Genomic DNA, 72,089 nt, shown 5'->3' with positions numbered 1-72,089 from the left:
AACAAGAATCAATGGACTGGAGACATAGAAGTTCAAAAAAAAGGTCTAAGTTCAGTGGGTTGGAATGGGAATGGACAATTTCTCTCTTGTAATATTGGAAGGCATTAAATCCACAGATAACATACACTTAAACAGAAATATATATATAAACATTGAAAGCAAACAAGTTCTACATATGCACTGGAAGTAACCAGACATTTTTAAATGCTCTATTATTTTGTATTATTTATTTTTAGAGGCTATAAACAAACCCATTTTTGGTAGTCTTATGTCCCCCAAATTTAAAACTCATCACTATAATTATGATAGGAAGAAATATATTATGAGGACTGAACAGCAGCAGAGTAGAAAATAGATTAACAAACTTTTAATAGTGGTCATATCTTTATGAGTACATACAATTGAGTTGCACAAAGAACTTTGATTCTGAAAGCTAAGAGACGTGGTTTACAAAATCATTTTTTATTGAGTTATGTAAAAAGATATTCAATGGCTTGTAACTATAAACTATAAAATTACATTTCCAACATGTTCCCTGGCTACTCTTGAGCATTTAGTTTTTTCTTCATATAATTGCAGATCATTTTAGCCAATTTTTTAAATTTATGACTCGTAATTAATTAATGTCTGAATCTTGAATGTATTGATTTTTTAAATCTTGAGTCCTTCCACTCAAAAGAATTGTTTACTCACGTCCTTTATTTTACAACAACCATTGAAATTACAACTTCAGGGCGAAGTCACTGTTAAGTTTATCCTTAAATTCCAAAGTTGTCTCTATTGTGCACAGAATTTCATTTTTTTTAACTCCTTCCTTCCCTAGGACTGATAAAGATAATATGGCTTGCGAGAGATATAAAATAAATTTAATAAATGCATTCATAAATACAATAATTTAAAATAAGTATATTACATAGTATTGGAGAAAGACAGAGGGTATAATAATTGCAAAGATCCTGGAGCAGAAGTGTGACCCTGACATTTAAGGGTCAGAAAGAGGCTAGCGTGACTAGAGTGAAAGCAAATGAGAGAGAGGAATGGGAGATGAGAACAGAGTTGCTGGATCATACGGGTCACGTGAGGTCTATGGCTTCTCCTCTGAGAAGACTGCTAGAATAAAAAGCAGGTCAACCTCTCTTTACTGAAGCACCTCAAGTAAACCTCTTGATGACCCATTCTCTTCCTATTTTCCTCCACACGAAGCAGGAGGGATCTGTGCATGATTCAGTTTCTTCTTGGCTTTACTATATGAACCCCGGCTTCAGGGACTCATGCAGTGCAAGAGTTATGATTGCGCGTTAGCTGTCCACACTGTGGCCACCATGGGACACAGTGCCTCACTGGCACACAGACTCCTGCAGACATTAGCATCCACTGGACTCAGGAGCAATAGACCCAGAGGATTTGGTGGTAGAGGGAAGAGAGCTCTTTGCCAGTCATCACCCTCCCAGAAGCTCCTGCTTCAGAATCCAAAACTAGATTCATCTTGGTCCAATTCCACATTGCCTCTTCATTCTCATCTTCCCGTATTTCAAGGAAAATAATAAAATTTTAAAAGTCACAAGTTAACATGAAGTTATATCTATATCCCAATACATACCATTTATTTATTTGATTTCTTACAATGACTTTTGTGTAACAGATGATATTGTTCACCAAACCATACTTTATTGTAAGCAACAGACAGAAAGTCTGAGCGGTACAACAGGACTGTAATTGGACTCTTCACAGAACTATCTACGACTGTAGAATCATTCTTGCTTGAAACGAGTATGAATATAATTAAAACAACTAATATATTTTCAGCTCTCATTATTTGTTATAGATTATGCTAAATCCTTTATGCATATGATTATCTCAATCCTGCAAACAAGCCAGTGTGGGAAGCATTACTGATATGTCCCTATTTACAAAGCTAATCTAACTTAAAGGACACACAGCATTTGCAAAGACCTAAAGCTGTATTACAAAATCCTCAGTTCCACTTAACCTGTTGAGACAGGGAAGCAGAGCAGTTCAAGACTTGTTTCGGCAAGCATCACACAGCTTTCAACAGAGAGCAGTGTGCAGGCACAGCTGTCTGCTCTAATCTCTGCCAGGATGCTGCAGGCCAAGAATTACACGTTTAGCTCAAGGGCACTCGGTCTTGGAGATGCAGTTCTAAATTGAGCGCATCAACTGAGCCTCTGCTTTTCACTCTGTCTCCTGAACCTGGAAGGGTATTACTTTGGGGAAAAAAAAAATGATAAAGCGCAAGAGAGTAAACGTGCTGTACTCAGCTTCTCAAATGTGAAAAAACATGATTGGTGTAATATACTGTCATCTTATATAATCATCATTATAAGTATTTGTAGACAAACACTTTCCATGGTCAAAGTGTTGGATATGCTCTCTTGCACTAAAAAGTGAACCTCTCTATCTTTCCTTCTTGGGTTAAACTGCTTGGGGCTGGGTAGGAGCCATGCAGTCTGGAATCTTCTGTACAATGTACTGGCCAGGTTCCCTTTGTAAAGTGTTCAAGCTTCTGGAGAGCTGTAATGACTAGAAAGTGATACATTAAATGAAAATCGTTTGTCCCCCTCTGAAAATTCTATTCCTTGTTTTTAGCTCTAACACATTGAAATGCAAAATTACTTCTACATCGTTCAAATACTTCAAAACAACCAGCCCACACTTCCCTCTTCCTAAATCCTTATTTTTCTGGACTAAATATTTCCAGTTTTAGTTGCTTTTCAAATGAAACTATAACCAGGTGAACTCTCACTCTTCTTTAAGACACCTTCAGTTCTGCAACTCTATTTACACAAGGCCCCAGGCACTAAATGATATTTCAGATGTGTTCCTTGCATTGCAGCGGACGGTAAAACTCAGTGTGACCTTCCTTGCTTGGACACTGGACATCTGCTAATGTAGATTAAATTCCCATCCACCCACTTGAGATGACTGAATCATACTGAGCACAGAGTCTACCGAATCATTTAGATTTTTGCTTATTTTGCATAAATGTTGGTGGCTTACTAATTGGGTTTTGTTTGTTTGTTTCTAAATGGATGTCACATGATATAGTAAAAAGGGCACTGGACTTGAAGTCAGAGTATTTGGACTGAATCCCTACAACAACATTCATGAACTCATTCAATGACATACCATAAACTCATAAATTTACTTTTTTACCTCTCAATTTGTTTTCTCATAGCTTGATAAATCAAGCTTGATAAATATTGAAGATAAAGTATAAAAAAGGAGTTTGTAAAGACCTGTGTGGGGGCACCTGGGTGGCTCAGTTGTTTAAGCAACTGCCTTTGGCTCAGGTTCTGATCCTGGAATCCTGGGATCGAGTCCTGCAAGGTTGGGCTCCCTGATCAGTGGGGAGCCTCCTTCTCTCTCTCCTTCTGCCATTCCCTCTGCTTGTGCACTCTCTCTCTCTCCAGTAAATAAATAAAACCTTTTTTTAAAAAAGGCCTTGTGATTATTATTGCTTTTTAAAAACTTAATATGAGAGACTTTTCATTCACTCCTTTTCATTCCTTCATGTGATTTTTGCCCAACTGTTTTATTGCTGAAAGACTTTTGACAAGAGATGGGGTCAGCAATTATATTACAGATATACAAAACAAAATAGTAGTAACTGGTATTTTGCTTATAAAGAAGTAAAGTTGTTTTTTTTTTGTAAACTGTAATGATATTTATTTCAACCTCAGTTGGGGAAGAGAACAATTTTTCTGATTTGGGGGTAAGATGAGTGGCTGACTTTTTAAACAGAAATGCTTCAAAGTCAGTTAATGCTTCTTAAGCAAAGATAGGGAGAAGGAAGAAGGGGTGATGCTTTTAGTTTGTTACAATTGCTTCCAGTCAGGATAATTAGACTCCCTTAAGGTCTCAGCACACTGTAGTTGTCTTCGAAGGGCTGTCGTTCTTCTTACCAGTGCATTTTGTTTATCATAGCAAAACCAAGTTGTTTTGAGAACTACTCCCAAGTAGTGACTTGTTGGGGTGCTAACTCCCTGTGACATGAGGGCTACCACTGTGATTGGCAAGGGCCAAAATGAGTGCTTTTCTAATGTTCATGGAAGGCTGTGATTGTGTCAAGGACACTGCCGACCCCCCTCCCTGCATTGCCATGAGCCCATCAGCAGAGTAATGAAAGCAGATGTGTAGGCTAAAGTGCCCAAGGTAGTAAAAAAAACCCAGATTGTGTTTTTATCTAACTGGACAAGTTGTAGTTTCAGGAGTTTGGAAAGCCAAACTTGAATGATCTTCTGATGATGGATTAGTAAGGAAGTAAGGAAGGACTAGTTTCAAGAACATAATGTGGGAAGAGATTGTATTGTAGTCCGAGAAGTATCAAACAATAACAAAGATGAAAAACTCTTACTTAAAGATTAGCAGATCTACTCTTAGACCTTAGAAAAGCTTTGTGTTTACATCTACTAGGTAGTCAAAAAAAGAAAAATCATGTCCCTTCATTATCACCTAACATTTTCACATTCCTAATTCCCCATTCCTCCACCCTCTCACCACTCCCTGGGTAAAGCTAACAAGCAAACTGAAATCCAGGAACAGGATGGCTGCCACTGAGCATAGTTTGTATCTGCACAGCATAAGAAACAAGCCTATTCATGAAGACTAATAAAGAGAATTTTACTGGGGCTCCTGGGTGGCTCAGTCGGTGAAGCCTCTGACTTCGGCTCAGGTCATGATCTCAGAGTCCTCTGATTGAGCCCAGGCCTGGGGCTCTCTGCTCAAGGGGGAGTCTGCTTGTCCCTCTTCTTCTGCCCCTCCCCCTGCTCATGTGCACAAGTGCTCTCTCTCTCTCTCATACACACACAGAAATAAATAAATAAATCTTTTTTTTAAAAGAATATCACTTAAAGGAAGCATAATTACTTTGTTAGTAAAAATTCAGCTTAGACTTTTTTAAATAAAGTTGGTCATCATACCATACTCTGCATCTTTATACTTACTGGAAAAGCACCCATACTTTCGTAAAATGACACCCTTTCTATCACAGATGATTGATTCAAGGACCATTTTCTGTCATGTAAACTCAGAATCAGAGAAGGCCAGCCCTCAACTAAAAAAAAAAAAAAAAAAAAAAAAAAAACCAATAAAAAATATAACATAGAGAGGCAAGAGATGGAGAGTTTACTCACTTCCCCCAAAATATTACAGCTAGAACTTGTTCTTAGTTTCTGTGCTGTACACCGTAACAGTTCACTCAAAGTCTTTATGGGAAGAGAGCTCAAACACTGACTGGTATTTTTACTAATCTTGCCAGGTTAGTCTATGGGGCAGCCAGGTTTGAGAACTATGGTTCTAGATGGTTTGGCTGAGACTGAAATGCATGTACAGTGTGGGGAGTGAAAGATACCCCAGTATCTGTTCAATAAATAATTCGTAGTTAATGTACTTTGCCAGAATTTTAAAATACATCATTGGTATCATATTTCATTAAAATGTATTCTAATGTTATGTTACATTTTGATCAGTTGGCTTACAGAGAAATTTATAGCACATTTCTGAATTGTCATTCTTTTGACCAGAGGTCAAAAAAAAAAAAAAAAAAGTAAAGGTCTGTAGTTTCAGTGTTAAAAACAAAATATATGTAATTGTATTGGTTTAGTAGGAGTCTCACCTTCATGCTTTTCAACACCAAGTGTAAGAACTGCAATATTTCCCAGATTCCTTCATCCAGAGATAAATGCCTACAGTTTACTCCCTAAGTGTTAACAGCTTTTGCAGATGTTCATGAAAATGTTTCATCATCTCTACCTACCTTTTAAGTAGAAAACATGTAAGTTTTTCTGTAGAAAAGTGGACCCAAAATTAATGAAATTTTTATCTTCTTTTTTTAAAGATTTTTATTTATTTGTTTGACAGAGAGAGAGAGATCACAAGTAGGCAGAGAAGCAGGGGGAGGAGGGAAGCAGGCCCCCTGCTGAGCAGAAAGCCCCACGTGGGGCTCAATCCCATGACCCTGGGATCATGACCTGAGCTGAAGGCAGAGGCTTAAACCACTGAGCCACCCAGGCACCCAAAATTTTTATCTTTTTTACATAAAAAGTAAAATCTTCAAAGTGTTGATTTTGTGAGATTTTCTTAAAAACTTCTTTTGGTCCCTTATTTTCCCCCTTTCAGACCTTAGGCCAAATTTTTGTTGCTTTTCGATGAGTTTTTCACATATTTCTTCTGGTTTTTGGTCTAGATTTTTGATATGCACTTCATGTACCAGAAGATTCAATCTGATTGGGACATATTTTCCTTTTTAATTTCTATAAACCCCTTCTCTTTAACTTGGTACCTAATTCTCTACATCCAAATTAAGAAGAAGCAGTGTTTGCATCACTCAGTTTTGTTACCTTAATGTCTCCTGATCTATCCCTGAGGGAGATAAAGATTTATATTCATAAATGGTATCTTCACATAATTTCGATTCTGCCTATTAATGTCCAGCAACTTGTTCATCATAAAGTAGACTTAAGTAATGTGAATCCAAATATCTCCCTTAATGAAAACAATAAAAAAATCACCATGTGTTCATTCTAGGATGATGGTGTTCATTTTTCTTGTGTTCACACGCAGGGGCCACTCACCTTATTTCCTTCAAGGCCCACTGTGACTGTGTATCTGACCATCTTCATGACTTACCAACATTTCCTAGACATCAGAGTGGTTTAGTGGTTCCTTGTCCCTAGACATCAGAGTGGTTTAGATCACGGTTAGTAGTTCCCTGCCTGAAGCATTGCTTTTGTACGTCATATTTGTTTGGTTAGTTGTTTTTGTACAGGATATTCCAGTTCTCTGGATCTGCCCTAAAATAGAGCAATCAAAATTTGTTCACTAAGTTCTTAAGATTTTTTTTTAGAATTCAACAAGTGGGGTGATAACAAATTTTACTTCTTTTACCGAAATGTTCTTTTAGCATAACTGCCTTTTAGTTATTCTATCATTGTGTTTAATTGACACATCCTAATTATTCATACCTAAGAATTAACCTCATTTTCTCCTACCTCTCTCTTCCCTGTGTCCTACTGTTCCATTGGCTGAAATTTCTCTTGGTACTATTCAATGAGTCAAGAATTTATGGTTATCTGCAAACCTTTCATTTTTGTTTGGTTTTGTTTCCTAGGAGATAGAGAACTCTTTGATAAAAAGGTAGAGAATTCTTTCATTTTCTTATAGGTGGACAGATACACTGTTTCCAAATAGCCTTGGAGAGGAACATATGCAAAGTATACAGCAAGGAATGTTTTAATGTACTGTCCCACTGGGAGGAAATATTGTTTTGCAAATTTGGCAGACATGTTTTACCCTATCAGCTCAGAAATGATGGCCAGGTAATCTGAAAAAGTAAAACAAAGAATTAATCAAACCAGCAAGCTAGGAAGATCCAAAAGAGAAGTGTTCTTCTTAGTGTTGCTAGAAAGTCTCATTTGAATTGCATTAAACTGTGAAATGTTCGGCAAGTACTTATTAATTGGCTACTGCGCTGGGACTGTACTGATTCTTGGAGATTCAGAAGTAAAGAAATTGTACTGATGGCCTTGCACTCTTATCTCTTTAAATCATTGAAAGATTCTTTGATATAGGAGGGTTGACATTAATATGTTTATAATAATAAGAACAGAGATTTAATGGCTTGTCATAGATCAAACTGAAACTTAAATACCTGTATCCCTTTTTTTTGGTGCCCCCCCAAACTATAATAATGCAATTTGTTGTAATTTTTAAAAATGTATTGTCAAGATAGTAAATGAAATTTAAAGCAGGAAGAAAAACATTTTTAACTGATGCAATTCAGATTTTGTTCTTTTTAGCTTGAATAATTTACAGTTTGAATTAATATAACTTGGTTGCTTATTTCATAAACTCTTCCCCAAGCAAGAAACTCAGACATTTTAGCAATGGGTGACCCTCCTTACTTCCTTACTTGGATTCATTCCTTTGTTCTGCAAATAATTTAGTGCTATTTATGTGTCAAGCACTACACTTGGCTCTGCTCAGACTTCTTCCAAATTAATGAAAGAATCAGCACAGATGTTCTGCAGCCCAGCTGCATATTCTTTCCACTAAAACTTCTGCACTTGTTTTCATCTTCTGGTACATCTGACAGGTACACTCTGTACGAATTAAACTGAAAGTCATGAAGTCTTTTGGCTCTACATTTATGAAGCTATAGTGTTCCTCCTTCTGTGATGTTGTTCAACCTACTTCTCCTGCATTAAAAAAATCTTAATTCTTTGGCCTAACATGCATGTATTATCTCTACTCCACTGTAATATAATAGACTACTCTTTCCAAAGTTTTTCATATGCAATCCAATGAACATATCAATGTACTAACTTAATGAGACTTGCTTCTTCAAATTGTATTGTAGATTTTCATTTATATTGAAACATGGGCCGTGTAGACACTTTGCAACTATATACTCCTGGACAAACATTATTTAGGCTACCTTGAGTCACATTGCTTCTCAGTTCCCTGCCCTTCTTCTGCCCTTCTCTACCAGAAAGTGTAGTAGGATTGAGGTATTGTTAGAAAATGAAAGATAACAGTAATCTCAATTCCTTAATTTTTTTTCTTTTACAGGTCAAGGATTTCTCTTTTATTTTTTATTTGTAGATATGGTATATTTACCTAATCCCTGAAGCTTTGTAGAGAGGTGGGAAAGTATTAATATGGAAAAGATGTGAAACTAGGAACTGATAATGAGAGTGAACAGCATCCCACAATACAGAGGTGTGGTGGGAGCAAGTGGTGGCCAGTTAGGAAGCCGGCAGTAATGATTGCATTATTGGGATCACAAGGCAAATTTCTATCACCTATACCCAACCCAGAGTCTCTTTTGCCCACGCTTTCCTAAGTGTAAGACAGAGATCACATTTCTGAATCGGTTTTGTTATTCCTTTTTTTTTTCAAACATTCAAAAAATGGGGGTGCCTGGGTGGCTCAGAGGGTTAAGCCTCTGCCTTTGGCTCAGGTCATGATGTCAGGGTCCTGGGATCGAGCCCCGCACCCGGCTTTCTGCTCAGCGGGGAGCCTGCTTCCCCCTCTCTCTCTGCCCGCCTCTCTGCCTATTTGTGATCTCTCTCTGTGTCAAATAAATATAAATAAAATCCTTTAAACATTCAAAAAATGTTCCTTTTTTAAATTTAAGTTTGATGCTTTCAAATGGAAGCATTATTCCACTATTTGTCCCTTACCTTGATTCCCAAGGAACCCATACAGATTGTTCAGGATAGATATCTGTTGAATGAAATGATAACACAGTAACCATTTGATGTGTGCTTCTTTTGTTTCATTAGAGCGCTAAAGGCTGAATTTATTAGCTTTCCAAATTATGTACAAATATGGGCTTATTTTCTTCACTGTATAAATTCAACTTCAAAACTTATGCAACGTTTTTAGTTTTCTGGTTCTAGATTCTACCTTCTTGCAAAACACCCTGCAGAGTCAGTTGAAATTATGGCATCTTTTATAATTCTATCATGTGCATCGCTATGTATAACCATGATAACATTTCAGAATACAGCTGGTTGAAATATATATCAAATTTAAAACATCACATATTCACACCATAGACCATAATCACAAAAGAAATCTGCAGGATATAATATCACTGTGAGAATTTCAATGCTGATAATTTGTTTTCTGTTAAGCAGGAATCTCAGACCTAAATGTAAATGGAAAAGAACATAAAACTCCTTGAATAAAACCGAGGGAGAAACCTAGATGACTTAGGGTATGGTGATGTCCTTCTAGATACAAGATCAAAAACATTCCATGAAGAAATCATTGATAAGTCAAGTTTCCTTAAATTAAAAACTTCTGCTCTGTGAAAGTCATTGTTAAGAGAATGAGAAGGCAAGCAAAAGATGGGGAGAAAATACTTGAAAAAGACATTTGATAAAGAATTGTTATGTAAAGTATACAAAGAACTCTTAAAACTCAACAATACAAAAAATAACCGAATTTTAAAATGGGCCAAAGACCTTAACAAACACCTCACCTAAAAAAGACAGACAGATGGCAAATAAGCACATGAAAAGATGTTCCACATCATATGCCATCAGAGAAATGCAAATTAAAACAATAAGATACCACCACATTCTGGAATGGCCAAAACCTAGGACACAAACAACAAAAAAAATTTTTAAAGGGTTTTATCTATTTATTTGACAGAGATCACAAGTAGGCAGAGCTACAGGCAGAGTGGGGAGGGAAGCAGGCTCCCCACTAAGCCGAGAGCCCGATGTGGGGCTCAATCCCAGGACCCAGAGATCATGACCTGAGCTGAAGGCAAAGGCTTAACCCACTGAGCCACCCAGGTGCCCCCCCCCCTTTTTTAAACAAACAACAAATTCTTGGCAAAGATGAAGAGCAACAAGAACTGTCATACATTGTTGATGGGAATGGAAACAAGTACAGACACTTTGGAAGACAGTTTGTTGGTTTCTTATGAAACTAGACATAGTCTTAGAACCCAGTACATGGACTCCTTGGTATTTGCACAAATGAGTCAAAAAATTATGTCCTTACAACAACCTGCACCTGGATGTTAATAGCAGGTTTATTCAGAATTGCCAAAACTTGGAAGCAACCAAGATGCCCTTCAGTAGGTAAATAAACAAACTGTGATGCATCGAGACAATGAAATTATGCGATGATAAAAAGAAAAGAGTTGTCAAGCCATAAAAAGACATGGAGGAATCCTAAATACCTACTAGTAAGTGACAGAAGCCAATCTGAAAAAGCGACATACTGCATGATTTTAACTCTGCAACATTCGAGAAAAGGCAAAACTATGGGGACAGTAAAAACGTGAGTAGTTGCCTGGGACAGGGTAGGGAGCAAAGGGGGATAAGAATAAGAACAGTAGAGAGGATTTTTAGAGCAGTAAAAATATATCATAATGATAGACACATGTCAATATACATTTATCCAAACTCAACAGTGTACACCAAGAGTGACCCCAAAGTAAACCATGAATTTGGGATATTATACTGAGCAAGTGTAGGTTCATCCTTGGTATTAAAAAAAAAAAAATACCATTCTGGTGAGTGATATTGAAAGTGGGAAACCTAAGCATGTGTGGCCTCAGAGAAAATACAAGGAATATCTGTACCTCCCTCTCAGTTTTGTTATAAACTTAAAACTGCTCTTAAAAAAAAAAGTCTTATTTTTCAGAAGAGGTATACAGCTTACCCTAAGAATTCACATTTCTGAATATATTTATAAAATATCAGTAGCTCTGATTCAACCAAAAACTTTTAAATCAGTAAATAATTCACTTTCCATACAAATACTATACAAAAAGATGCTCTCTTAATAAGTTAATGAATTATCTGTCTACATTTAAGGACAAAGGCCAATTCTTCTGTCTTTAGTCACAACATAAACACTCATTTCATTGGGTCTGAAACCCTTATGTCACAGTAATTGTGAAATTGTGGCATTTGGGACTGCCATGCGTAAAAAACTGAATTTGAAATACCCTTGTCATCCACATATAGTTAAATATTTTTCCAAGTTTAAGAAGTATTTCCTTTTCTCCTTTTTGTTTTCGGGAGTGCTGACCTCTAAAGTTTCCTAGTTCTTTAAATTTTTATTGAAGTGCTTTGGGCATTTTGGAATTTTGCAAACATGCACAAATATATAATGATCACATGACCTAGTTGGTAGTGTCTAAGAAATATAGTTTCATTCAAAAATATTTTATACCTTTCATAGACACACATATACGTAAGAATCAGTCTGAAGTGGACCTAACATTTAAAAAAAGTGTTAGATTAAAATAAGAGTAAGTTTTAAATATACCTATATGAATGGACAGAAAAATTATTTAATATGTTTTATGAAAGGTAAAATAACAAAACATAATAAAATTAGATTTCAAGAACAGAACACACCTTTTTAAAAAAAGATTATTCCAACTTTCTACATTGAAGTGAATGTCATAACATTTAGAACAAAGCTTATGACAATAGTCTTAAGATTCAAGATAGTTTTTTTTTAAGATTTTATTTATTTACTTGAGAGAGAGAGAGAGAGAATGAGAGAGAGAGAGCATGAGAGGAGAAAGGTCAGCAGGAGAAGCAGACTCCCTGCCGAGCAGGGAGCCTGATGTGGGACTTGATCCTGGGACCCCAGGATCGTGACCTGAGCCAAAGGCAGTTGCTTAACCAACTGAGCCACCCAGGTGTCCTCAAGATAGGTTTTGATTCGGGTCTCAATCCCATTACCTGTTGGGCCAGTTACTTTATCGTCTCTAAGCCACAGTTTTCTCATTCCTTCCATCTTTCCACCACTCCACATTCCCAGAGAGCCCAAGTTTATAACAGTGTGTTGTTCTTCTATTTTTTTCTCCATGCTCATAAATCATACATGAGCATATCTAGTATATGCATACATCTATGCATGGTGTATATACATATGTCCATATATATACATCTTTTTAGCAAAGATATCTTTTTAGGAAAGATATCTTTTTAGCAAAGACATCTTTTTAGCAAAGATATCTTTTTTAGCAAAGAATCACCCCATGTTTTTTAGTATAATTTTACTTCAGAAAGAATTATGTTCTCTTTTTCTTCTTGATCAACCATACCTATTTGTGCTTCCTTGAGATGATATTGAAATCATTTTGATTAGGGTTCTGTGTGTTCCCCAAACACTCAGTTACTCTTTTCAATTTTTTATTGCTATATTCTTGGAGATACAACTCACTTTCTACTTCGTGTATCAAAGGCAATTTGATCCAAATGGTATAAATGAATTTAAGCTTTTAAAATCATATAAACTCCATCCATGGGCACAAAATAACATGAAAATGTACCTTTGAAACCACTGTCAATTATATTTTCAACATCATAGAATATGTGAAGACCCAGAAAACTAGTTAATGGCAAACTCTTCCAATTCTGGAAATCCAGTTTTCCAGGGGAAAAAAAAAAAGAAAAAATATTGACTTATAGAAATCACATGCATGCACAAACACGCACACACACACACACACACACACACACACACACACATATTCTATTTTAATTTTCTATGGTTGCTTTAACAAATTACCACCAGCTAGATCACATTAGATAACAGAATTCTATTCTGTCACAGTTCTGGGGGGCTAGAAATCTGAAGAAAAGATGTGATTAAGGTTGATTCGTTCTTGCGGACTCAGGAAGAATCATTTCCATGCCCCTCTCCTAGCTTCTGGTAGTTGTTAGTAATCTTTGGTGCTCCCTGGCTTTATACATACCTCACTCAAATCTCTGCCAGCATTGTCACATGGTACTTCCCTTTGTCTGACTCTGTGTTCCAATTTCCCTGTTCTTATAAGACACTAGTCATTGGATTAGGAACACCCCAATTTAATATGGTTTCATTCTAATTTAATTACATCTGTAAAGGCCCTGTGTCCAAATAAGACCAATCACATGCACAGGTACCAAGGGTAAGGGTAGTAGGTGATCTTTTAGGGTATTTAATTCAACCCACAATATACTGCAATGTCAATTTCAGGCAGATTTATAGTACTTTTTTTAAATAGTGGTATGCAAGCACTTACCAAAAGGAGTGGTGAACCACATTAACCATTTTGTGTTCTCAAATGTCAAAACTCATAAAATGGGCACATTTCCCTCTCCTGCTCAATACTATAAAGAGATCATGAGAACACCATGATGAACATTGTTTTTAAACACATGTAGCAGAAATTTTCATTTTAATTGCTTTGGGCAAGGAAAAAAAAGTGATTACATAACATGACAGTCCAAGTGGATTTTTAGCTGATTGAACAATTACAGAATTCAGTAATCAATATTGAATTTCTGTCATCCTGAGATTAGCTTCTATTAATGACTACCAGATTCTTTATCTCAGCGTTTGTATCAATGATATGAATGTAGACATAAAAAGAGCAAACATAAAAAGTCAAATTTTAATGACAAAATCTAAGAAAAATCTAACATGATAGGTTAACAGAATACAAATTCAAATTAACCTTGATAGGCTACATCTAATCTTAGTCATAAGACTAAGGAGCCAAATGGGTTTAATGAAGGAGATGAAATTATATAAACAAAATATGAGTTTGTTTCTAAAATAAAAAGTCAGTTGCCTATATAGACACCATATCTATAGCTTTAAAGAGTTGGTTTGATTATATCACCTATAAATGGTTAGCCAGTTTGTGTTCTTAAATTGTCATTAAATGATGGGGCACCTGGGTGGCTCACTTGATTAAGCTCAGGTCATGATCTCAGGGTCCTGGGATAGAGCCCTGCATAGGACTCCCTTTTCCCCGCTCAGCGAGGAGTCTGCTTCTCCCTCTCCACTTTTGTGCTTGCTCTCTTTTTCTCTCTCTCAAATAAGTAAATAAATTCTTTTTTTTTTTTTAATGAGTTTCTGGGTGAGACCTCCCTAAATTAGCCCTAAGTGAGCCAGTAAGATTCCAAAAACTTCCATTACATGTGGTCTGGAGAGAAACAATTTCATTACAAGGATTTCTGTTTTTACTGACTTTTCCTGGTTAATGTGCCAGAGAAATTAGTTTGAAACACAACATTTATGTCAAGTCCATCCATAAGGAGAAAGCTGACAATGAGGAACTTTACCCTGAAACATATTGTTGCTGGCATCCTGTTCATATCTAATGCTGCATGCAAATAGAAATACTTCCCATTGTTGGGAGAAGATATTTGCAAATGACAGTACAGACAAAAGGTTGATATCCAGGATCTATAAAGAACTCCTCAAACTCAACACACACAAAACAGACAATCATATTAAAAAATGGGCAGAAGATATGAACAGACACTTCTCCAATGAAGACATACAAATGGCTATCAGACACATAAAAAAATGTTCATCATCACTAGCCGTCAGGGAGATTCAAATCAAAACCACATTGAGATACCACCTTACACCAGTTAGAATGGCCAAAATTAGCAAGACAGGAAACAACGTGTGTTGGAGAGGATGTGGAGAAAGGGGAACCCTCTTACACTGTTGGTGGGAATGCAAACTGGTGCAGCCACTTTGGAGAACAGTCTGGAGATTCCTCAGGAAATTAAAAATAGAGCTTCCCTATGACCCTGCAATTGTACTACTGGGTATTTACCCCAAAGATACAGATGTGGTGAAAAGAGCCATCTGTACCCCAATGTTTATAGCAGCAATGGCCACGGTCGCCAAACTGTGGAAAGAACCAAGATGCCCTTCAACGGATGAATGGATAAGGAAGATGTGGTCCATATACACTATGGAGTATTATGCCTCCATCAGAAAGGACGAATACCCAACTTTTGTAGCAACATGGACAGGACTGGAAGAGATTATGCTGAGTGAAATAAGTCAAACAGAGAGAGTCAAGTATCATATGGTTTCACTTATTTGTGGAGCATAACAAATAATATAGAGGACAAGGGTAGATGGAGAGGAGAAGGGATTTGAGGGAAACTGGAAGGGGAGGTGAACCATGAGAGACTATGGACTCTGAAAAACAACCTGAGGGTTTTGAAGGGGCGGGGGGTGGGAGGTTGGGGGAACCAGGTGGTGGGTATTAGGGAGGGCACAGATTGCATGGAGCACTGGGTGTGGTGAAAAAAACAATGAATACTGTTACACTGAAAATAAAAAAATAAAAAAAAAAAGAAATACTTCCCATTGTTGAAAATACCGTGATTAATTAGAAGGAAAGTTTATTTTCTGGGTCAATGTTATACTATATGAAGACTGTGAGAGCCATGGAATACTTTGACTCCCAAAATTTTGAGAGTAGCAAGGGTTATCGTTGAAAACTGGGCAGTTTACCTTATATTGTTTGCTGGCAAAACCACGAAGCTATTCCTCTAGTTGCTGGGAAGAGCTGCTCTCCCATACTCATCTCCCTCCACCCCCAGCTTCAGCCTACTCTCATTTCTTGTTATCTTTGTTTGCTTTTTTGTTAAAATTCTTTGGGCTCCATTTCCCTTATCTCTTATATACAGACCTTACCAAAGAACTGAGGTTATCTACAAAATACTAATAAATAAAATTTCTCTAGTATCAATGAAAAGACAGACTGCAGAGTAACTAATGTTGGGATTTAATTACCACAAATATACTAGAAATGGTTAATATACTGATAAAGCTAATGTAACTGGGCTCATTAATAGAGCCCTATTGTTAATTCATTGTGTTACATAAGTATCAGACCAACTATTAGAAAGCAATTAATAACTCTAAGGAAGGTTATCACAATGTAGGGAATCTGTAATCATGACAAATAGAAATAGCAGAAAGAAGGTGTTCAATCTCAGGAAGAAAATATTTAAGGAAAAGTGGATAGCAACTTCTGAAAACTTAAAAGCTATTAAAGTTAGAAATATATTCTCTTTTGGAACAAACTATAGACTCAAGAAAAAACAAAGACTGTATTCTGGATATAGATTTTGTTTAATAAAAAGAGCTAACAGTTTATCTAGTAATGAACTGCTTAAAAATGTTGAGTCTGTGAGAGTTAAGTTTCAATAATGATGAGTTAGTTGGTACTGGGATAACTCTTCCATTGATAAGAATAATAAACCTGAAAAAAAAAAAAAAAAGCCTCACAACTATTTGAAGATTTTGGAGAGCTATCAAAAGCTGACCAAAACTAGGGGATTTGACCAGCAAAAGAAGGGAATTATAATAACTTAGTGAGTTGCATGTTTATACAGCCTTTCCCTTTGGACATTCCCCCGTCCTTAGGTGCAAGCCAGCTAGAACTCAAGTAGAATGCTTTAGTTTTACCGATTTGTGATATCAGTGAAGAGATTTCAGGCAGCATATTGAGGGTAAGAAGAGAGAGTAGGCGATACAGAGGGAAGAACATTAATACCTGCCTATAAAAAGCCCTAAAATCCTTGACTGACCATTGAACTACACATGGGCTGGAGAAACTCCAGTGATGCCAGCAGAAAGTAGCAGCTGAAAGGACTAGACAGAGATTTCAGTTGCTGTTCACCTCAAGAAATAGAATTTGGAATATGAGTACTGCCAAGGATAGAAGGGCTTGGAAAAACCCTCAGGCATTTGACAGACTGGTCTTAAAGTATAAACCAAAGGCTCCCGAAGTTAAAGATGATTTGCCTTTAATTACATGTCAGAGAATGATTAATTCTTGTCAGAGGAAGAAGACAAAAATCAGAAACTCTGTAATATATTATCCTTAACATCTTATACACAATACAAAATTAATATATATCCTAAGAAACAGAAAATTGTGGGTGTCTGTGCTCTGTCAAAACAAAACAAAAAAACAACCTACAGAAACAGATCCCAAGGTGAATCACATATTGGAATAGGGTAGTAAGCAGGTATTATAAATATGCTTAATAATGTAAAGAAAATGATGGTCAACATGAATGAACAGGTATGCAATCTCAACAGGTAAACAGAAGCTGTGAAAAAGAGCCAAACAGAAATACTAGAGTTGAAAGTGTAATATTGGTAATGGGCCTAACGGCAGATTGAAATAAGGCCAATATATTATGAAGAGCGATCCACAGAAATTATTCAACTTAAAGAGAAAAAAATTAGAAAAAAGTAAGCAAAGTCTTGGTGATCTATGAGGCAACATTAAGTAGTCTAACAAACATTTAATTGGATTCACAGAAGGAAAGGAAAGAGCAAGGATGGGCTAGGGAAGTAATTTAAAAATAGTGGCTGAAAGTTTACCATGATCAACATACATATCTATGACACTTGGAGGACTCTAGGTAGGAGAAATACAAAGAAAACCACACATCATAAACTAACTGCAGAAAACCAAAGCTAAAAAATTTTATCTCAAAATCAATAATATGAATCCCATCAGATAAAAATAGAAGTTAAAACTATAGGGAAAGAAAAAAAAAATCTGTGCACCCAAAATTCTATATCCAGTGAAGTTACCATTAAAATGCATATAAAATAAAAATATTTTTAGATTTAAAAAGCTAAGAGAATTTATCTGTAGCTGTTCTGGACTACAAGAAATACTAAAGGAAATTCTCCAGCCTGAAGTGAAGTGAGATAAGTATCTATAAGAAAAAATGAAGAGCAACAATTATGTATATGGGCGTAAATATAAAAGTTACCTTTTTTCTTCTCTTAATATCTGTAAAAGACAACCAATTGCTTTATCAAAACAATATTTTAACTACGTAGTTTATGATTTGAATGCATGTAAAGCATGAGAGCAATGGCACATAGTACTGAGGAACCAAAAAGTCCTGTTGCAAATCTTTTCATTTTATATGAAGAAATACAGTATTAACTCTAAGCAGACTGTGGTAATGTAAGCACACCCAGTAAAAACAAAATACAAAGAGATGTAGCTAAGAAGTAGAGCAACTAAAATAGGACTAGTATAAATAAATAATGAATTTGTCATCCCTTGAATTATTCAAGTAGAAATGTCATCAGATCAGGAATCTCAGAAAGACATGGGTTTGAATCATTTTTATTCCCCTCAAAACTTCTGATTTGGGTATAAGAGGCACTGTCATTTATGTATTTTCCCGTCCCCCTCAAAGCAGTATGTTTCACAAGACATGTTTTGCTTTTGAATTTTTTGTCATCTTTCATGTGGCCATTGTGAATGTTTGCATTCATAAGCTCAATCTCTTGATCATTCATGAATTCAGAACAAAGCTAATAAAGAGTATTATTATTTTGCTGCAGTTTTGGCACCAGCTTCTTTTATGCTTTCCATATAACTTTCTTTCTGTATGTATGTAATGCAATTATTACTGAGAAATACAATATGAATTTTTAAAACCTATTCTCACATGCATACTAACAAATAGCATACATACAAAGAAAAATGGAAAATTCCAGAACTCCATTCCCATATGCCTTCCCCTGTCCAAACTTCCCCCATAGTGGAGCACTGCCAAGTACTCTTCAGAGCTTCATCTAATTTATTTCTGCCCAGCTATGATTTTTTTTTATAACGTCAGGGACCTTTTTAGACTCCCCCAGCTCCAGTCAGTGGACTGTGCTTCTCCCCATGGACCACCCTAGCTGAACCCCAGGAGGTTGAAAAAAAACATTTGTGCTCAACAATGGTATTAAAAAATGACAGTTTTCTACCAAGGTCAAAAACTAGGCAACACTTCTCCCCTTCTCTTTTTCCTGGACTCCCTCCCTCCAACATCAAATTGGCCTCCTCCAGCCCTGTGGAAAAGCAAACAGAATGCCTGGGCCCGCGCCTGAGTGTTTCCAGGAGCATTGCATTGCCAAGGCCAATTCTCCAAGCCAAGGGTCTGAGGGGTGGGAGCAGATGCAAATTAACCGGGCTCTTGCGAAACAGTGGTTTCGTCTCTTCCTTTCCGCACACAGTAATCTCTGTCACAGGCTGTGGAACCTGCCTCCCTGATCAGAGGCAAACGTCGACAGGCCCTTACCTCTCTCTCCACCTCACACTAGCGCTCTGACAACTTTTTTCTCCGAGATTTGGACGCCCACAGCGGTGGCGCCTCGCGCCTCGCGGACAACCGAACCGCGGCAGCCTAGGGCCAAGCGCGGGGGGCGGGGTCCGAGGCCCGCGCGGCCGCTCGCCCCGGGGGAGGGTCCGGGCGAGCCGGGACCACGCCCCTGAGCCCCGCGCCGCCCCCTCCCCTCGGGGCTCTCGTTTGTTTTTCGTTTGAAAAGTCCTCCTCTTCCTTCTCTCCTCCCCCGCCTCTCCTCTCTACTCCGCTCCACCGGGAAAGTTAGACCCCGGGCCCGGCGTCGCGGGTGCGGAGAGGACATCGGGTCCGCGGTGAGTGGAGGCGGGGGCGGGCGAGGAACGGCGTCCGGGAGGCAGGAGCGCCGCCTGCGTGGTGAGGGGAGGCCGGAGCTGGCGGACGCGGGGGCGCGCGGCGTCCTGGGCTGGCGCTCGCCCGCCCTCTGTGCGGCGCGCCGCATCCTCAGGTGGTGCGGGAGTTTCGGGGCTCCAGGCGCGCGTCTGCCGGGAGACGCGGCGGACAGACAGAGCCTCTTTCCAGCCGTGGGTTGGGGGTCGGGGCCCCGTGGACGTGAGCGGCTGCGGCCCCGGAATGAAAGCTGTTGGACAAGATCGTTTTGCAAAAGCAAAAATGCGCTCTGGAAGAGTTGGCTGCGCTTCCCAGCCCTCCCGTCTCCTTTCTAGCGCGTTGCTGGGGGCCGTCCTCGCCACCCGAGGGTCTATCCCGCAGGCCGGGTCCTGCCTGATCCGACTCCCCTTGCGTCTCTCGCAGGCATTCCCTCAGCGCTGCACTCAGGTACTCCCGCCAGGCGGGTTCGCAGGTAAGAGCGTTTGCGGTTACTTTACGAATTTGGCGGGCGGGGGGGCGGGGGTTACAGGAGAGAACCCTGCTCTCATTTTAAAAATGCAGACAAACTGGGGAGGTGTAATTTATTCTGGGGTATACTTATGATGTTTCTGTAAAAATTAAACGTTTGTGTTTCAAGACTTGGATTTTTCTTTCATTTATTTTCCGGTATTCTTAGGATCTACAGTTCAGTCGAGTTCTTTTATTCTATACTACATATTTAAAATGTAGCTACCAAAACGAGTACAGGTGAAGCTATTAGGCATTAAGATTGATTTACGCGTATATAAAAGATTGATTTCCCACCTACTTAAGAGTATGAATTTGGGGCGCCTGGGTGGCTCAGTGGGTTAAGCCTCTGCCTTCAGCTCAGGTCATGATCTTAGCGTCCTGGGATGAGCCCCCGCATCTGGCTCTCTGCTCAGCAGGGAGCCTGCTTCCTTTTCCCTCTCTCTGCCTGCCTCTTTGCCTACTTGTGATCTCTCTCTCTCTCAAATAAATAAAAATTTAAAAAAATGTTTTAAAAAAGTATGCATTTAATATTTTATGCCACGGTCTTGGTTAGTTTTGAAATACTAGTCATTTCCATTAGATTGGAAAAGCCAAGAAAACCCCTCATGACATTCTGTGTTGTTGTTGTTAATTGTATAGGCCAGTGGTATCAGGCAAGGGAACACATCATTCTGACTAGGAAAAAAAGAAACGAAATTATCTCTTTTTACACTTAATGTGATTATGTATCTTGAATGTCTATAGGAAGCAATTAAAAATATCCTAGAAAAAGAATTCAGTGAAGTGCCCAGTTGCATCTAACAGACATCAATAGATGTTACATAAAAAATACAATTGAACAAAATAATACATTCAATTTATCCTGAAACAACACGAAATTGAAAACTTATTAAAAAAAAGGTCAAAGTAGATGGTGAAAATACAATGAATGTATAAGTAAAAATGCAATAAAATGTATTTTTCTAAAGATATAATTCTTTAAGAGAATATATAAATTAAATAGATTCCTAACTGAATTTTTTTTGTTTCTAAGTCAACTGTTTAGCCCATGTGGAAAAACAGTAGTATGTTTCGCTACATTATAAAAGGTATTATCAAGGTATAGTGATTAAAAGACAATGGAATAAGGAATAGAACAGACAAGACAATGAAATTGAAGAGATAGATTTAAGAATAAAGGAATGCTGTCATTTTATAAACATACATTTTATTTTATTTTTTTAATTATTTTTATTAATATGTAATGTGTTATTTGCCCCAGGGGTACAGGTTTGTGAATCATCAGTCTTACACATTTCACAGCACTCACCATAGCACATCCCCTTGCCAGTGTCCATCACCCAGCCACCCTCTCCCTCTCCCCCCACTTCCCAGCAACCCTCAGTTGGTTTCCTGAGATTGAGTCTTTTATGGTTTGTCTCCCTCCCAATCCCATCTTGTATAAACATACATTTTAAATCATGTGGTGGGGAAGAAATGACATGTAATTGATCATACTTAAATAATCAGGTATTTATTTGAGAAAACTAATAATAGAACTGGAACTTTCTTACTCTTAGCACACAAATGTAATCTAGATGATTTATTAATTTTAATCTAAAGGTATGAAACCTGAAAGTAAAAGAGGAAAACCTAAATGAGTATCTGTGAACATGGCATGTGGGTAATGAGGTTGATAAAAAAACCTACAGCCTATTTAGGGACATGATTCTTACTAACAATTCTTATTCAGAAAACATACAAATAGGGGAATTGTTAACAGAAAAAGAGCTAATTATATTAGTATGCCTAGAACTCTAATCAAGATTTTTAAAATCAACAGTCAATTTGAGGACATAAAGCGTCAGTTCAAAGCAAGAGAAACGCAAATGGGAAGCAGTAGCCAGGTTAATTATCCTAAAAGTGCAATTAAAGTAAGAGTTTTTGTGTATGTTACCGATTTTGAAATTCTGATAATATTCAGTATTGTTGATAATGTGATAAGAGAAATATAGTCTAACAAACTCTCAGTGGAAATGTATTGATAAAGCTTTTTTATGGTGATAACTATTAAACTTTTCAAACTCAGTTATTGGAATTTATCATTCTCTTAAGCATGCAAGTAAAAATCTGTGTCAAAGATGTTCACAGTAGTATTGATGGTAATACAGAGAACTTGGAAACAGTTTCATAACCATTGGTTGGAATTTGGTTACATAATTTATGGTACATCCAAAGGTGGGATAATGTATAGTTTAAAACATTTGATAGCTCTAAATGTTCTAAAGTGGAAATATGTCCAAATTTTAATATAAGTTGGAACACAGAAAACAAGCTGAAACAGTATATATAAAAATAGAATATACAGTAACAATGTTTTTGTAAATAATAAAGTAGAACTAGACTGAATTATATTATGTGTTTTCATGTTCTTCTATAATATATATGTGTCTAAGGAAAAAGTGATGTTATTATAATAGGAAAAATAATAAAATAATAAATAATAAAGCTCATGGAAGCATATAGTAATTTATATAGAATAATTCCTTTCTGGATATATTAGTTGTCATTCAATGTAGAAGAATATATTTTCTTTCATAAAGCTTTTCATATTGTTCTCTTTATTTCCTTTATTTTTGAATGTCCTCTTTCAGCTTCTGCCTTTGAAAAATCCCTTCCTTTATCTCCTTCCTTAATATTGAGTGCTATGATGTTTCTTAGAGACACACAACTGAAAACTTTTGCCTGAGGGATTTCGCAGTCTGTTAACTTTCTTACAAACAAAAAATGCAGGAGTGTTCATGTTCGTTATGTATTTCAGCAGCATTGTACTATAATTAAAATTAACCTTTACAGTACTTGAGGATGAGAGAGAGATGCTTAAAAGGAAAAATAAAATTGGACTACAAGAAGTAAATGCCTCTGTAGTAGCTTTTTGAGTAGGATAGTTTCTTAACTCTAGTTGTGTGACAGCAACCTATTAAGTTGCCACGGTGTGGAACAGAAAGTGACTAAATTCTTCATAGTCATTGGACTTTAATTCATTCATATTGAGCCCGCTCAACTATCCAGTTCCCTAGTAACCAAGAAACCCAAAAAATCAATCAACACAATTATACATACTTACAAGAGCCAAGATTTTGGCTTAAAGTCTATAAAGACTTGGAAGTGTGTGTAAAATATTTCAACTTCAGTGACCTTGAGATCTAAATAGTTACAGATACATTACAAGAGAGTATGTTGTCAGTTTTATTTTTATTCTTTTTCAGTTCAGATTATAAAATCTATTAGATTATATTCCTTATACAAGAAGGAGAATGTATCACTTAAAAATTTTGCAGCATATTTTGGATTTCTTTTGAACTTCAGAAAAGATTTACTTGGGTTTACCAATGAGGTTTGAGAAAAAATTTAGATAGGTATTGCATTAGTAAATTGAAGATTTAATTGAGTTTATTAAGATATGATTCCTTTCAAAGATGGATTTCTACTTGGGAAAGAGAGGGCATAGATCTGTAGTTATAGATGGGTGGAAGTGTGGTGAGGGATATATCAGAATCACTTGGGAAATGGTTTCAAGCCTCATACACTTAGAGAAAGAAGTCCCCTAGCTTTTTGGTTCTCAGAGTGTGATACTAAATTGGCAATGTCAGCATCACCTGGTCTGATATGTTATATGGCATATTTGGAATGGTTCCAAATTTCTTTTATACACCTGCTCCTTCCTCCTTTTTTTCTTTTTAAAGATTTTATTTATTTATTTGAGAGAAAGAAAGAGAGGGAGAGTACAGAGAAAGAAGCAGACTCCCCACTGAGCAGAGAGCCAAATGCAGGTCTCCTCCCCAGAACCCTGAGATCATGACTTGAGCCAAAGGCAGATGCTTAACCCTCTAAGCCACACAGGCACCACCCCATCCTTCCTCCTTGAGAATATTGTACTTGATTGCTAAGCTACAGATTTTTGTGTGGGAAGGAACTTTGGAAATCAGTTTGCTCAAACCTTCATGCTTGTCTGCCTAGCACATTTTTATTTGTATGAGTTCTATGTGACTAAAGTTCTCTTTACAAAGTATTTGCATAGTTTTTTCAGTTTCAAAGTGATGAAAATTTTGTAATATTGGCATTCACAAGAACAAACTGGACCATATTATTTATTAACATTTAGCAAATTTGGCCTTCTTAAATATTGTTAATATTGGATTAGGAAGGCAGAGAAATTCTGTGTTTATTTTGGAAATGTTAACATCAAATGATGACTTAGTATTTGGAAAATTTTTGTAGGAAAATTGCATATCATATAATCTTTTAAAAATTTCTCCTATGTCAAGTAACTTTGAGTAGCATTTTAGCAAAAGTTAAAAAAACTTTACTTAATGTCATAATCTAAGAATACTTACTTTAAAAATATCCTTAGCAACTCAATCCAGCTAAAAATCTGCACAAAACACCACTATTGTATTCAGCTGTACAAAGTGTTAATTTTATTTCAATTTTATTATCTCAGTTGTTTTTGTACTGTTTTAATGTTGGAGGTTTATATGCTCATAAAAGTTTTGAAAAGTTTTCCCAGTAGAAAAGAAATAAAAGATCTGCAAATTTGATTATGGCCCAGATTTTTGGAATCATTTTCTTAGTTGTTTGTAATATGTGCGTATGCATACTATGTTTCTGTATAATTATGTATAATTATGTTTCTGAATAATTAAATATTACCAGAAGAAATGTATTTTATCCCTTTACTTAATTTTTTTTTTTCTTTCTGATGGCAGTGTTAGGACCTTTATCCAAGGAAGGATAATAAGATATATTTAAACAGAGGATGACTTTATTGAGGCATGATGAGGCGGATTTTGCTGGATTCAGGATACTGTTTGCATTGTGATACATGTGGAAAGTCCTTAACCTAAACTATGTATGCAGTGTTTTTACAGAATATTTCATTATTGTGAGAAGAATTGACCCCACACAGAATCTAATATATGATCACTGCAATAGCTAAATCCTAGAAAGCTATTGACTTTGATAAATTTACCATGGGACAGTCACATTTTTAAGGGGAGAAGGAAATTGTCTGTTAATATTGTGAAGTGGTTCTCCAAATGTAAATGTAAATCAATTAGTTTGCAAGTAGATAATAAAATATGTTATCAGTAGTATTTCAGCTACCCGAGGTAGTTGTATTAACTGTAGTTGAAACCCACACGTGAGGTCGTTCTTTGGGGAAATTGCTATATGAATAACTTTCAGTTTATAAAACCCTTGGAAAATATATATACTTCTGGGAGTTCACTACATTCATGACCTATTGTTATCATTCAGTTTGAAATATTTTCTTATTTCCCTTGAGATGTCTTTTTTTAGTATGGATTATTTAGAAGTGTATTGTTTTTATTTCTAAGTGGTTGGAAATTTTCCCCTTACTCTTCAGTTAGTGATTTCCGGCTACATTACAGTTTCGTCAGAAAACACACTTTGATTGATTTTAATCTTTTGTAATTTTTTAAAAATATCTAATTTATTTGAGAGAGAGTGAGCAAGTACGCGCTGCAGAGTGGGGGTAAGGGGCAGAGGATGAGGGAGAAGCAGACTCCCTGCTGAGCACAGAGCCCACCATGGGTCTTGATCCCAGGACCCTGAGATCATGACCTGAGCCAAAGGCAACTACTTAACCAACTGAGCTACCCAGGCGCCTTGTAATTTTTTTTTATATATTTTATTTATTTATTTGACAGAAAGAGATCACAAGTAGGCAGAGAGGCAGGCAGAAGGAGAAGGGGAAGCAGGTTCCCCACTAAGCAGAGAGCCCGATGTGGGGCTCGATCTCAGGACCCTGACATCATGACCTGAGCCGAAGGCAGAGGCTTAACCACAGAGCCACCCAGGTGTCCCCACCTTGTAATTTTTTAAAAAATTCTTTGTAATTTTTAAAGGTTTGTTTTATGACCCAGAATATAGTCTGGGTGAAGTTTCCATGTGTTGAAGAGAACAGGTATTCTGAAGTGTTCTATCAATATTGCTATTGGTTGATCTTTTAGTTCTTCAGTATCATTGCTGATTATCTCTCCACTGGTGCTATAGATTACTGAAGAAGGAAGTAAGTGTTCAAGTCTCCTGCTATAACTGGGGACTTGTCTGTTTCTCCTTTCAGTGCTGTCAGTGTTAGCTTCATGGATTTTGAAGCCGTATTTTCAGGTGCAGTGATGTTTAGGATTGCTGTATCTTGTTGGTTTGACTCCTACTTTTAAATGCTGGCCCTCTGATAATTTTATTTGCTCTGAAATCTACTTGTGGGATATTAATCAGCTTTTTTTCTTTTATTAACTTTACTGAGATAGAGTTTACATATCATACAATTCACTTACCTGAAGTTTATTGCTTTTTACTGTACTCACGGAGTTTCGCAGCCCTCACCGCAATCTAATATTAGAAGACTTTCATAATTCCAGAAAGAAACTCATGCCCAGTAGCAGTCACTCCGCATTCCTGTCACTATTCCTCCAGCCCCTTGGAACCACTAATCTCCTTTCTGTCTTTATAGACTTGCTATTCCGGACAGTTCATGTAAAAGGAATCAGACAGTATGTGGTGTTTTATGACGGACGACTTTTACTTGGTTAATGTTTTCAAGGTTCATTCAAGTTGTACATATTAGACTTTATTACCATTTACGGCTGAACAACATCCCATTGTCAGGATATACCACTTTTCAAAGTTTATCCCTTCAACAGTTTATGGACATTTGGGTTGTTTACATTTGGGGGCTATGTCAAATAATGCTGCTATGTGCACATTTTGTGAAAATGTTTGTTTTTATTTCTCTTCAGTATGTACCTAGGAATAGAATTGCTGTCATATGTTTAACTGTATTAACCATATTAAACTCTATGTTTAGTCTTTCAAGGAACTCCCAGACTGTTTCCTGGAGCAACTGCACCATTTTGCATTTCCCCCATCAGTGAATGAGGTTTTTCCAGTATCTCCCCGTATTTGCTGACACTTGTTATTGTCTGTCTTTTTGATTATAGCTATCACAGTAGATGTGAAAAGTTGATGGTAGTTTTGATTTGCATGCCTTTGATGGCTACTGATGTTGAGGATCTTCTTATGTCCTTATTGGCATTAATGTATCTTCCCTGGAAAAGTGTCCGAATCCTATTTTTAGTTGGGTTATTTGTCTTTATTAATTGAGTTCTGAGTGTTCTCCCTATATTCTAGATAAAAGTCCCTTATCAGATATACAAATATTTTATCTCATTCTATGGATTATTTTTTTTTGTTTTCCTGATGGTATTCTTTGAACTTTTAAAATTTTGTTGAAGTCCAATTTACTTATTTCTTTTTTGCTGTTGCCTGTGCTGTTGGTGTCATATCTTGAAACCCTTTCCTAACCCAAAGTGATGATGATGTGCTCCCATTTTTCTTCTAAAATTCCTTAGTTTTACCTTTTACACTTAGGTTTATGGTTCATTTTCACTTAATTATTTTGTATGGGATGTTTTAGGGGTCCAAATCCATTCTTTCTATATAGATACACAGTTTTCCCAGCAGTTTGTGGAAAAGACTATTCCTTCCTCATTGAATAGCCTTAGCACCCAATTCTGTTTCACTGGTGTGTATGTCTAACATAGGCCAGTACCACACTATTTGGATTACTGTAGCTTTGTAGTAAGTTTTATTTATTTATTTGTTTGTTTTTAATAATTTTTTTCAAATTTTTATTTAAGTTCTATTTCATTAACATACAGTGTAATATTGGTTTCAGGAGTAGAATTTAGTGATTCTTCACTTACATATAACACACAGTGCTCAACACAAGTGTCCTCCTTAATACTCATCACCCATTTAGCCCATTCCCTGCCTACCTCCCGTCCATCAACCCTCAGTTTGTTCTCTGTAGTTAAGAGTCTCTTATGATTTGCTTCCCTCTCTTTTTTTTTCCCCTTCCTCTATATTCCTCTGTTTTATTTCTTAAATTCTACATAAGAGTGAAATCATACGATGTTTGTCTTTCTCTAACTGACTTATTTTGCTTACTGTGATACAGTCTAGCTCCATCCACATCATTGTAAATGCAAGATTTCATTTTTTGATGGCTGAGTGATTATACACACAAACACACATACATACATACATACATACATACCACACCTTCTTTATCCATTCATCAGTCAGTGGATATTTGGGCTCTTTCCATAATTCAGCCATTGTTAATAATGCTGCTATAAACATCAGGGTGTATGTGGTGCCCCTTCAAATCAGTATTTTTGTATCCTTTGGGTAAATAGTAGTGCAATTGCTGGGTCATAGGGTAGCTTTATTTTTAACTTTTTGAGGATCCTCCACACTGTCCAGAGTGGCTGCACCAGTTCACATTCCCACCAACAGTGTAAGAGGGTTCCCTTTTCTCTACATCCTCATCAGCATCTGTTGCTTCCTGTGCTAATTTCAGCCATTCTGACAGGAGTGAGGTGGTATCTATTGTGGTTTCAATTTGTATTTCCTTGATGATGAGTGATGTTGAGCATCTTTTCATGTGTCTTGACCATCTGGATGTCTCTTTGGAAAAACTGTAGTAAGTTTTAAAATCAAGAAGTGTGAATCCTCCATCTTTGTTCTTTGTTTTTAAGATTATTTTGGCTTGGTATAGTTGTCTTTTGTTTTCATATGAATTTTATGTTTAGCTTGTCAATTCCTTAAAAAAGGCAACTTTGATTTTGATAGAGATTATGTTAAATGTATAGTTGAATTTGTGGAGTATTGCCATCTCAACTGTGTACTTTTATTTAAATCTTACTTGATTTATCTCAACATTATTTTTTAGTTTTCGATACACAGATTTTATACTTTTTCATTGAATTTATTCCTGCATATGTTATTTTTTGATACTTTTGTAAATGGAATTGGTTTATTTGTTTGATTCATTGCCAGTGTATAGAAGACATCTGATTTTTGCATATTGATTTTATGTCCTGCCACATTCTTGAACTTGTTTATTTGTTCTAATAATTTTTAGCAGTTCCTTGCAAATGTCTATGTGTAAGATCTGTCACTTTCTTCATTCCCAATCTCAATACCTTTTGTTATTATTTTTTTCTAACCTAACTGGCTAGAAGTTCTAGTACAGGGGCACTTGGGTACCTCAGTCAGTTAAGTCAGTTAAGCATCTGCCTTCCACCCAGGTCATGATCCCGTGGTTTTGGGTTGGAGCCCTGTGTCCAGGCTCCCTGCTCAGTGAGAAGTCTACTTCTCCCTCTCTGTCTGCACCCCCCACCCTACTTGTGCTCTCTCTCTTTTAAAAATAGAAGTTTGGTCCAATTGAATTAAAGAGGTGATAGTGGACGTTCTAGTCTTATTCTTTGGTCTTGGGGGAGCACATTCAGTCTTCCTCCATGGAGTATAATCTTAATCATGAGGCACTTAATAGATGCTTTTTATCAGATTAAAGAAGGTTCATTCCATTTCTAGGTTGTCCACTGGTGTTGTTTGTTTGTTTGTTTGTTTGGTAATGAATTCTGTCAAATATTTTTCTGCATCTATTGAGCTGATTGTGTTGTTTTTTATTTTTTATTATTTAATCATTCCTTGATTTTTGTATGTTAAACCAGTGTCTTATTACTATTATAATTCCCACTTGGTCATGGTATAGAAATCTTTTTATATGTTGCTGTATTCAGTTTCCTAGTATTGAGAATTTTTCTATCTATAGTCATAAGGGATTTTAGTGTAGCTTTCTTTTCTTGTGAGGTCTTTGACTTTGATATCATGGTCATAGTGACTCGTAGAATGAGGTGGGATATGTTCACTTTTATTTTTTAAGAAGAGTTTATGAAGGATTAGTATTTATTATTAAGCATTTGGTAGAATTCACCAAAGTGAATCTGTGCCTGAGATCTCTGTGGGAATTTGATTACTAATTCAATCTCTTGTTATGATTCTATTCAGGTTTTCTTTTTCTTCTTCAATTAGTTTTGGTAGATTATATCTTTCTAATAATTTGTCCATTTTATCTAGTGTATTTAAGTTTTTGATATATGGTAGTTCATATTATTTCTTTTTTTTAAGCAGTGTTTTTTTTTTTTTAAGATTTTATTCATTTATTTATTTGACAGAGAGAGAGAGCACAAGTAGGCAGAGAGGCAGGCAGGGAGAGAGGGAAGCAGGCTCCCCGCTGAGCAGAGATCCCAGTGTGGGGCTTGATGACCTGAGCTGAAGGCAGAGGCTTAACCCACTGAGCCACCCAGGCACCCCATATTACTGCTTTATAATTCCTTTTTTCACTGTATAGTTGACAGCAATATGCCTCCTTTTGTTTATGATTTAGTAATTTGAGTCCTCTCTCTATTTTTATTCATTAGTTCAGCTAAAAGTTTATCAGTGTTGTTGATCTTCTGAAAGCAAAAATGGTTTTTGTTCACTTTTTTTTCTATTTTCTATTTTTTTCTTTCTACTTGAATTTTTACTATTTTTTTTCCTTCTGCTTCTTTTGGTTTTAATCTGTTAATTATTTTTTATTTTCTTAAAGTGGAAGATTGGGTTATTGATTTGAGAGCCATTGTTTTAAAAACATGTGCATTAACCAGTATAAATTTGGGTCTAGCATGGAGCTAGCTGCATTTTTAAAGTTCTTGGCATTTTGTATTTTCATTTTCATTGATCTCAAGGCATTTTCTAATTTTCCTTGTGAATTTTTTGCTAATTTGTTGCTTATTGAGAAGCGTATTGTTTAATTTCCAAGTATTATGAACTTGCCAAATTTTGTTCTGTTTTTGATTTCTAAATTTAATGTCATTGTTTTCAGAGAAGATTTTCTATGATTTCAGTCTTTTAAGGTTTATTGCCGTTTGTTTCATGGAGTGATGCATGATCTTTCTTGGAGAATGATCCGTGTACACTTGAGAAGTAGGTAGTCTGGTATTGTTGAATGCAGTGTTCTATCAATGAGTATTAGGTTTAGTTCATAAAAATGTTCAGGTCTTCTGTTTCCTTATTGATTTTCTGCCCAGTTGGTCCATTCATTATTGAAAATGGGATATTGAAGTCTCAAACTGTTATCGTTTCTTCCTTCACTTCTGCCCAGTTTTGCTTGTGTATTTTGTGGCCCTCTTGTTATGTACACATGTATATATAATTGTTCCATTTTCCTGGTGAATTGATCTTTTTATTATTGTGAGATATCTTCTTTGTCTCCTGTAATAGTTTTGTCTTAAAGTCTATAGCCACTGTACTTTTGGGTTAGCACTTGCTCACATGGTCTTTACCTTTTGATTCTTTTACTTTCAACCTGTTTTGTTTTTTTTTTATCTAAACTGTGTCTCTTATATGCTACATATAGTTGGGCCATTTTTTTTTTCTTTTATACCCATTCTGCCAATCTTTGCCTTTGATTGAATTGTTTAACCCATGCCTATTAAGGTAGGATTTATGTCAGACATTTTCTTTAAATTTTTTAATTTGAGTATAATTAACACACAGTATTACAGTAGTTTTGGGTGTACAGCATAGTGATTCAACATCTCTATGAGTTATGTTATGCTCACCAAAAATGTAGCAACAGTCTGTCACCATACACCTCTATTGCAGTATCACTGGCTATATATCCTTATGCTGTGCCTTTTATTCCTGTGACCTATGCATTCCATAACTGGAAGCCTGTATTTCCCACTCCACCACACCCAATTCTCCCATCCCCCAACCCCCTTCCCTCTGGCAGCCATCAGTTCTCTGTATTTATAGGTATGATTTTGCTTTTTGTTAATTTGTTCTGTTTTTTAGATTTTACATATGAGTGAAATCATATGGTTTTCATTTTTCTCAGTCTGACGTATTTCACTTAGCATCATACCTTCCAGGTTCATCCATGTTGTTGCAAATGGCAAGAGCTCATCCTTTTTTATGGCTACATAATATTCTGGTACCACACATGTGTGTGGCATGTGTGCACATGCATGCACGCACATATCACATCTTCTCCATCCATTCATCTACCAATGGAAACTCAGCTGCTACTTGTTTTCAATTTGTCTTAACATTCCATCTTTCTTTTACATGTTTGCTTGGTATGTCTTTTCTTTTTCCTTTTAGTCTACTTTATCATTACATTTGAATAAATTTCTTTTAGAGAACATGTTATTGGATCATTTAAAAAATCCATTTATCGATTTTGGTAATATATGTCTGTTTTTCAATATGTTTAGTACATTATATTTAATGTAACTATTGCTGTATTTGAATTTATACTTGCTTGTTTTCTTTTTCATTCTTCTGTGTCTCATTTTGTCTTTTTTTTTTTTTAGCAATTCAATCTTTTTATAGTATTTAATCTGTTATTATGTTCTGGATTATATCTTTTTTTTTTAAGATTTCATTTATTTGACAGAGATCACAAGTAGGCAGAGAGGCAGGCAGACAGAGAGAGGAAGGGAAGCAGGCTCCCTGCTGAGCAGAGAGCCCAATGCGGGGCTAGATCCCAGGACCCTGAGATCATGACCTGAGCCGAAGGCAGAGGCTTTAACCCACTGAGCCACCCAGGCGCCCCCTGGATTATAACTTTTGAGTAGTGCTTTTAGTGGTGGCTCTCAACACATGAGTTGAGACCTTTCTGGTCTTTTGTACATATGTACTGTATCCTGGATATTGTATTTTGAATATTATGTTAGAAGATTCAGAGTCTTATTTAGAAGCTATGCAGGAAATTGATTTTCTCATTGTTTTGGCAGGCAGTTGACTCCTTTGGGTTCAGGTCACAGGTTCTGCCAGACTTCTGTATGTTGTGATTTGAATGTCAGTTTTCATTTTTATGAAACATTGGTCATGCTACTTAGATCTCTTTTGCAGTCCAGCAGCCAATCTGACACCTGGACTGCAGTCTCCCTTCAGTTCTCAAAGTTTTTGTTAAGATCAGATCCATGCATGCATCACTTAGGGATGAACCCAGAAGTTTATAAATAACTTTACTAGGACACTTTCTGAAGCTGCTTCTTCACTCCAATCTCCTTATTAGCTTTCTGGGCCTCTCCTTTTCAAATCTTGGGCCAGAAAAAAAGGTTTTATTTACTTTTTTGTTGCTGTGTACTTCCCACAAATTAATTTGTATACGAGACCCAGTTATAGGAGGACAGAGAGAAAAAAGAAACAAAGGAAAGAGTTTCTCCCCATCCTTTTGGGACCACAGCTCCTTGTATCCAGAGGAAGATTCCACTAGGAATCTGTGAGCCTCCTTGGATACAATCACTCCTTTCTCCACAGTGGAAGTGCCAGGATCTGGGACATGAGAAAGTGAGAAAAAGAAAAAATATTGAGAAACTCTCTTTCTGAGCTTTAGGAATTCCCCTAGCCCCTGCTTCCTCTGGAGTTTTCTCTGCCCCTGGTGCCTACCGTACTGTGTTATAGACTGCCTTAAAACCTGTCAGGGCAGGGATACCAGAAGAAGATTAGGAACCTGATTCTGGTTTATGGTTCTTCCATTTCTGGCCTTCTCCCATGCTCTTGCATGGCATTTCTAGAGTCTTCAAATAGCTGCCTAATCCTTCTGTCTGGGCTAATTCATGGCATTCATTGGGAGAGACAGGGTGCTATAGGTTTACTAGATCTTACCCAGAACTGAAACAGGTGATCTGTTATGAATTTTTTTCTCTGGGTTCAGAATTTCTTTCGAAATTATACATATATTCCCCAAACCTTACGAAATGGGAGGTGAAGGGAGCTCAGGGGAAGGGCCTATTTTCACATTATAGAGTATAGTAAGTAGTAGGAGAGTTGGGCAATTTGAAAGCAATGTGAGGGTGGTGGGATAGGAGAGACAGCGCAGCAAGAATACAGAAGGCAATTTTCAGTGGGATTTAGAAAAGTAATCTGGCCTCTGATGAGGGTATTTGAAACCATAGTTTCCCCAGGTCATAAAACTGACCTTGAACAGGTTATTTAAACTCTGAGATTCTCTTTCCTTACCTGTGTAATGAAAGTCATAATATCCACTTCACTCAAAATATACAAAGTTCCTGGCACCTCCTAGATAATTAGTAAATGATATCTAAAATTGTAACCTAGTGAAGCTGTTTTAAATATATTATATTGGTTTATTTGGGGTCTTAATCAGTAGTAACCTCGCAGTTCTCTACAGCTAACTGCTTCTTTAAATAGTACCTTAAATTTCCTCTAAAAAGTATAAAAATTTTTCAATTAAAAAGAATCATGTTTTCTATTTGGCCTCATTCCAGCTTGTTTTACATTGGAATGTAATGATGGTTTATCTGTTTGAGAATTTGGAAACATGACTGGTTTACTTATTTCCAGCTCTGTGGTTTAGTATTATGATATATTTAAGTATATAAAAAACATATAAATAGATGTAAGTATACAATATATATACAGTGTAGGTAAGTAGTATGAAAACTTACCATTTTCAGTTGTTTCTATGTAGCAGGGTTGTAGAAGTAGTATGTGGTCAAGAGAATTACATTTTATAATTTATGAGAACAATGTAATAATGCAGACTAATGCAAAAGTGACAAAAATGTGCATATTAAGGAAACTATCTCCATGTGGATCAACTAACATTCAAAAAGCCCTTACATAAAGAAATTTAATTTAATTCTAAATTTATTTAGAATACACAACAGCCTTTTCTTTTTAATCCAGAGGAACTGATGCATGTAAAGTATGTTATCCTGTGATCTGTCATGATCCAGAATATGTAGGGAATTATATAAGCAAAAATTTCTTCCATTAGGAAACATACCTTCTAGTTAGGACTTCCACCAAAATTTAATCGTCTTTAAAGCCCTCATCTTTCCAAAACTGTTTATGCTTGTGATTCCTGCTAACTTCCTCTCTGTGTTCTCTCTAAGCTTCCTTACCAGGAGGCTCACTCTCAACTAGCCTACCTGCTTTTCTTCACTCTCCACCACATGGCACCACCTCCAAGACAGAAAGTGTTTTCTTTTGGGTCCATCGAGTCTCTTCGGCCACGATAGAATAGCTGAGACCCCAGTACTTCCTTTTAGAAACATGATCTCCCCTTGGGCCAGTTTTGCAGGGAGCATTATCTTCCTTAGCTTTATTTATGTCATGAGAAATCTTACTGCCGAATTTTTTGTGCGAAATGAATTCTTCACTTATCATATTCAGTTAAGTAAGTAAACTGAGTTTCACATTTATACCTGACATTATCCTTGGTAATCGCACATATGAATTAGTGTATTTATAATCCACAAAACTTTAGCTGAGCCAAAATAGATGGATTAATACAAATGTATCACCATTACTGTAAGAACATTTCAAAGACCGCACCCACCCATTTATGAAATGAATTGCATATTCAAAAAGAAGCATATTTGAACTAGTTGTTTCTGCCTGTTAATACTACTGTCTATCACCAGAAACAGGGAAAAGTAGCTCATTAGCTTGTATTTATTTTTCTCTTGTTTCTCCACTCCACCCTACTGTAGAGGTTAGGGTTCACCAGAAGAGTTCTGGTGTGGCTGCAGTTACGGATAAGAGGAAGGCACAGGTGTAGCAGCAAAGTGCTGTAGCCTGGGGGAACTGGATTACTGGCCAGTTGCTGACAGTACTTCTTAATGGCTGTGAACCTTGGGGAAAAGACTTTAAATAGCTTTTCTGTGCCTCAGTTTCCACCTCTGTTATAGTACCTCTCTTATAAAGCTTTTTATGAAATTACTATCTGTATACTGCCTGTGAAGATATCTTTAATGTGTTTTTATCAAATACAATTTAAAGAAAAAAGAGATCATCAATAATAGATCAGATTTTGATTTGGTATATTAGCCATAAAAATAATAATCAGTTCTTGGACATCCCAGCCTTTTTCATCCATTAATGGGAGATTTAAAAATGTAAAATTAAAAAAAAAAAAAAAGCAAAGGAACACGTAACAAGTTTAGTGAATTTACTGCGAAAAATATAATTAAACTCTAAATGTGTAAGATTTAGGGAGACTCAGCAGCCATATTTTTGGATAGTCCAGTCAAATCTGATTTGAATTAGTCTGTTCACCAGCAGTGATTTCCCAGAGGCGAACCCTGAACATGTGTTTTAATTTGGATTTTCTTTCAGAAGGGTAGAGCTATTTTAATATTCAATCCAGAATCCATAAGCAAGCAAAATAGAAACACAATGCACCTGTTGCCTTTAAACCTCCAATTTGGGGGGCTCTTTCTCTAGGTATCCCTCAAGTTTCCATTTGTCTTTGTCTTGCCTCATTCAAAGAAGTGAATAAAAGTTTTATGTTTTAATTACCAAGAAATATTTAAAGGGTCACTTAAAAAAGGAAGAATCAACAATCCTTTTGAATGTGTAAATAAAAGTTCCTTCCATACAGGTGTGAGTACCTGCTATTTTGTAATATTTCCACGTGAGTGATTCTCTAAAATCTGTAAGGCACCATATCAGTTAAAATTTCTCTTTGAGGAAACACAGTATTTTTAATATTTATTGAATTAAGAATTATGTTTAATGGCATGGTAATACAAAAGAAATTTTTCACTTAGCAAATTGGCAAAGTTTAAAGGGAGGTAATATGTATTAACACTGAGATGGTCATTCACATGATTTGGCTTTAAACTGAAGGAGCCTTGCTAGAAAGAAAATAATTTGGCAGAATGTTCCCTAAGTTGTAGAAACATTCACCTACAGAACACAAATCCTTCTTAAATTATTTAATTATAAGGTGTGTATACCAACATTTATGTAAATAGAAATTTTATAATATTAGTTACAGTACTAGAAAGGTATGAACAATAAAAATGGAATAGTTTGAATAAGTGAAGATAGTGTTTGGTACCTTGCATTTAAACACATACTTTTGTTAGTTCACAGTATTTCTAATATTTATTATAAAACTCCCCATGCATACACGCAGAAACATAAAGTCATGCACACATATACACACACAGGACATTCTCCAATATTTTAAGAATAGTTATTTTTGGAAGTTGGTTTAAGAGTTATGTTCATTTCTTTATACTCACTGATGTTTTACAAATGATGATGTTTTACTGTTGTGATGAGAAATATATATCTGTACCTCTATTTGTAATAGTTTAGCAACTCTTTCAAAAATCTAAGCACTAACCACCCAAAATTAGCACAAACTCCACAAGTTTAAAGGTTCAGTCCCCAGTAAGACTACCACCACTGAAGATACCAGCCATAAATTTCAGGGATCCCCAGGTCACCCACACTTCTGAGCAACTGGCTACAAATGTGGGGGTTCTCATCACGCTCTCAGGTTTGATCATTCACTAGAATGACTCAAAGAATTCTAAGTACTACATTTACAGTGCAGGTTTTATTATGTTAAAATCAGGACCAGCCAAAGGAAGAGACATGTTTTGTGAGATCTGGTAGGATTTCAGATTTGAAACTTTCATGCCTCTTTTCTGTGGATTCAGAACTTCGCAACATACTGATGTGTTGACCATCTAGAAGCTCACTCAAGCTTCACTGGCCAGAGTTTTTATTGGGGTTTCACTACATAGGCATGGTTACTTGACTCTTTAACCAAGTGGTTGAACTAAGTCTCCAGCCTCTCTCATCTCCCTAGAGGTCAAGAGATAAGTAAAATATAACATAGGTCAAAATATCACCCTCTTTTTTTTTTTTTTAAAGATTTTATTTATTTGACAGACAGAGATCACAAGCAGGCAGAGTAGCAGGCAGAGGCAGAGGCAGAGGGAGAAGCAGACTCACCGCTTCTCTTTGAGCAGAGAGCCCAAAGTGGGGCTTGATCCCAAGACTCCAGGATCATGACCTGAGCCGAAGGCAGAGGCTTTAACCCACTGAGCCACCCAGGTGCCCCAAAATATCACCCTCTTAATTCACATGGTGGTCTTTTGGCGTGATCAGCCCCCAACCTGTGACATCTCCTTAGCATAAATTGAGGGGTGATCCAAGGCCCACCATGATTAATAAAGACACTCCCATCACTTAGAAAATTCCAAGGGTTCAGAAGTTTCTCCCCAGAGTCTGGGACAAAGGCTAGACAAAATCTTCCATATACAATAACACTAAGTTACATGTAACCACTGAAATTGAGTAGCCATCGCTTCCTATGGAAATGGAAGAAATGATTAATACATGAGAGATTAATAAAATCCTACCTAATAAATATTTTTTAAGCAAGGCATGTATACAGTCCTAGGACTATTAGCACATTAACTTATATTTACCCAGCATGGATTCTTGTGAAATAAGAGGTTTATAAAGTGTGCTTGAAAAATACCAACATTTACATTTATTAAGAGTTTCATCAAGGCTTTCATATAAACCAAATGTAATATTACCTATATGTTATCTCATTTGAATATATGCCATGAAGTACTACACTAATATAAATACTCAGTGTTTCATAATGCAGAATAATTTAAAAAATAACCTCAATGTTTATATCTTGGAGAGGTAATGAATATTTTAATTTTTAGGAGGTATCTTTAGCTATAATTGTCTGCAATTTTTAAAGTCCATTACTAGATAAATCCATTCATCTGAATAACATAATTAATATCACTCCTACTAAAATCTAAAAGCAAATCCTGTAGACATGTAAGAAGTGCTCTAACTCATGTGTCTTTCATTTAGCTATGAATAGGAAAAAGCCCTCCAGCAATGCCTCCATTTTCTTTCTCCTAGTTCTTTCCAGTTTGAAACTCATTACCAGCAGCGCTTCTAAAATCACGTCTGCTAGAACGATACTCACTGCTGGTAGACAATGAGGAGTTACTGATGTCAGCTTGAAACCCAGGATGAAGTCTTCACAGGGATGCTTAGTGATGCCTGTTAAATGGCTGAACGGCAAACAGCTCTTTTTTATGCCACACTTGAAGACAGACATTTATTCTTGGTCTCTTCACCAGCTGGTTTATTTTGCCTAGTGAAATTATAGTAATAATGAGTGCTTGTTCAGGTTTTGCTGTGTGCCAGGCACTGTTTTAAAAGTGCTATGGGGGGTTGGGGGCGCCTGGGTGGCTCAGTCAGTTAAACGTCTGCCTTTGGCTCAGGTCATGATCCTGGAGTCTTGGGATCAAGCCCCACTTTGGGCTCTCTGCTCAAAGAGAAGCGGTGAGTCTGCTTCTCCCTCTGCCTCTGCCTGCTACTGTGCCTGCTTGTGCTTTCTCTCTCTCTCTGTCAAATAAATAAAATAAATTCTTTAAAATAAAATTAAATTAAAATTTTAAAAAATGAAAGTACTATTTGAGTGTACCATGTCAATCTTTACAACAGTTCTGTGAAGTATGTAAAGTATGTTATCCTCTGGTCTGTCATGATCCAGAATGTATATTATGCTGCCTATGACACAACAGATAACCCAGTAGCAGAACAGTCATTCCCAAGTCACACAGCAATTAGGGATACCTGGGATCTGTGTATCTGAGCCCCTGTTCGTACTACCTGAAGTGTGCTGCCATACATCACCTTCCAGCCACCAAGTCTGCCCTCCTCCAAGTATTCTACCTTCTGTACAAAGGATATCATCTCCTAGCAGTTCTATGTTAAAACTAAATGGCCAGTTGTGTTAGATGGACTAGGACTTTACAGGACCTAGCTGTTTTTCCTGCCCTTGGTCAGAAGCAGAGGAATTGTACAATGATCTCCTGCTTTCTTTTCTCTCCTCTCACTGTTGGAAGGCACTGGAAACAGGCAAAGCTGAAAGTTTTAGTTTGCATCGGCAGATCTCCAAGACTTCTGCCTAGAGAATTTCAAGATTATCACATCTCCAAAGGCCCCCTTGCCAAGAGGCCAGGACACATTCCAGTAAATACTCAACTGCAAAAAACTGACCATTCTCAGTTTTGTGATTGAAGTTTCAAATATCCATGGTGTGGCTCTAGAGTCCGGTTTCACTGAGCTTTGCTAGCACGTCACTGTTTACAGGAGTGGAATTGAAGAGCAAGGTACAGCACAGCTGCAGGGTTGGAAGCAGCCAGGGGTGTCCCATGTAAATGCTCTCTTGCTGTGGAATGCAATTTACGGTGTCAGGGCTGCCGTGCAAAGCAGCAGACCACGGCTTCACCAACCTCATCCTCTCCAGCCCATGTCTCCTTTCCCTCTTTATTAGGTTCCAGTTGGCTTAGATTCCCCTGTATGCAGCTTAAGCCCTAAAAATGCAGAAGACTTTTGGAATTAAGAGCTCTTGGAACCATACCATGCTAACTTTTTGTGGAGACTCAGTTCAGTTTTCTAATCTGAATTCCATCTGTTGTAAAGCCAAAACCCAGTCCCTTTTCAGCCTATAGCACTTTCTGTCCTTGCTGAGTGATTGAGAAATCTGAAAACAATCTACTGGATGTTAAGGGAGGATTAAGTTACAACATTCATGCTTGTACCAGCTGGAAATTATCCTGCCTTATGTAACGTTTTGGATAAAACTATATGGTAAAATTTTATAACCAAGGGAAGAGAATTTGAGGTGGGAAAGGAGAAGAAACCATTACCTCAAAGGAGAGGGGGAGGGAAACAAATACTGCAAACACCTGCAGCCTCTGCGGCAATGTGTGGGTATATTTTACTTTGATGTTAATTGCTTTTTAAAACATTTTTATAATTTTTTTTAATTTAAAGTTTGGCATATTTTTTCAAGTTGTTACTCAATCACTTAAATCAGATTTGAATTCTAAGCTTTGCCTGGCGTGGTTGAGGACTTATTTTTCTCTACACAACATCAGCCTCAAATATGCCTGAACACAGGGGTTATATTGAAAGTACAGATTTCCAGGCCTGGACCCCAGATGTACTACCTCACATCTGGGGTTCAGAAATCTGTACTTCTTCAAGTGCTTACCTTGAACATAAAAATATTCAAACCTCTATCTTTCCCTAAGTTCAGCAGTTGTTCACATGTGCCAGTTTTGCATTATACTCTACCATTTGCCACTGTAGATAGTTGAGTAGATGATGGGCGCATGGGTGGAAAATTTCCTCTTCACGTAGGCACTGGTTTCTTCATTGTTCCCAGGATTGATGTAGAGAAGAACAACAGATATTTATTAGTTAGAAAGTTATACATAACATGGAACTGTCAAACAGTTCTTTTGTATCGTGAAATCATGTCAGACACATAAATAAGCATCTTTAATGTATATGTACCTTTTAAAGACTAGTGAGAACCCACCACCCTGTAAACTATACATTAGGAGAAACTTCAAGCTCTTGTGGGCCATGACAAAACACTTGCCCCACACCCTATCTCCATATGTACCCATTTTCCTGAGTTTTGTGTTATTCCCTAATTTTTTAAAAAGTTTCTCCCATGTATATATCAGAAAAAATGTTCTGTTTCATTTTCCTGCATTTGGACATTCTTAAAGGATAATATGTGTTCTCCAATGACTTGTTTTTACCTTTTTGTTTAGTGTTTTAATTTTGCAATTCATCTCTCTTGATGTGCATGGCTATAATTTGTTTTTACTACAACATTCACTTGCATCATAGGAATGTACCAGAATTTATTTGTTCAATGTACCATTGATGGACATTGGGAATATTTTTAGTTTCTTTTTTTTTAATTTCTTTAAATGTTTTTAATTATGTTCAGTTAGCCAGCATATAATACATCATAAGTTTTTGCTGTAGTGTTCAGCGATTCATTAGTGGCGTGTAACACTCAGTGCTCATCACAACATGTGCCCTCCTTAATACCCATCACCCATTTACCCCAACCCTTCCCTATCCCCCTTCCTTCTGTAACCCTCAGTTTGTTTCCTGGAGTCTTTTAATATGAACAGTGTGTCGGCGTTTTTGTATGTATCTTCTGTATACATGTACAAGAGTCACTTGAGTGTGTATTCCTAAGAGTGTCCAGGATTTAAGGTTCTAGAAACATTCATTTCTAAACACCAGAGATTACCATCACTGAAGGAGTAGGATCTATTCCCTGTACTCCTTTGATTGACTTGCAGTTTGATCCGACTTTTTGATGTGCCCCAGAATACATTTTTTGTTTTTTAAGATTTTATTTATTCATTTCAGAGGGAGAGAGACAGAGAGAGCACAAGCAGAGGGAGAGGGAGAAGCAGACTCCCCACTGAGCAGGGAGCCCGACATGGGGCTCCATCTCAAATCTGGAGATCATGACCTGAGCCGAAGGCAGAGGGTTAACCATCTGAGCCACCAGGAGCGCCCCCCCACCAAAATACTTTTTTAACCTTTAAGACACATAGGACTTTGTACAACTAGCTCTAGTTCCAGAAGTGAGTGGAAATGTTGCGAGACTGGTGGGGTTCTGATCGGTGCTTGGCAAGATAGTCATTTTAGCTGGAAATCTACATACTGGCTTATGTGGTGGTGGTGGTCATTGAGTCAACTCAGTATCCATATTGACTACTATCTTATATGGTAATCTGAAGTTTCTTTGACACACCTCATCTATATTGGTGACTTTCTACTCAGCTCAGACAACACAAGTGAACCTATTTTGTAATCTGATAAGCAGGATGACACAGTGGAAAGAAAATCCAAGAGGAACTTTGAATTTAGAATTACTTGATTTTAGCAAGGTTGGCTATTTATATATGAGAGAGATAACGTAATTTAAGGTATGGAAAGTATTCAACCTGTTGCCTGACAATAGATAAGCATTCACTAAATTATAGCCTTTGTTGATGTTGCTCATTGTTATCATCCAGAACTCAGAAATCCTGAAATTCCTTTCTCTGATAACAACTTTTTTCTTCAGTCTTGAATGATTCATGAAATCTCTCCCCCGCCCCTTGTTTCAAATCTCATCTCAACCTCTGGTTTACTTCTCTTGAGTTACACTCATAATGTTTACATATACGTACTGTCTATTTAAATAAAATAAAATATACTTCTTCTGGCCTCTTCTTAAACAAAACATGCCTATTTTGAGCTTTTGATTCCCACCCTCCCCAGTCCCTACCATTTCCCCACCATCTTCCTCTCTAGCACTATCATCAAGTCCAGTACACGGGCCTGAAAACTGACCCTCATCCTTGACTCCTCTCTTTCCCTCGGTCCATCAGCAGCTCCTGTAGCTTCAGCTCCTGACCACACCCAGACCTCTCCAGGGTGACCTCCCCGATCTAAGCCAGCTTCGGTCTCACCGTGATTAGGGCTGCCATCCCATCCTCACTGTGTCCTTCCACTTGTGCCCCCTCAAGAGAAAGTATAACTCAGCTCTCATCTCCCCACTGATTCAAGTCCTCCGAAGACTGCCCAGCTGCAATTACAGCAAATCCAAACATTTCGCCTCGGTCTTCAGGTATGATCAACTCGTCTCCATCTCTTCACTCTCTTCTCCTCGGTCCTTGGGTCCCAGTCACATCTGACCTCTTCCTCACCCTTGAGTACCCCAAGCTCAGTGCCATCTCAGGGCCTTTGCACATATTGTCTGTTTTCCTAGAACTCCCTTTCTACATCTGTAGTAGAGTGCCTCCTCTCCTGGGTCAAACAGCTCAAAGTTTACCCCCGAGAGAGGCTTTCCCTGAGCCTCCTGGGACCCCATCCATGTTTTTCCTCAACTTTTTACTTTGTTTTCTTTATAAATGTAGAATGTAGATTTAATCTTTTTTTTGTTTTAATTTTTTTTTAAGATTTTATTTATTTATTTGAGAGAGAATGAGTGAGAGAGAGCATGAGAGAGGAGAAGGTCAGAGAGAGAAGCAGACTCCCCAAGGAGCTGGGAGCCCGATGCGGGACTCGATCCTGGAAGTCCGGGATCATGACCTGAGCCGAAGGCAGTCGTTCAACCAACTGAGCCACCCAGGCACCCTGTAGATTTAATCTTAAATATTTGTTAATGTGTTTTTAATCTCATGCCTCCAAAATAAAATCTCCAGCTTGATGGACACCTGTTTTTCTGGTTTATTACTGTATTTTCAACATCTGTGTTGGTGCCTGATACCTAATAAGTGCTCAGTACGTATTTATTGACATAATGAAGGAATGAATGAAAGGTAACTAGCAGCTAAAAAGATTAAAGAATCTTACATGTATCACTAAGTAATAATAGTAACTATATATATCTATCTCAAGGTATTAAAACGTTTTATTTTTCAGGACTAGGTGGAATTCTCCAAAATGTCAGGTAAGATTTTATGAATAAATTTCAGTAGGCTTTATTTATGAATTTTGTGATATTTTCTGTAAAAATTGGAGTTTTATTTCCTTTTGAAGTTATTTTTTATTGTTTAGCATTTGGAGAAACCATATATGTATTTATTTATATATATATGAACATTTCTATCTTTAACGGAAAAGGATTAAAAGGGAATTATATTGGCACATATGTACTAAAAGATCTCTAAAGTATGTGGGGAGAATTAAGTAAAGGAAAAAGTAAGAAAGTAAGTCTGCAAAGAGGGACAGGAGTAGTAAGAAGCCTGTGATGACAGCCTGCTCACTGAGAGGACTCAGAATCAGGTCTTGCATTTTCAAGCAGTGCAAGAGATGATAGGAGAGAAACACCACCTTTGTGGGATCTGTGTTTTTCAGAGATAAAAATCAGTTAAGAGAATCAGAATTTTTCCTTATAGTGAGTACACAGAGACATGTCTCTGATCTCAACAAGGGGACGAGATAGCATCATGGAAAGTGAGTTCAGTCCCTTTCTTGCAGCAATTACAGTGACCGAGATCACTTTCACTGGAGAGGTAGATTAAACTGCCTCTAACTGAGTTGTATGTGGCACTACTGTGTTTTTCTTTGTTTGTTTGTTTTTAAATATTTTATTTTTTTATTTTACAGAGACTCAGCGAGAGAGGGAACACAAGCAGGAGGAGTGGGAGAGGGAGAGGGAGAAGCAGGCTTCCCACTGAGCAGGGAGCCTGATGCGGGGCTTGATCCCAGGACTCTGGGATCATGACCTGAGCTGAAGGCAGACGCTTAATGACTGAGCCACCCAGGTGCCCCGGCACCACTATGTTTTAAGCCATTACATATTTATCGTGTGATGTTTTGAATTTATTTAAAGACAGTCATTTTCCAAAAAGGATTAGGGAAAAAATAAGATTCACTCTACATATGACTGTGTTCTCCATATTATATAGTGGGGAAAATAATTTTTGCAAATGTGCCAGGAGTTTATGTAGGTAGGAATCAGCATGAAGTCATCTGAACCACTAGCATGAAAGTGTGTTGCTTTGATCATAGCACAATATAAATAATTGCTTAGTTTTTTTTTAAACCTATATTCAGCCTGAAAATTCATCAATATATATTAATAGGTTAATACCTAATATACATGATGAATTATGTGTCTTTGAAAAATATGTGTATTTCGTATTATTTATATTCCTTGATAAGAAAAAAATGAATATATTCTCTTATCATATTATCACTTCATTGTGAATCATGTCCCCTTTACCTGTCCTCCCAAGGTGTGGTCCCCACAGCCCCGGAACAACCTACAGATGAAATGGAGAATCAAACAAAATCTCCTGATCCAAGGCCTGATGCTCCTCCTGACTACAACTCGCATTTTATACCAGGTGGGTTAAATAATCAGAAAGATTATTTCTCCTCTCCAGAAAACCATACTAATAGTTAAGATTGCTTTTAAAAGTTAGTGAAATTGAATGATTCAGTGAATAAATATTGAATGCCTCCAGGATGCCAAGTAGTTTACTAGAAATCCATTAGAATATATTTCTAGGCTACTGGGGAAGGAAGTTAAACAAACACTGATGGCATTGTCTTCACTATAATGAAAATATGAAGGGAATGTTGTAGGGCCAAGATGACAGTATGACTCCACCAGGGATTTGAGAGAAGATATAACTGAGGAAGTCAGATTTTTCTGGCTTGATAAGGAGTTTCTCACTCAAAGAAAAGAAGGAAGGGACTTCTTTCTGGCAGAAGGAATTGTATTTTTTTAAATTATTTTAAAATTAACATATAATGTATTATTTGTCCCAGGGGTACAGGTCTGTGAATCATCAGGCTTACACACTTCACAGCACTCACCATAGCACATACCCTCCCCAATGTCCATAACCCAGCCACCCACTCCGCACCCCACTCCCCCCAGCAACCCTCAGTTTGTTTTGTGAGATTAAGAGTCTCTTTTGGTTTCCCTCCCGATCCCATCTTGTTACATTATTTTTCCTTCCCTACCCCTCAAGCACCCCCCCACCCTGCCCCCTTCCCTCCAACAACCCCTCCCCACCCCTGGCAGAAGGAGTTGTATACACAAAATCACAGGTTTGGTGGGGGAATGAGGGGTAACTCATTGATGAACGTTGGGGAGGGCACGTGATGTTTTGAGCAGTGGGTAATATATAAGACTGATGAATCACTGACCTCTACCTCTGAAACTAATAATACACTATATGTTAATTAATTGAATTTAAACTAAAAAAAAAGCCCAAGGTCATGAAAGTCTGGTAGGAGACATTCATGGGAAAAATGGAGGTGAATGGCCTTGAGTGCTGACTAAGGAGTTATACAAATATTTTTGTAAGTCTGAATGCACTACTGGTGGTGATGCAGTGAAATGGGTATTCATAAAGGTAGTAGAAATTTGAGTTATTATCGTCTTTTTAAAAAGTAGGCAATGTGTAAAATTTTCAAAATTAGAAATACACTGACTTTTGAAGTAAGGAAAGAAATAATCAGGGTTGTATGCAAATACATTTTAGTGGCTTAGAAAATGATAGATAAGGTGTAACAACATTTCTCTAAATAGATAGTTAAGTGTATATTTAGAGGTGGAAACCATTGAGTTAGTCTGTGAAAGAGGAGAAAAAGCCCCAGTACCCACAGGATAATGGTAAAAATGTTGTTTTGGCTCTAGACATAAGATCAACAGAACTCAGTTAACCTCTGCCTTTGCAGTGTTTTCTGAAAACAGCAGGGCTTCCTTTCCCCCTTTTCCCCATACATATGCATATGCTCCAATATAACCCCTCATTACTGGCTCAACTCCTGCTAAATCCAAGGTCTTAACAGTCCTAAATTATAATCACACTGTATTTGACCATTTCTCTAAATTTACTTCAGGGCCTGTCAATGTGATCCATATAATCTATCTTATATGCATGGATCACTCTATATACAAGAATCTAGATGCCACTAGAACAGAAATTTTTTTTAAAGATTTTATTTATTTATTTGACAGAGAGAGAGCGCTCACGTGCACGCACAAGTAAGCAGAGCAGCAGGCAGAGGGAGGGGGGAAGCAGGCTCTCCACTGAGCAGGGAGCCCAATATGGGGCTTGATCCCAGGACTCTGGAATCATGACCTGAGCCAGAGGCAGCCGCTTAGCTTAACCAACTGAGCCACCCAGGTGCCCCTAGAACAGAGGTTTCTAAGTAACATTGGTTATAAGTCATGTTCTGTTTGTCTGGGAAAGTGTCTATTCCTCTCGTTTCAAAAAATTAGCAAGAGCATAGGATGTATCATTCCAATCAAATGATTATATGAGTGGAAAAACATCATGGTGCAGAGCACAGAACTGAATATTCAGTTAGAAATACCTTTGACAAAAAATTCACTATGATCGCCACCTAGTGGCTGTACTATATATTTATTTATGATGATTGATGCCAGTTGTGGCCCTGTAATGCCAAGAAGGAAATTGAAATCATTTGATTACATAAACATATATATAATTTTTCTTAGAAATATAATCTATACTGAATAACCCTATAATCTAAATTATAATTTTCTAATTTATGACCCTCAATTTTTATTACATGAGGTACTTTTATGTTTAAAATCACATGGTTAATATTTAAAGAATTAAGCAACTCACTGAAGTGATAAAACAGTATTCTTAAGATTATTTATATGACTTTTAGTTGCATTGTTTTTAATAGTTCAAAAAAAGGGGGCAGGGATATCTGATTTCCAGTCTAATTTGGGTGCTCTTAAACACAGTTCTTAAAGGAACTGAAGTATATTCTTTTTATTTTAATAAACATATAATGAATTTTTATCCCCAGGGGTACAGGTCTGTGAATTGCCAGGTTTACACACTTCACAGCACTCACCATAGCACATACCCTCCCCAATGTCCATAACCCCACCCCCCTCTCCTGACCCCCCCTCCCCCCAGCAACCCTCAGTTTTTTTGTGAGATTAAGAGTCACTTATAGTTTGTCTCCCTCCCGATCCCATCTTGTTTCATTTATTCTTTTCCTACCCCCTAAACCCCCCATGTTGCATCTCCACTTCCTCATATCAGGGCGATCATATGATAGTTGTCTTTCTCTGATTGACTTATTTCGCTCAGCATAATACCCTCTAGTTCCATCCACGTTGTCGCAAATGGCAAGATTTCATTTCTTTTGATGGCTGCATAGTATTCCATTGTGTATATATACCACATCATCTTTATCCATTCATCTGTTGATGGACATCTAGGTTCTTTCCATAATTTAGCTATTGTAGACATTGCTGCTATAAGCATTCGGGTGCACGTGCCCCTTCGGATCACTACGTTTGTATCTTTAGGGTAAATACCCAGGAGTGCAATTGCTGGGTGGTAAGGTAGCTCTATGTTCAACTTTTTGAGGAACTTCCATGCTATTTTTCAGAGTGGTTGCACCAGCTTGCATTCCCACCAACATTAAAGAAAACCTCTGTCATACATACTAACGGCTACAAAGATAGTTTTAAAGAACATCAGTGTTCAGACAATTCTTAGTGGTTGAGAAAATTTCTTTAATCTCACATATTCAGAGAAATGCTTTGAAACATGTCAAGGAGACACAGTTCTCATCTGTGCCTTATAATTCTAGCTTCATAAAAGATACAATTTTATTTTTAAATAGATCAACTTGTCCCACCTATTGTAGCAATTATCTCCTTCTAAATGGGAGTACAGATTCATCCCACATGGTGAAGTTAGCAATTTTTAAATATGTTTTCCACACAATGTTTGTAAATGTCTCCAGAAAGACTTCCAGGATTTGTAAAATATATTGAATTAAGACACAGAGCGGATTCTGAGCATCAGATTTAAGGAAAACAGCATGTTGGTACTCTGTCACTGCAAATTATCTTCCCCTTTTATAGTTTTGGCTTAAAATCTAATTGATCTGATATAAGGATTGCCACCCCAGCTTTCTTCTGATGTCCATTTGCATGGTACATTGTTTTCCACCCCCTCACTTTAAATCTGGAGGTGTCTTCGGGTCTAAAATGAGTTTCTTGTAGGCAGCATATTGATGGGTTTTGTTTTTTTATCCATTCTGATACCCTGTGTCTTTTGATTGGGGCATTTAGCCCATTAACATTCAGGGTAACTATTGAGAGATATGAATTTAGTGTCATTGTATTGCCTGTAAGGTGACTGTTACTGTATATTGTCTCTGTTCCTTTCTGATCTACTACTTTGAAGCTCTCTCTTTGCTTAGAGGACCCCTTTCAATATTTCCTGTAAAGCTGGTTTGGTGTTTGCAAATTCTTTCAGCTTTTGTTTGTCCTGGAAGCTTTTTATCTCTCCTTCTATTTTCAATGATAGCCTAGCCGGATATAGTATTCTTGGCTGCATGTTTTTCTGGTTTAGTGCTCTGAATATATCATGCCAGTTCTTTCTGGCCTGCCAGGTCTCTGTGGATAAGTCTGCTGCCAATCTAATATTTTCACCATCGTATGTTATAGACTTCTTTTCCCGGACTCCTTTTAGGATTTTCTCTTTGTTGCTAAGACTTGTAAATTTTACTGTTAGGTGACAGTAATAGTGACCTATTCTTGTTGATTTTGAGGGGGGTTCTCTGAACCTCCTGGATTTTGATGCTTGTTCCCTTTGCCATATTGGGGAAATTCTCTACAATAATTGTCTCCAATATACCTTCTGTTCCCCTCTCTCTTTCTTCTTCTTCTGGAATCCCAATTATTCTAATGTTGTGTCGTCTTATGGTGTCGCTTATCTCTCGAATTCTCCCCTCGTGGTCCAGTATTTGTTTGTCCCTCTTTTGCTCAGCTTCTTTATTCTCTGTCTTTGGTCTTCTATGTCACTAATTCTTTCTTCTGCCTCATTTATCCTAGCAGTAAGAGCCTCCATTTTTGATTGCACCTCATTAATAGCTTTTTTGATTTCAACTTGGTTAGATTTTAGTTCTTTTATTTCTCCAGAAAGGGCTTTTATCTCTCCGGAGAGGGTTTCTCTAATATCTTCCATGCCTTTTTCGAGCCCGGCTAGAACCTTGAGAATCATCATTCTGAACTCTACATCTGACATATTACCAATGTCTGTATTGATTAAGTCCCTAACCTTCGGTACTGCCTCTTGTTCTTTTTTTGAGGTGAGTTTTTCCGCCTTGTCATTTTGTCCAGATAAGAGTATATGAAGGAGCAAATAAAATACTAAAAGAGTGGCAAAGACCCCAGGAAAATGCGTTTTAACCAAATCAGAAGAGACCCCAAATCGTTGGGGGGGAGAAAGGGGATAAAAAGAAGTTCAGAAAAAAAAATTTTAAAAAGAAAAAAATATAAAAAAGAAAATATATATATATATATTAGACTGTTGACTAGAACAGGGTCACCCACTTAATTTTGGGAGTATTTTGGTCTCTTAGAAGAAACTACCTCCCAAAATTTTAAAGAATGTAAAACGTATACAAGGGTAAACACAATGAAGGGATGGACTATGCCTATAAAGATGAAAAAAAAATTTTTTTTTTTTAATTTCTAAAAAAGGAGTTGATAAAGTAAGTTGGTTGGGAGAATAAAGAAAAAGAAAGTGGAGAGAATTTGCTCAGTCTGGAGACTAGAACAAGCCTGGAGCTAGACTTAGGGTATATTTTGATCTATTAGAAGTTGTACCCCAGATTTTTTAGAAGGAAAAAACCCTATGTGTATACAAAAAATAAAGTTAAATACAATGAAGGATAAAATATGACTATAATAATGAAGGTTCAAAAAAGATTATTATTATTTTTGTGAAAGGTATTGTTAAGATAAACTAGTTAAAAAACGTTAAAAAAGAAAAGGGTAAAGTTAAAAAAAATTAGCAGAAGAAAAAAAATAATATTAAAAAAAATTATATTAACTGCAAGACTAAAGAATCATGGGGAGAAAGCCATGAGTTCCATGCTTTGCTTTCTCCTCCTCTGGAATTCCGCTGCTCTCCTTGGTAAGTGAACTTGGTCTTGGCTGGATTTCTTGTTGATCTTCTGGGGGAGGGGCCTGTTGTAGTGATTCTCAAGTGTCTTTGCCTGAGGCAGAATTGCACCGCCTTTACCAGGGGCCGGGCTAAGTAATCCACTCGGGTTTGCTTTCGGCAGCTTTTGTTCCCTGAACACTTTCTGTAGAGTTCCGGAGGACGGGAATGAAAATGGTGGCCTCCCAGTCTCCGACCGGAGGAGCCGAGAGCTCGGGGCCCCACTCCTTAGTGCGCCCTCAGAGAAAAGCACTCAATCACTCCCGTCTCCCTGGCCTCCGGCTGTCTCCGAGCTCACCCAGCCTGTGACTGGTTCGAGGTAACCCCGAGCTGAGACGTCACTCCTAGGCTCTGTCTCTGTAGCTGGCTTCCAGGCTCTAATACCTGCGAGCTCTGCGACACTCAGACATCCCCGATCCTTCTGTGATCCTGCGGGACCTTGGGCCATGCTGACCCCACGTGGACTTCACCCCGGTTTAGCCTCTGGAGCGATGTCCCTCAGTGGAGCAGACTTTTAAAAGTCCTGATTTTGTGCTCCGTTGCTCCAGGAGCCGGCCCCTCCCCCCGCGGTCTATCTTCCCGTTGCTTTGGATTCACTTCTCTGCTGGTCCTACCTTTCAGAAAGTGGTCAATTTTCTGTTTCTAGAATTGTTGTTCTTCTTCTCTTCGATCTCCTGTTGGATTTGTAGGTGTTTGCAATGGTGTGATAAGCTATCTAGCTGATCTCCTGCTACCCGATGTCGTCTCAGCCTGCTCCTTCTCCGCCATCTTGACTCCTCCCTGAAGTATATTCTTCATGACAAACTGAAACATGGAATTTCTTCCATTTGTTCTAAAGCCATTAGGGTTTTTTGTTTTTGTCTTTTCTCATGTAGCTCTAATTTGACATTGTTTCTAGTTACTATTATGTGTCCTTTAGTCTCTCCTGACTCTCGGTCTCTATCAAGACCTGTATGTCCTCTGTCCTCAGGAACTGGTATTCCCCACGGTTGGGTCACTCCCCTGCCCTGCCTTGTCTCCTGTTCCACCTATTCCACTCATCCAACCTTTCACACACTCTCCTGAGTGATCTTCGTAAGATCACTTACTATTTTTAACCATTTAAGGATCCATTAGCACTCACCCATATCAATTTCCTCTGCTCTGAACTTGCATTTCCAACTGCCTATAGACCACGTCTCCCGGAAGGGCCCTGGATGTCAGATTCATTGGTCTGCAATTCAACTTCGGCCTGTTGCACCAGAACACATACCCTCTACTCTTTCCCTCCTCTGGAGGTTTCAGGGATCTATCTCAGAACTTGAGAATTTTTCCTCATATCCAGTCTGTTACTGAGACAGGACCATCTCTTCAATAGTCCTTCTTATTGCTCCACCTACTACTCCTTGCATTACAGATTAACTTGCCTTCCATCTCTACTCCTGTAATTAACTTGACTAATTGAACCTCATTCATAAAGGACCTAAGTGTAAGTCCAGTTGCTTCACTTTCTATTTTACTGGCATGCAGTTTACTCTTCGCACAGAGTATAGATCTTTCCTAACCTTCAGTCCCTCCCCATCTTCCTTTCTGGCCTGTCTGCTAAATCTCAGTACATAGCCTTGCCCCTTGCAATACTGAGCACCTGCTCTCCCTGTAAAGCCTTTGTCCGTTGTGGGGGCACTGGCTGGGTCTAATGTGTTAGCACTAATATCCTCCTCTGCCTGGGTTGGGCACCCTTCCTGTCTAATCTCTTCACACACTATGAATCTACCTCTGATCCCACAAGTTACTTGCCGCATGATAACCATTCACTTTAAAAAAAAAAAAATTTGTGTATTTTCTGCAGAACTGAATGTTCTCAGACATGTCTTTCTACATCTTTCTGTGTCTAGGATCAAACACAGCAGCTGGTCCTTGAAATGGCATTGTGGAATGTTTTCCAAATAGACAAATGTTTGATTTATTTCATGTCCTTGTTCTCAGACAGTATTAGAAGAAAGGGTTCCACAATTCATATGCTCCTGAGTGGAATTTTGATGAGTAACCAAAATGTCCCAGACTTCATGAGCATCAAAAGCCACTCTTCCCTTTAATGCCCAAATCACTGGAATCTGACCCTCCGTCCAGTTTGCCTTAAAGGAAGTGCTGTCTGTCTTTATTTCTCATCCCAGACAACTTCGGGAAGTCTTGGGGAATATCCCTTCCTGGTAGTGGCTGGTTTCTTCAGCATTGGCCGACCCCAGACCACTGCTTTACCTGTATGCTGGTGACTGCTTTCTCTTTCCAAAGCCAGCTTTTACCTCCTGAGCTGTTTTTCCTGTACTGTGACATCCTGTAGGAGGTGTGTGTGTGTGCACGCAAAACTTAACGCCTTACAAAAACAGCTGCCAGCTAGAGTTGCTCTTCTAGTCTATAGTTTCAAGACCATCCACAGAGTCCTATTTTGGTTGTTCCTAGCCTCTGATCTAAAGACAGTATTAGCATAATTTAATTAAAGGTGCCCCCGCAGTCAGAATGCTTGAGTTTTAATTCTGACTCTGTCACATATGGATACTATTGATCCTTTAGCAAGTTACTTATCCTCCTTTTTTCCACTGTAAGTTAAGGATAATAATGATAATAGTCCCTACCACATGAGGTTGATACTTAGTTAACAAGATTTAATACATGTAAAGTAGTTACAACAGTGCCTAAAACATATTAACAGCTCAGCAAGTATTAACTCTTACCTTTTTTGTCATATATAGTAAACCTAGTTTTCTCTAATAGGAGCTCCTTCTTGCTCTGCATGGTGTCCGGGATCCAGTTCTTTGGGTTTTCCAAGAGAGAGCATTGTCTCCACCTTACCCCCTCTCTCAGGTCTTTTTTCATTCTGCGGGAGTGACATTTTCAAAAAACAGCCACCGATGGACTGTTCACATTTGTCAGGAAGTGTCAATCCCCACCCTACACAGCTGTGTGGCATTGCTTTTCGATTATGAAAAGAGACCAGATTCCCAGTCTGTAGAGCCACAGGCCCAGAGCCTGGGTTGCTTCGGGAAATAGGACCCCTCTGTGGAGCTTCAGCATCACAGCCCGTGCTACAGCCATCCCTGCTGCTCCCTTCTGCGCACCTACTTAGACAGGAGCTGAATCTCGGCTTCTGACACCCCTTGCTGTCTTCTGGACCAACATCCCAGTATAAGAAAACATAGATACATGCACATACGCACATTATAAACGGTAATTTTATAAACAAATAGCAATTTTCAGAAAGAAACTCAGTTTAACCTATATTTAGGTAAGATTTGTTTCCAACAAAACTGTTTCCAACCACGGTGAAAACAAACTCCTGCGTGATTATACATCACAGTTTTATGACCTTGTCTCCATCTTTTCCATTTTAAAATAGGATCTTTTCTTTTTTACATTGGCTAAACAAAAGGCTCTTTAAATCCCTGACTTTCAAACTTCTTTTTTTTATTTAATTTTTTTCTTTTTTTTTTTTAAAGTAAACTCTGCACCCAGTTTAGGGCTCAAACTCACAACCCCAAGATCAAGATTCATGTGCTGTATTGACTAAACCAGCCAGGTGACCCCCTAAACATTCTTGATGACAATCTACTCTGACCCACAGTAAAGAATATATATGTATGTATATATTTATATAAAACAATATTCATATATATATTTATGATATATATGCTAAATGTAATATTTCATCGAGTAATACTCAGTGTAGTGAGTATACAACATATGGGCAATACAGTTTGATTTTTTTCTATTTTATTCTAGTGTAGTAAATTTTAAGAAATTTTAATTGTGAATCATTAAATTGATTACACAGACCACTAATGTATGTACAGATTGTAAAACAGTATATTAGAAAAATGTTTCTCAAACTTCGTTGTTGATAAGAATTAGTGAAATAGCTATGCTTATATCAGACAAAATATACCTTAAGGCAAAAATTGTTATTAGAGATGAAGAACATTCTACAATAATAGAAGTGTCAATTCATCAAGAAGACATAACAATTATATATAATACCGAATTCAGTAAATAAGAATTGAAAATTGCATTATTCCACTTATAGTAATGGATAGAACAACTAAGCAGAAGGTCGAAAGGGAAATTGAGGCCGTAAGCAACACCATACTCCAAACACCAAACTAAACATAGACACGCACAGATCACTCTACCCAACAACAGCGGAATACACCTTCTTCTCAAGTGCACATAGGACATTCTCCAAGATAGATTACTGATTGAGCCATAAAACAAGTCTCAAAAATTTAAAACAAATAAAATCATATACATCTCACAATGGAATACAGTTAGTAATCAATAAAAATAGAAGAGAAGTTGGGAAATCTGAAGAAATTAACCCACCCTTAAATAACCAAAAGGGCAGAAAGAAATCACAACAGAAAAATTGGAAAATACTCTTGAGGTAAATAAAAATCTCAGTATACCAAAGCTTATGGGATACAGCTAGAACAGAGCATAGAGAGGGGCATCTGGGTGACTCAGTTGGGTGTGAGCTCCACTCAGGCTCTGCTCTCACCAGAAAGTCTGCTTAAGATTCTCTCCCCTCCCCCACGCCGCCTCTCCCCTTGCTCTCACAAATAAATAAATCTAAAAAAAAAAGCACAAAGAGAAATGTATAGCTATCAACACCTACATTAAAAAAGAAGAAAGACTGCAGATCAGTAACCCAACTTTCCACCTTAGAAAGAAGTCAAATCCTAAGCAAGTTGGAGGAAATAACAGAATTTAAAGTAGAAGTAAATGAAATAGAGAAAAGAAAAGCAATAAGCCAAACTGACAAAACCAAAAGTTGGTTTTTGAAAATATCAACAAAATTGAGAAATCTTAAGCCAGACTGACTGAGAAAAAAATAGACTCAATGTATTAAAATCATGAGTGCAAATGGAGACATTACTAACAAGCTTACAGAAATTAAAATGTATCACAAGAGAATACAATAAACAGTTGTATACCAACAAACTGGAAAACCTAGGTGAAATAGACAAATTCCTAGAAAAACACAAACAGCTGAAACTGACTGAAACAGCTGAAACTGACTCCAAGAAGAAACTCTGAATAGAGCTATATAGCAAGTAAAGAGATTGAATTAGTCATTTAAAAATTTCTGACAGAGTAAAGCCCAGGTCTGGATGGCTTCATTAGTGAATTCTGCCAAGTGCTTATACCAGCCCTTTATAAGAAATGTAAGAACAGTGAACACTTACTTCCCAACCCATTCTGTGAGGCCAGTATTACCCTATTGGTAAAATCAGACAAAGACATCACAAGAAATGAAAATTATAAAGCAATATTCCTTATAAATACAGAGACAAAAATGCTCGCAAAGTACTAGCAATGTAGTAACCAAATCCAGCAACATATAACAGGAATTATACACCATGACCAAGTGCAGTTTGTCCCAAGTGTGAGAGGTTGGTTTATCATATGAAAATCAGTCAATGTATGTACCATATTAATGGGATTAGTACAAAAATCATATGATCATATTATTGGGTAGAGAAAAAGTATTTGACCAAGTGAAACATCCCACATGATTAAGAAACTTAACAAACTATTAGGAGGGAACTTCCTCAACCTAATAAAAGGCATCTATGAAAAAGCATCATTAATAGCAAAAGCATTCCCCCTAAAGTCAAGAACAAGACAGGATATCTCTTCATGCCACTTCTATTCAACATTGTGCTAGAGGTTTTAGCCAGGAAAATTTGGCAAGGAAAAGTAATAAAAGTCATCCAGATTGGAAAGGAAGAAGCAAAGCTATCCCTGTTTGCAGATGACATCATCTTGTATGTAGAAAACCCTAAGGAATACACACACACATGTACAAACAACTAGCCCTCATAAATGAGTTCAGCAGTAGGAGTGTAAAACAGTGAAGCCACTCTGGAAAACAATTTGGCATTCCCTTAAAACATTAAGGCTAATTCCATTCCTAAGTACATACTCGAGAGTTGAAAACTTATGTTCATACCAGAACTGGTACACTAATTTCACAGCAGTGTTATTATAAATAATAGCAAAAAGGTAGAAACAACCCAAATGCCCATCAACTGATAAATGGATACATAAAATGTGATATGACATGTCCATGCAATGAAATATTACTCAGCCATAAAAAGAAATGAGATACTAGTACCTGCTACAACACGGATGCACCTTGAAAATACTATGCTAAATCAAAGAAACCAGGCACAAAGGCTATATGTTACATGATTTCATTTATAGGAAATGTCCAGGTTAGGGAACTCTGCAGTGACAGTGGTTTCCTGGGGCCAGGGAAGAAGATAGGAAGTGACTGCTAATGGGTATGGGCTTTCTACCTGGAGTGATAAAACTGTTCTGGAATTTCATAGCCATCATTAAAAACATCCCTTTGAAGTTACTGTCTTTGTGACCTTAAACAATAATAACAATAAACATGAATATAATGACATCAGTGTACAGTGCTAATTGTTTGCTAAGTCTTGTGCTGATCCCACTACAACCTAGTGCAGTGGGTGGGTATACTATTATCTCCAAGGGAGAAACCTAATACAGAGAAGCCAGAGTTACTCGATGTTTCAAAGCTGCAGAAATAAGGTTTCAGAGGACTAAATGAGTTAATATGTGAAGCCCTTTCCTTAGTACGTTGTTGGTGCATGGTACACATTCAGAAAATGGATCATGTTATAGTGGATGTTGTGTGACACATACATTTTTCATGTAAAAAGTCATTCTAACTTCCAATGTGTTGTAGTGTTAATAGTGTCTAACGCTTTCATTGTTCTTGGATACAGGACCCCCTGGACCAGCTATCCCTGTACCTGCAGGCTACCCAGGAGGCTTGCCTGTGGGATACTACAGCCCGCAGCAGCCCTGTGCCTTCCCCTCATACCAGCTGCCAGCTGGTATCCATCCTATCCAGTACCAGCCTGGCAAATATCATATGCCAAATCAGCCTGTTCCAATCACATGGATGCCAGGCCCTGCTCTTATGCCGAACTGTCCTCCTGGTCTGGAATACTTAGCCCAGGTACTCCACACAAGTCCAAATAATTTTCTCGTGATGTATGACTGGGGATCTGACAGAAGAGACCCACAGCTGGACAGAGTGGATGAAGGTGATGGGTCGGTGATGACAGAGGTCCTGTTTGTGAGACCGTAGCAGTGGTGGTCCTGATTTCAGAGATGTGAACAGGAAATGAGTGTAGGGATCGGTACGGCTGTCTAAAGGATGTATGTTGAATTTTAAGATATGCAGGGTGTCCTGTGGAAGGCAGTTTAAAGAACAGGAACAGAGGAGAAACTATCGAAGATGCTCATTGAGGTGTTGTTTGCATAGAAGTAAAGAGTTAACACCAAGAACAACAACACGAAGAACAGAACAGTAGACCGTGAGTCACTGAGTGCCTCTGCCCATCCCTTTTTCTCATTACGCACACTTTTCATTAACCAGTCCTGCCACCCTCCAACATAAAATGTAAATAAAAAGAGGAGAACTACCAAGGGCTTTGCTTCAGGCCAATTTCCAGGGACCCCCTTTCCACAACACAGTGGATTCTTACTTTCCATTTATATAGACATTCTGAAGGCACCAGGAAATCTAGGTCAGAAACTAGGGCAGTATGTCAGATCCATGTACCAAATGGTATCACTAAAAACCGCATGTCAGAGACTCCGAAAGGATTGCTTAATGAAAATAAGATGAAGCTAGTACTGGAAGTCCCTTAAAACCTATTGAATCATGTTCGGTTTTAGAAAAAGGAGATGTTGAAATACATTATAAGCAAGGGACTTGTCAGTTTTCTTAATTTGCCTAGTTTTAAAATTTCTTCTCTTACTCTTGATGGGAGTTAAATGAAGATATTTTATGAATTCTGTTTTCTCTTTCAGGGATGTTTTGAATTTAAAAAAAATAAGTGAAAAATGAAACAAAACCAATAGGCGTGGAGCCAGACAAACTTGGTTTTAAATTCTAGCTGTACTCCCTCCTCACTCGGCAGCCTTCAGTAACTTTCATAACCTGTTGGTGCTTCAGTTTCCTCATCAGTAAAGTAGTACTAGTGATACATATCTTACTGGGTTGTAAGTTTTCAAGAGCTAAGGTTTATAGTGTGCCTGCTATTTTGGGCACACAGGGTCCATCTGATGGGTGGTAGCTTGTGGATGTTATTACGTGAAACACGTTGTATGCAAACAGAAGACAGAGAACCAGTCATTTGCTTTATCATTTTCCTTATCCTAGCCTTTTTGCAATCTCTGGTGTAGATTCAGTGCATCATTATCAGGACTGTCAAGATCCTGGAGCGTTCAAAGTAGCAGGATTCTATTACTACTAGAGTATTGGCTTGGCCAGTGACTCTATCAGTTTGTTGGTCATAGTTGCCATAGTGTCTGATTGGATGAACTTCTTTGGCATTAACAGGTCTTTTCTCGTTAGAATATTTTGCTCAGCAGTGGATGCTTTTATCAGCATATTTTTTTGAATATTTTTGCTTTGAGTTCTAGATTTTAACATTCTGGATTTTATAAACCACCTTAGTGGCCAGTTTTGGAGTTTTATAAGACATGTTTAGACCTTCTCACCTGATTGTGTTTTCATGTAAGAAAACGTTTTTAATGAAGGAAGGATTGTATCTTCCCCATACCCTCTTGAAGTCAGTTACACCACAAAATATTTATGTCTAGCTATTTTTGACTTTGTTTATTACCACATTCATGTACTTTTTTAGTTAATGTATTCAATGCATATTTGGTGAAATAAGACATTTCAGGCAATATTCTGGGCTCAGGGATTACGAATGATCTATATCATCTAAAATTATATAGATATAATTACTCTGTCCTCAAAGAGGCTTATTCTTGTCTGCTAGAATATTCTCAAAAATGTCAGGTAATGAGCCCATCACATTCTCTTTAGAGTGATTCCTAAGTGAAGGTAAGATAGAAGTGTATCTAGTGGTGTTCCCAACACCCTTTTTAAGAGATCCCATCCCAGAATGTTTCCTCTCCTTTATCCTAATCCTAATCACATGCTTCCAGCATTATGGTCCCTCTCCTTATTAAAGTATGCATCTAGGGAAGACCCTGGCATTAGTAGCTCAAATGAATGGAAATCAGTGTGTGAACATCTTCCAGAGGTACCTGTGAAAATAATAAAACTGGATACTTCTGTGTGAGGTCCCTGGCTGGCAAATTTGCTCTCTGTAAGCCACCGAGAAAAAGCTGCTGCTGTGGCTGGTCCATGTTAAACCCTCCCGAACGTCCTGAGCACCTCCACGCTGTGAGTGTGAGTGACAGACATGTCCATGAGATCAGTGAGTAGGGGCTGAGCTAGAAACAATCTGTGCCAACACAGCTTGTTCTAGATGCTGTTACTGTAGCAGGAAAATGATTTTCTTCCATACAGTTGGTGTACCAGGCAACCTTATCTTTTTTTTTTTTTTTTTTTTGCAACTGTTTACCTTTAAAATAGAACTGGAGAAAAGTGGTATTCCTATCTGGACAGCTCTGCTGACCAGGTACAGATAGACTAATTTCACTCGATAACTTTTTTTATTCCATTCAATTTCAAAAAGATATCTTGGTATCAATTAATACATTTTTGTACCTATCTCATCGGCTTCTTTTCTGACACTGATTTGATTTAATTCTGTTATTTCTATTTTTCCTAATTGCTTTGTTCTATCCCAACAGTTGGACAACATACACGTCCTTCAGCATTTTGAGCCTCTGGAAAGTATGTATAATTTCATAATGTTCAGCAGTATTTGAATCAGGTGGAAACTTGCATCACCCCATATCTAGTTCCTTATTAATATGGATCATTTCTTAATGGTTCAAAGAGAAAAGACTATCTTCTTTTACTCTTTCTTCAAGAAAGTGTAAAGGGAATTATTTTGTATAATTGTATCCATTTATGTATCATACCTACTAAGTTCTTAGGCTTGAAAAAGACATTTTATCTGGTCACAACCCCCCCCCCACACACACACACACCCTATTCTGCATATTCATCTTTCATGGAAAAGGAAAAGAAGGAGCCAAGAGACTAAATGAGTTAGCCAGGGGCACAACAGTCAGCTAATCAGTGGTAGAGCTGGAAATAGAATCTAAATTTGCTAAGTTCTGGTCCACTGCCCTTGGTTTAGAAGTAAAAAGAAATCACAGTAAACATATTGCTTGATCTCAGTTCGTCCTCACTGGATTCCTGACCTTCACTTTGCCACCAGATCTGCACATTCATTTGACCACCACACACAGCCTCGGAGCTTCCTTGGTTCATTTTCTTTCTTTCTTTTTTTTTTTTTTTAAGATTTTATTTATTTATTTGACAGACAGAGATCACAAGTAGTAGGCAGAGGCAGAGAGAGAGGAGGAAGCAGGCTCCCTATGGAGCAGAGAGCCGAATGTGGGGCTCCATCCCAGGACCCTGGGATCATGACCTGAGCCGAAGGCAGAGGCTTTAACCCACTGAGCCACCCAGGTGCCCCCTTGGTTCATTTTCTTATTTGCAATTAGGAATGACCCTGACTGTCTCAGTATATTTCTTGAGCTGACTACTTGATGGTAAAATGTATAATTTCATTTAAATGGTTTTATAATTAAAGTTTTCTAAATTCAGGTACTCCAGGAATATAGTTTTAGTCTTTGCATTTATGTGGAAAAGTTTAAAAATCATTTTATACTACCTCCTTAAAAGAAATGTTTTAGATTTTCAAAATTACTAAATATGTATTGGGTGTCTGAATTATTTTGGTGACCTAATCAGTTGTAATATTTCACTTTAAACTTTTAAAAAGCTGTTTTGCTTTAATCCTCTAAGAAATACTACAGAAGGACTTCTTGAGGCCCATTTTAACTGCTTCTAATTTGAAGTGTCTTTCTCATTTTATTTTTAGTGATGACATCTTTTGAAACGAATAATAGATATGATATTAAAAACAATCTGGACCAAATGGTTTACATCGTAACTGAAGACACAGATGACTTTACCAGAAATGCTTATCGGACTCTAAGGCCCTTTGTCCTCCGGGTCACCGACTGTATGGGCCGAGAAATCATGACAATGCAGAGACCTTTCAGATGCACCTGCTGTTGCCTCTGTTGTCCCTCCGCCAGGCAAGAGGTCAGAGAATGCAGGTCTTATCCCTGGCTTCTTCCTGACCCAAGTGTTCACAGCACGCGTGTGCTCCTTCCAGAATGACACAGGAGGGCATTTTCACTGGCTCTGATGATCAGAATGAAAGAAGGGCGGGGGGGAGGTGGCACATTGTCTCACACAAGGAAAAGCACAGAGGGCTTTTTCTTGTGGATTCTTGCCTTCCAGTGCTAGTTGGGGGGTCAAGCACAAATTAGGGTTATTTATTCAGTGACCATAATTCTGTCAGTTGTGTCTAGTGGATTGAAAATGTATTTATGACCTAAAACAGAAGTCACACACATTTGTCTAAATGTAGCTACGTATACCCAGATAAGATGTCCCTAGACATCATTGAATACTTTCAGAATTGGAAGAGACCTTGGATGACTTTACACTCCCCATCCCAGTCCATACTTGCCACAGATAAAGAAGGGGTGGCTCAGAAAGATGAAGCGCCTGGTGAGGTTATAGTCCCCTGAGGGCCGGACCGACAGAGCAGGCGTTCTGAGTTACAGTTGGGCTCTGTGTCTATAACCCATGTGGCTCTAGGAAGGCTGTTTGCTGCAGGGAAAGAAGCGGCTTTAGTGAGAGGGCCGCCAGAATTTTGAATTCCAGATATGTCACCTACTTAAATTGTGCAATTCACTTAACTTCTTTGGGCCTCAGTGCTCTGGTACATAAATATGCACAACAATACCCCATAGGATTCCTGGGATATTTAAAAGACATAGTAAGTGCCAGCACATACTAAACGTTAATTTATTTACAACCTTTCCTGTGTTTTGATTTCCTATAAGATGGAGGTAATAATAGCACCTGTAAACAGGATTGCTTTGAGGATGAAGTAGTAAATAAATGTTAACTGTTCATTACAGTACCTGGCAGATAGTACAGCGCTCAGAGAACGTTGTTCCCAGGTGTCTTCCTCCTCTATCATTACTGTTTTTGTAATAATGGCCTGATAGTTGAGATGAATTTCACCTTTAATTCTTAGTCCTTTGGGATATACTAGGAATTCTTCATATTCATGAGTTGAATTTTCTTCTCAAATGAAATTTTTTTTTTAAGATTTTATTTATTTATTTGACAGAGAGAGACATAGCAAGAGAGGGAATGCAAGCAGGGGGAGTGAGAGAGGGGGAAGCAGGCTTACCGCTGAGCCAGAGCCTGACTCAGGGCTCCATCCTGGGACCATGGGATCATGACCTAAGTCAAGGCAGATGCTTAATAGACTGAGTCACCCAACCGCCCTTCAAATGAATCTTTTAAGTAATTTACTTGTATACAGTTTTGTGGGGGGGGGGGGGCGGGGGGTTAGCTCTTAAGCCTATACTTGTATAAGATCTTAATGCTAGGCAGCTATCAAATGTGTTTGCTTACGTATATGTGTGAATGTATATATATGAACAGTTACATCTTTTTTAAAACATTATATCTTGACTTGGCAGTTCATGAAGCTATGTAGTCCTGCCCCATGCTGAGACCTAGTGGACTCAAAACTCTTAGAAAACTATATATGTGACACCAGAAAAGCTACCAGTAGAACTTTAACTCTGGGCTTTTACTAAATAATTTAATTTTGTGACTCTTGTTATTAATAAATATGAAGATCTTAGTTCTTCACAAAGGAATATTATAAAGATGTTTAGCTAAAACAAGGCCATGGACAATTTTGAAACTCTTTTTAAAATGGCTTTATAGGGGCTCCTGGGTGGCTCAGTCGGTTAGATGTCTGTGTTCGGCTCAGGTCATGATCCTGGGGTCCTGGGATCCAGTCCCATATCAGGCTCCCTGCTCAGCGAGGAGCCTGCTTTTCCCTCTTGCTCTGCTGTGCTTTTTGTCTGTCTGTCAAATAAATAAACAAAATGGCTTTATATATTCACTCACACATTCTGTTGTTTTCACAATATTCGGTTTTCAGAATGCCTGTTTTTCTGTTTTCTCTTATAATTGTCTTGTCTGAGATTCAAATCTAAGATGTTACCTTGCTACTTTGTCATGAATTGTGCCAGAAGACGTGAGACACCTAGAGCAGAGACAAAGAACGTTACTACAGCACATTAAACAGCATGAGTGCCATGAGCAGTATGTTGGGGTCAGTCCTCTTGCTCCCAAGTTCTATAGGGTTGAATCAGAGGAGCCCAAGCAGGTGCTGCATACAGCTGAGCAATACTGAGCTTCGAGAACTGTCCTTTATAGCAAGCAGTCCTTTTGTTCCCATGGGAAAGGTGATCTCAGCTCTCAAGGCTGTTCTCACCTACAGCCATAAGAGCGAGCCTGGGTAAAATGGAAGACTCTCTACCAGTAACATTGTTTCTAGTCCTTGAAAGACTTCAGAGCACATCTAGGTGGTGTGTCCACATATACATCGGTGCATAGCTTCCTCCCCTCTCTCACTTCCTCATTTGCAGCTGGAGGTACAGTGTCCTCCCGGTGTCACCATTGGCTTTGTTGCGGAACATTGGAACCTGTGCAGGGCAGTTTACAGCATCCAGAATGAGAAGAAGGAAAATGTGATGAGAGTGCGTGGGCCATGTTCAACCTATGGCTGTGGTTCAGATTCGGTTTTTGAGGTAAACAAGTGTAAAAATGACATTTTTACTATTTTTCTACATGTACTAACAGACCTTCAAATGAGTTGGTTTCAGAATATGTTTTCATGTGAATGAATAAAACAGAATGAGGAAAGGGTTATTGGTTGACATCAAATCATTTTCAGAGTATTGTTAGTGGATTGCTTAGTTTTCCAAAGTGTGAGCTACTTTTTTTTATGATTTCAGTGTTTGATAAAGATAAGAAGAAACCATTTAAAACACTAAACCTGAAAGTAAATAGCCCAACTGAATCCATTTCTTTATTCTTGGTCATATTTAATTAACCATTTTTACCAACAATTTGGGATGTAGGTCCTGAGTAATGAAAGTACCCCACATATCACAGGACATTTGGAGTACCCCGGGATTGTACACATTGTTTATTTGCATGGTAGAAATTGTCTGTGTCCTTATGAGATAGGATAACACTAATAACATGGATAAAACTCATAATAGGTTATATTTTCTCAGAAAAATGAAAAATCCTCTTGTTTTGCCTCTATTTCAGTGACTCCAAAATGAGTGCTTATTATCCTACAAATCTGACAAAGGAGATTCCTAGAAATATTTTCTGAGCTTCTTAGAGAATCCTTCTTGAATGCCTTGCAATTTCAGCAAGCCTCATTATCTAAATTTGATCATTCATATATTTCCTATGACACCCAATAAACTTTTTTTTTAGTTCTTCAAGTATTGCTTATTTATTAAAAGACCATTGTAGAGAAATAGAAAATCTAGATAAGCCAAATTTTAGGGACAGGTGTATAGGGTCATTTTGATCACCCAAAGTAAGTATTTGGGTATTGTCCCTCCAGCAAGTGCCAGAATCCCCCTTTTGGAAGCTGAAGCCCCTCAGAATTCTTACATGCTTTAAGAAGACAGGGTGGATTTGGCGCACAAAAACTTGAATGATCATTTGAAGTTTGTGAAGTACATAGAACTGTGCTTTTGCTCATGTGTTTTCCTAGACTGTAGAGACTCCTTCTCAATTCCCACCCTTTACTGTATGAAAAAGAATTTCAGAATCAATTCAAATCATACCTCATTTGAGGATGAAGAAAGATCACCAGCCCAAAAACTGTCAGATATACCCCAGCTCAGTTATTAACCAGTTGCAAGGCACTTAAGCCTTCTTGGCCATGATTCCCTATTACTTTAGTAATTTAGTAATTTATTACTTACTGTCCTGTATTTATGCTATGGCAGTGCAAGCTGCTTCTAAGTAGAAGAATGAAATATGTATTATAATATTTTTCAATCATCCTAAAGTCACAGTCTTCTCTTTCTAGGTCAAATCCCTTGATGGCATGTCCAGCATCGGCAGTATTATTAGGAAGTGGAACGGTCTCTTATCAGCAATGGGGGACGCTGACCACTTTGAAATTCACTTCCCGTTAGACCTGGATGTGAAGATGAAAGCCATGATTTTCGGAGCTTGCTTCCTTATTGTAAGTCTTGCTTTTGAGTTGTCTTGAGAGAATCACTCTTTATGATGAGATGCAGTGTAGTGTAAGAGAAAGGCAGTAAACGTTGAAACTAGGACAGTGTCTGTCTCTAGCGCTGACTAGTTGTGTGTTTTGCAAAGTGGTTAGCACTTTCAGGCCTCATTTGCCTTACCTATAAAATGGAGATAAAACTACTTACGTTGTTCAGGGCACTGAACTTTAGCTATCATAGGAGTAGGGGGTGCAGAAGAGTACTTGGAGAATATGGGGTATCCAGTGGGTATACTTGTCCTCATTGCATGTTGTTTGTCTTTTCCATTATTTAAAGATGCCTAGCCTATGACTTCTTAATGAAATAAATAACCCAAAGCTGATGTCCCTTCCCCCCACCCTGCTACCTCTCTGTCAGTGGGCTCCTTGGTATTGTATCTTCCTTCGATTTATTTAGGTACAGTTCCCTTGCTGTAACCCTGACTGGTCAGTGGTTACGTGGAAATAAAATGGGTATATTTCCCTTCAAAATGTAGCTAACATATTGCAGTTGGTATATTTAACATATTTAATATTGATTGTCCAGTTTTTCTTCCTTTTAAAAATGAAGATTTTGTTAATCAGAATCCCCAAATGGAGATATTATTGGCTACCAACATTTCCAAGTCTGTAATTGCTGGTCTTCATATTAGGTCCTTTTCATAAAGGTTTTATTAGATTTATTTATTCTTAATTAGAATCAGGGTCACCTGATAAATTATGAGGATAATACTTCATGCTTTGCATCTAATTATGTATATATCTGTATACATACAGTTATCTTTCTCTATATATAATATATATATAAATATATGTATCTATAATTATTTTTCTAATTTCAGGACTTCATGTATTTTGAAAGGTCTCCACCACAACATTCATCAAGATAGATGGACACAGCAAATCAGCAATTATGGCTAATAAAAAAAGTAGAAAATTGGATCGGGCTTATAATCCCCTGAATTATTTGCAATTATATATGTCTGCTTCTGCAGATTATTTTCACTGGGTATTAGCTCTAACAGGCTAAGAGTGTAAGAGCAAGAATACAATCCAAACATATTTCAATTGATTTTATCTGTCCATTTGTCCTCTTGGTAGACTAGGCGTTCACCTTGAAAAAGCTGTGACTCAATAACCAGGTAAACACATTACAGTAAGTTTGAAAACACTTTACCGTGACATAAGGGAAAATGAGTCCCAGAGCTCTCACATTAATAGGTCATAAAATGGTGAGCTTTTTAGAGCAGTCTTTGAGATAGACTAATATAGCTTTTATCCCTAACCCTGTCCTCCCTCTCCTACCTCTTGTCCTGTTACTGAAGACAAATTTGATTCCAGGTGAAAAGAATGATACTCTTGATCTTTAAAAACAAAAAGGAAGACAGAAACACTATGTGTTTATTGTATAAGGAAACATTTACTTGTGCATATGTATCAAAACACTGTTTTGCAAGTTTCTAAGTTTCCTTGGAAATTTTCATTTTTTTACCAAATAAAACATCTTTTTTTTAAATCATAAGGTTTGTATTTTCCATGCATCCCTCATTCATCAGCATGGTCAGTCAGGACCTGCCTGTATATGGAGTCAGGGTCAGACTCTCAGGAAAAGAGATGACAAGGGCTACAGCCAGTCTAGATTTCTGAGCATCTTAGAGATACCAGTGCCCTTATAAGAAGGTTGCATTTAATCTGTTTCATCTCTCTTGGTCACAAATGCCTTAAATATAAAATATGTTTGACCAAATCTCTAAGATTGCCTTTTGAACCTTTGTTTCTCATTTGATGTGACACAGAGAAGATAATTGGTTTGTTTTTGTTTTTTTTTAACCTTCCAAGAAGATCCCTGATAACCACTGTGTTTTTTTAATAGCAAGAGTTAGGGTTTTGTTCCTAAATTTTGAAATGTGACATTCTGTGTAGCACTTTGTAAAAGCAAAACCTCTAAATCTTGATGTTGTTTAATATTTCTTAGCTGCTTTTTATTTAGATGATAAATCTGTATCTATGCAAAGAAAAGAATAAAACACAGCAAACATGCTGCTTCTCTGTGAACTGTAGCTTACCAGTAAACTTATGTAGGATCACCATAGTTAGAGTATGTACTTGTTTTTATTATCTAGTTAAAAGCATAGTGTATTAGTGAATAAACTCTAATGAGTCAACCTGCCTCTTTTGCATTCTACCTTCCTATCTGGACATGGACTGTGTTCTTTCAACACAGCCAGTATATTGAATGAAATGTATTCTTCTTGTTAAGTAAAACAAGCCTGAGTGTTCTCCAATGGGATTATTCAGAGATGAGGGCCTTTGAAGTCAAAGTTCCTCTTGAAGTCAAAGAAAGGTGCTTCATTTTTAAATTATATTTATCTTTCCATAGTAAAGTTGTTCTACTCAGTTTCTGGTAATTTTTATTTTTAGGTGCTACTACTAGCTTTTTTTTAAAAAAAAGTAAAATTGCTGCTTTCTAAAAAAAGTAATTATATTTGAAAGTATAATTGCAGTCTTAGACATATATATTATTTCTTATAATAATGTTTGACATTTTATGTATGAAATCAGACAAATAGTACTGAGAAAGTTTATCTCTATAAACCTTCTTTTTACTTGCCCATATTCCTACATCCCAAGACCTGCTGCATAATACTAAAAAAAAAAATTATTTTTAACATATGACATTTTAAATTTCTGCTTAAAGTTTTTGTGGTATTAAGTTGTCTCTTACAGTTATAATTCCATTTTCTTTAAAAGTAGTATTATGCGTCTTGGGGTGTCTGGGTGGCTTAGCTGGTTAAGCATCTGCCTTTGGCTCAGGTCATGATTCTGAGGGTCTTAGGATCTAGCCCTGCATGGGGCTCCCTGCTCAGCAGGGAGCCTACTTCCCCCTTTCCCTCTGCTGCTCCCCCTGCTTGTGGTCACTCACTCTCCCAAGTTAGATAGATAAAATCTTAAAAAAAAAAAAAAAAGTAATACCATGTGTCTTATATTTTTATACTATGGTTTCTATATATGTCTTAATGGTATTTTATTGTGTAAAATTGATCAGATTGACTAAAAACAAAAACTGCTCTGAAATTTGTGTGGTTTTGTGCTTCATCATATTGTTTTTGGCTTTTAAATAAATATAATCTGGTTTATAGTAAAATATTGTTCTGTTTTTTGACTTGGGATTGAGTCTTTGTTGTAGACTGAATGCTTGTATCCCTCCCCACAACCCAAACTTAAGAATTTACCCCAGTGTATGATGTTGGGGCAGTGTTGGGTCATGCAGGAGGATGAGTGTCCTTATAACCTGCCAGCACCTTGATCTTAGATTTCCCAGCTTCCAGAACAGTAAGAGAGAAATACTTGTTGTTTAAGCCACCCAGTCCATAGTATTTCCATACAGTTACCCAAATGTATTCAGACAGAAATTGAAGGTGCTGCCGTCACAAATACCTAAAAATGTGGAAGCAGCACTGAACTGGGTCATGGGGAGAAGCTGGAAACATGTTGAGTTACATTCTAAAAAAAAAGCCTAGATATTTTAACAGAACTTTAAAGGTGATTCTGGTGAGAGCTCCGATAGAAAAGAGAGCTGTAGCGGAAGACTCAGTGTTCTTATAGCTAAGTAATCCTGAGCAGGATGTTGGTAGAAACGTGAGCGGTTAAGGCCATTCTGATGAGGCCTCAGACGGAAATGAGGAACTTGTTCCTGAGGAGAGGCCCTCTTTACTATAAAGTGGCAAAGAGCTTGGCTGAATTATGTTCATGTTCTCATGTTTTGTGGAACACAGAACTGGCAAGTGATGAAACCAGACGTTTAGCTGAAGCGAGTTCTAAGCAAGGTGTTGAAGGTACAGTTAGTTCCTCTGACTTACAGTAAAATGCAAGCAGTGAGAAATGACTTACAGGCAGAATTGTTAAGCAAAAGGAAGCAGAATGTAAAGACTTGGAAAATTTTCAGCCTATCCATATAGCAAAAAATGAGAACACTGAGGGTATGGCTAAAGTATTGATAAGAAGATCAGTGTGAGTGAGCCTTCTGAACAGAAGCCAAGAAACTCTTCTCCAGGACAGTGGAAGAATGACCCTGACCGCACCTCAGTGGTCAACAGAGCCACCTCTCCCATGACAGGCCTATAATGCAAGGGCTTAGGGGGCTGAGTGGTTCAAAGGAAGGGCCTTCAACACCAATGGGAACTTTCTGCACTCTACCTGGCACTACCTCACGTGGGGGGCCCTTGCTCTCTGCACTCTCTTGCCATGCTCTTCTGCCACCCCAGCTGTGGCTCTTGTGCGCCCTGGTATGGCATGGACTTCATTGGCCACCTGTCCAGAGGGTACAGGTCCATGTGGCCTTATTTCATAGTGCATAGGTCAAAGGGGTATGGCTGCCTTCACCTTGATTTCAAAAGGGGCCATCTGGGCAAAACTCAGGCTTTGAACCCCAGTCCTGGAGATCCACAGGGCCCAGGTAGAGAGTCTCTGCAGGGAAGGCCATTCTGCTGAGCCCTGTGGGTACAAGGCCATCCCAATGGGCCCAAAAGACAGAGCATCGAGTCAAAGATTATTCTTAAGCCCTAAGATTTAATGTTGTTTGTGCTGTGTGGTCTTGGACTTACCTGGGACCTGTCACCCTTTTCTTCTTTCCTATTTCTCCTTTTTGGAATGGGAATGTCTGTCCTGTGCCTGTCCCACCATTTTATCTTGGAAACACATAATTTGTTTGGTTTTGCAGGTTCCTAGATGGAGAGGACTTTGCCTCAGGTTGACTCATACCTTGATTCTTACCCCTATCTGATTTAGATGCAACTTTGGACTTTCAGACTTTTGATGTTGGAACAAGTTAAGACTTTTTGGCTGTTAGGATGAAATGAATGAATTTTGTCCTGACCAGGGATGGAATGCCATCGACTGAATGTCTGTGTCCCCTAAAATTAGTATGTTGGAATCTAATCCCCTAAAGTGATGTATTTAGAGGTGAGACTTGGGGGATGATCAGAATGTGAGGGTGGAGCCCTTATGAATAGAACAGTATCTTTATGAAGGAGAAGGCAAGGAGCTCCCTTGCCCCTTCCACCACGTGAGGATGCAGTGAGAAGATAGCCATCTGTGAACCAGGAAGTTGGCTCTTACCAGACACGGTATCTGCTGGGGCCTTGATCTTGGACTTCTTTAGAACTGCAATAAATAAATTTGCTGTTTATAAGCCACCCAGTTTATGATGTTTTTGTTATAGCAGCCAAAATGGACTAAGACAGTTATTTTTTTTTTAACACTTTCCTTCAAAGGGATTTTTTAAGGAATTTCTTATTATCAATCAGTTTCCTTCAGGATCCTTGTTTTCTTATATGTTTAATTCCAATAAAGTCATTTTTGTAGTGTTTTATAGTAGTGACTAGCTTTCTGTTATAACCAAGTTATTTATAAATGCTTATTCCTAATCCACTTACTTAAGACACATTAAAATTTAGGTATGGTTTCAGGGGTAGTGTATCATGCAGGAAAGCTGCCGGAATTTACAACTGTCA

The 72,089-nt window shown here is 37.7% G+C and overlaps 1 protein-coding gene across 1 annotated transcript; it reads left to right on the top strand.

The window, feature by feature from the left end:
- Positions 1 to 20,140: 20,140 nt before the first annotated feature.
- PLSCR4 (phospholipid scramblase 4) lies at positions 20,141 to 69,717 on the top strand. Its single transcript, XM_080826477.1, has 10 exons — positions 20,141 to 20,277; positions 43,289 to 43,527; positions 44,325 to 44,352; positions 45,644 to 45,754; positions 58,162 to 58,397; positions 61,061 to 61,103; positions 62,266 to 62,492; positions 64,919 to 65,080; positions 66,391 to 66,549; positions 67,419 to 69,717. The coding sequence occupies exons 3-10, from the start codon at positions 44,346 to 44,348 to the stop codon at positions 67,464 to 67,466; spliced, it is 993 nt and encodes a 330-aa protein (XP_080682603.1). The 5' UTR covers positions 20,141 to 20,277; positions 43,289 to 43,527; positions 44,325 to 44,345; the 3' UTR covers positions 67,467 to 69,717.
- Positions 69,718 to 72,089: the final 2,372 nt, after the last annotated feature.

Source organism: Martes martes (genome assembly GCF_963455335.1).
Source record: "Martes martes genome assembly, chromosome: 1".
Lineage (NCBI taxonomy): Eukaryota > Metazoa > Chordata > Mammalia > Carnivora > Mustelidae > Martes > Martes martes.
This window is presented reverse-complemented; position numbering and strand designations above follow the sequence as displayed.

Coding starts and splice junctions, on each gene's coding strand:
- PLSCR4 (XM_080826477.1), top strand. Junction 61,104..62,265: donor GCATTTTGAGCCTCTGGAAA/GTATGTATAATT, acceptor TTTTATTTTTAG/TGATGACATCTTTTGAAACG. Junction 65,081..66,390: donor GTTCAGATTCGGTTTTTGAG/GTAAACAAGTGT, acceptor TTCTCTTTCTAG/GTCAAATCCCTTGATGGCAT.